The 72,089-nt window shown below is 36.1% G+C and overlaps 4 protein-coding genes across 7 annotated transcripts; 3 read left to right on the plus strand and 1 right to left on the minus strand.

Annotated features, from left to right (window-relative positions):
• Window positions 1-9,658: 9,658 nt before the first annotated feature.
• Window positions 9,659-12,313, plus strand: LOC113333964 (60S ribosomal protein L4-like). The gene is made up of 2 exons (XM_026580325.1): window positions 9,659-10,862; window positions 11,893-12,313. Exons 1-2 carry the CDS (start codon window positions 9,756-9,758, stop codon window positions 12,004-12,006), a joined length of 1,221 nt encoding a protein of 406 aa, XP_026436110.1. The 5' UTR covers window positions 9,659-9,755; the 3' UTR covers window positions 12,007-12,313.
• A 2,420-nt stretch (window positions 12,314-14,733) lies between these two features.
• LOC113334169 (sister chromatid cohesion protein SCC2-like) lies at window positions 14,734-26,768 on the minus strand. Of its 4 annotated transcripts, XM_026580516.1 has the most exons (28): window positions 26,232-26,762; window positions 24,459-24,568; window positions 23,886-24,016; window positions 23,711-23,807; window positions 23,364-23,620; window positions 22,722-22,829; window positions 22,471-22,582; window positions 22,256-22,352; window positions 21,954-22,140; window positions 21,438-21,869; window positions 20,833-21,365; window positions 20,561-20,756; window positions 20,426-20,476; window positions 20,150-20,308; window positions 19,891-20,058; window positions 19,503-19,802; window positions 19,255-19,407; window positions 18,540-18,709; window positions 18,014-18,122; window positions 17,603-17,764; window positions 17,413-17,517; window positions 17,029-17,262; window positions 16,691-16,824; window positions 16,309-16,602; window positions 15,925-16,228; window positions 15,654-15,746; window positions 15,393-15,518; window positions 14,734-15,271 (listed from the first exon to the last, which is right to left on the minus strand). In XM_026580516.1, the coding sequence occupies exons 1-28, from the start codon at window positions 26,516-26,518 to the stop codon at window positions 15,017-15,019; spliced, it is 5,364 nt and encodes a 1,787-aa protein (XP_026436301.1). In that variant the 5' UTR covers window positions 26,519-26,762; the 3' UTR covers window positions 14,734-15,016. The 4 variants fall into 4 exon arrangements, with proteins under 4 accessions (XP_026436301.1, XP_026436300.1, XP_026436299.1 ...); XM_026580515.1 differs by having other exon boundaries at window positions 20,833-21,869; window positions 23,711-23,798; window positions 26,232-26,768; XM_026580514.1 differs by having other exon boundaries at window positions 20,833-21,869; window positions 26,232-26,768.
• Window positions 26,769-51,724: 24,956 nt separating this feature from the next.
• LOC113334097 (G-type lectin S-receptor-like serine/threonine-protein kinase At1g11330) lies at window positions 51,725-53,931 on the plus strand. The gene is made up of 4 exons (XM_026580434.1): window positions 51,725-51,779; window positions 53,168-53,377; window positions 53,521-53,758; window positions 53,838-53,931. Exons 1-4 carry the CDS (start codon window positions 51,725-51,727, stop codon window positions 53,929-53,931), a joined length of 597 nt encoding a protein of 198 aa, XP_026436219.1.
• A 17,180-nt stretch (window positions 53,932-71,111) lies between these two features.
• On the plus strand, window positions 71,112-71,633 carry LOC113334098 (uncharacterized mitochondrial protein AtMg00310-like). The gene has a single exon (XM_026580435.1). The coding sequence runs from the start codon at window positions 71,112-71,114 to the stop codon at window positions 71,631-71,633; it is 522 nt and encodes a 173-aa protein (XP_026436220.1).
• The last annotated feature ends 456 nt before the right edge of the window (window positions 71,634-72,089 follow it).

Raw genomic sequence — 72,089 nt, forward strand, 5'->3', positions numbered from 1 at the left:
TGATGTTTATGGTTTTGCTTTAAAAAAATCATTAATAAGTTTTCTTTTCAACTATTTGACAGGATTTGCCGATTTTTCTGCAGAAGTGCACTTTGATCATCAAAAGGTATTTTTATTTTAAGTTTTAATCATTAATCATCTAAATTTGGTGGATAATTTTCTATTTTCATCCCAATTTTTATTAATTTTGTTTTTAATTATTAGCATATTGGAATTTTAATTAGGAATTAATTTAATTTTAAGAAGTGTAATCAGACATTGGACTTTTTTCTTAATTTTGTGATTGATTTAATTCTTTGATGATAATTATAATGCATAATTTAATGTTTATAGTTTAATCATAATGAATTGTATAAACATGATTTTATTTAATTACTGTACTTATTTGTATGTTTTACTGTTAGGAATTAGTTATAATTTTATATGACTGTTTGAATTTATTTGGTAATTTATAAAATTTACTTAATTTAGGAAGTATTTTTCTTGAATATGATTGTCCGGAAAATATTTTATAGCTTAAAAGATATTTTTTCACATTTTTTTAACCGAATTTTTATAAAATTACCAAAATAAATTATAATGGTGGGGTGAGAATCAACCAGAAATTCCGGTTAACCACAACGCTCGAATAAGCTCTATTTTTATATAGAAAATTTCATAAAATAAATGGTGGTGAAATATCAACCGAGTGCCATTCTAACCATGTCTTTGACGCTAAAATGTCAACAAAATATCATTCCAACCAAGTCTCGTGAAACTAAAACATCAAGATTTATCAGAGATTTAGTAAATAATTACAAAATTATCTCATCTACATAGCTATTCACATGATTGTGGACTTATGGTCCAGATCCCTCCTTACGGAAGGTCATGGGCCTCTCATGGCATCTAACATGGTCCAAAGATAGAACTGTACACAAAGTGTAAATAAGGTGCCATACCCGTTATCACTTTTTTTTTATCCAACATACCCGTAATCACTTCATGCTAAATGTTCTCCATTTTAAAATAAAACTATTGTGCCCGTGTTATGCACCGATCATATTTATTTTTAGCTTGGTGTGTGCGGGCTTTTTCCGGACAGTGGCGATGTATCTTTGATTTGGTGTGTGCAGGGTTTCATCCCGTCCCATGACGATGTATGATTTGATATACGTGGGGTTTCGCCCGTCCCGTAGCGATGCATTTTTTATTTGGTGTGCGCGGGCTTTGCCCTGCCCCGTGGAGATGTATTTTTGATTTTGTGTGTGCGGGGTTTCGTCCCGCCCCGTGACGATGCATGATTTGGTGTGCGCGGGGCTTAGCCCCGCTTCTTGGAGATGTATTTTGGGTTATTTTGTGTTTCCTCCCCTCCCAAAATCGCTAATTAGGATTTCCACCCCAAAAGGATTGAAATTAGTGAATCCTCCTGTCAGGTATTCCATCCAAACCTTGGTTAGCTGAGTCAGCACCAATGGACGCGTGGCAAAAGCAATTTCTTTTTTAGTAAACTACCTAAAATAACCTCATACCTAATAATCAAAAATGTTCTACCTTCGTTCGTCGGTTGAGGATATCAGTTCCGTATTAAGAAATTAAGAGTTTAGTTCAGGTCAAGTCTAAATCACGAATCAGAAGGGAATAATCGATGTTGCTGATGGTCAAATCATGTTGTTTCAATGGGTTAGGATATAATTTACAAGTTAACAAATGCACAGAAGAAGATTGTTGTGATAAATTGATGATTGATTTTAGTGAAAAACACGGCAGGTTGGAGTCTGTTGGTGGCCATCATCTTCCTGGGTTCAGTTCCTTCTTCAAATCGGAAGCAGCATCATCAAACCCAACATCCTCCTTTTCATCGATTAAGAAAAAATCCCTAATTCATCTCAGATTTTTATCTCCTTCCTTGAAAACTTAAATCCACTACAAATCCTAGCTCTGCCATGTTGCTCTCGATCTAAAACTCTTAAAATCCGCTGAACCCATCTCTCCAATTACTTCATTAATCTCCCCCTCTTCGGAAATCAACCGAAGCCACTATAATTTCGAACCCTCATCAATTTCTTCTTTGTTCTTCGCTACCAACAACTCGAAATCACAGCAAACCCATTAACTGCCATCAGTTGATCTCTCCGAGCACAATAGACATGTAAATTCTTATATTCTATCTCTTTCTTCATCTCGATCTGATCTCTCTCAGTTGTTCTCGATTCCCTCTCAATGTCTCGGACACACCAGCAGCGGTATCAACACCATTTGTTTGGAGATTAAGGCGGTGAGATTTAACATCTGTTTTGATCTCTTCACAGTTAAATCTCAACCATTAATTATTTCAACGTATCTACCACTGTTAGATTAAATTAGTATAGGAGGGTATGTCAGGTACTTCCGTTTACACGTGTACAATTTATGCCACGTATGTATTGATGTTGACTCAGCTAACCAAGACTTGGATGGAATACCTAACGATATGAGGAAACACTAATTTCAATCTTTTTAGGGAGGAAAGGTTAATAGCGATCTTGGAAGGGGAGGAAATGCAAAATATCCTATGTATTTTTGATTTGGTGTGTCGGGGAAAATACATTAAATTGGTGGAGAAATATATGCAGATTTTATTTTTATTTTTCTCTTTTAACTTGGTGTGCGCAAGGCTCCGCCCCGCCCCGTGGCAGTGCATTTTCGATTCCGTGTATGCGGGGCTTTGCGCCGCCTCGTGGAGGTGTATATTTTTATTCTGTATGGCTGGGCAAATACATTAAATAGGTGGAAGATATGTGCATGTTATTTATTTTTTCATTTTATTTTCGCAGAAAATATATGATTTTTTTTCCACTTTATATATTAATTTGAAAAAAAAAAATCCTAATATAATAATTATTCTATTTCCAAATTGAATACTTCCATAAAATTCTAAACACGGTAAGTTATGTTTTTCTTTTAGGTTTGTAATTTTTAAACCAATCATACGGTTGTCTAAGTGTCCTCACCTAAATATTGTCACTTCATGAATTCTAAATTTAAGTTGGTTTCTTTTTTTTAATCTTTTAAACCAATCATACATTTTCAACAGTCCTCACCTAAACGCTCATTTCACAAAACTCAAAAAAAAACATATTTAGGCCAATGAAAAGCAAGGATTTCCTCACAGTTCAACGTGGAAGCTTTAATGTCTAGGCCTTTAAGTCTTTAGATGTGAGGTTGGAAAAGTATAATAAATATTTTCATTCGTTATGGAGGAGTCGGATCGGCTAAATCACATGTCTATTATATAATCAGTTTTAAGAAAAATAAATAAGTACCAACATTTGAAGAGTCACTTGAAAAATAAGATCTTTCTTTACAAAATCTAAAATGGGGAAAATTATTTGTAACCCAATTTTGGTTTTTTTATATGAGAAACCTTCCATTTAGATTCTCTATATTAACAAGCCATAATTATCTAAAAAGATAATCCAATTACAAAAGTAACCTTTTATTTGCATGATTATTTCTTTTTATTTTTAAAAAACAGTTAGTACATACATAAAATCTTCCTAAAATATCTCTCAAAAATAACTCCTTTAAATTCTCCCTAAATAACTCCATAATTAGTTAAACTCTTTAATAAAAACTAATCCTAAAAAATCTCTCTAACTCGACTAGAGTTATCATAAGATGTATTAATAAAGACGTTGTTTGTCCTTCGATTTTATCCATCACAAGTTTATTGTGTATTATGTTTGTATCACCACTCTAACCCCATATTTTTACAAAATAATTCTATATTAAGGAAAAATTTATATGGAGGAAAATATAAAAATATAAAAAATAATTAAAAGTTAATAAAAAAAATTGAAAAATTAAAATAAGCACATATATAATCGTCTAACCTAGTTAAGGATATTGGTATCCTAGCTATTTTGGAGAATACCATAATCTTACTTTTTTGGGTTCCTAAAATCAAGGAAGATTTAGTAGTTCCTTGTCCAAGATTAGGATCGGAGTGAAACAACCATATTTTTAATGTATTTTCTTGATAACCCAACCTAGAATAAGAATTTCCAAAGGACCAAACACGACCTAAAGTATCATACTTTAATGAAAATTGCAATTACAACTTAATTTTGTGAATATCATAATTATCACATACATTAAAAATCTCAATTATCACCAATGGTGATAATTTCAATAATCAGATGGAGAATCTAATTTTTCACTCAAAACCAAAGTGATCTTTTTCTTATTAGGAATATGAACATAGAGTGAAAATCACAATTATCACCCGTTGTGATAATTTCAGTTATCACAATTCTGGGATAATCATATCTATCACAAGTTGTCATTCAGTAACAAATCACTGATTATGCAATTGTGTACAAACAAAAACTGTAAACTATCACAGGTTTACACAACCAAAGAAAAATCGTAAACGGAAGAAAGAAAGAAAGAGAGGAAATATTAGAATTAGGGTTGATTTCCGATCGTAACACAACTTAATGATCACTCTAAAAACTCTTTGTAGAATGATAACTAAATCACAATGGAGAAGGAAAGAAAAAGCATAGATGGAAAGAAGATAAAAGATGACAAGCGTGATTAGTGGGATGTATTTAACCGAAATTGATTAAAATACGGTAATTCTTTTTTAACGGTGATTACACATGCAGAAATAAATAACTTCCACCAATAACTCCCACAAATCCGTTTATAAATATTTGACCGTGATTAATGATTTTTTTTTTCTTCGTTTTATTAACGGTGTGTAATGGATAAAGGTTAATTTAGTCTCACATGATATAAAATTTTATAATGGCATATGAAACTAATTTGCCATGTTGCCGTCGTATCCGTCGAAAAAATGAATTATGAGACACAACTAAGTCAAACCTAACCGAGTCACGAGACTTGGTATAGACAAGTAAATAAATATCTTCCTTGAAATATATGTGAGAAGTGACCAAATTTGTACTTGTCACACATGATCTATCATGCACTCTCCTCGTCAAAATAAACAACTCGCAATTTGATGTATCATCGGTATTGAACTTATACTTGTCACGTACGATCTATCATGTACAGTTACGCTTATATGTGTCTTTATAGTTTTACTTTCCATATTGATGTTGATTTTTAGTTTAGGGTTAAAATCGTAAAACCGTATAACTGACATAATATTACTATGACCATTAGCACATTTATTTAATCGATCAGTATGTCTACGTAAGAAATTATCAGGATACCTTTTTTTTATGTGTCATATTCCACGGCGGAACCCTTAACATTGGCCGACATCATCTATGACAAATCATAATTCTCATGCTACCGCGCCAAGGCATGCCAACCATGTCACCGCACCACTGTGCCAATGGGAATGCCAGCCACATCTCTGCGCCAAGGCATACCAACCATGCCAGCCGCACCACTGGGCCAATGGCAAACCATGCCAGTTGCATATCCGCGCCAAGGCATGCAACCATGCCAGCCGCACCACTGTGCCAATGGCAAACCATGACATCCACATCTCTTCGCGAAGGCATGCCAACCATTCCAGCCGCACCACTGTGCCAATGGCAAACCATGTCATCCAAGTCTATTGCGCCAAGGCATGCCAACCATGCTAGCCACACCATGCGCCAATGACATGACAAACTTTTGGCCCCACCATGCCAAACCAACCGCGCCTTGCCTTAGCCCCAACCATGATATCCGCACCATGCGCCAATGGCATGCCAATCCCTTGGCCCCACCATGCCAAGCCAACCGCGCCTTGCATTGGCCTCACATGCCAAGTCGTCCGTACCAAAACCTTGGCCCACTATTCCAAGCCATCCGCGCCAATGACCTTGACCCACCATGCCGGCCTTCCCTATGCGGCTACCAAAACGAAGGCGTGCGACGATCAACGGCCACCCTTCCATCCTAGATGCAAATCCTAACCGTCCAAGGTCGCCAAACAACGCATGGTAACCTTTGGCCCAAAATCCTAGTTTTGGCCATGCCACATGTGCCAATGGCATGCCAACCACCTTACCGCGCCATACCATGTCGGCCTTCCCCATGCGGCTACCAAAACGAAGGCGTGCGACGATCAACGGCCACCTTTCCATTCTGGATGCAAATTCTAGTCGTCCAAGGTCGCCAACCAACGCATGGTAACCTTTGGCTCATAACTCTAGTTTTGGCCACGCCAAACCGCGCCAAGGCATGCCATGCCACATGTGCCAATGGCATGCCAACCACATTGATGCTCATTGGGTATTGGTTTGGCGGTTTACAGCGTGCGGTGTACACTACGCCCGTTACAAGAAAGTGTCATAAGTTGATTAATTTGAAATGATGTTGCTCATTAACTTTAAATAAGTCTATTGCTCATTAACTTAAATTAAAATACATAACTTAAATAAAAATACATAAATTAAATTAAAATACATAAAACTTAAATTAAATAACATAACTCATTGTCTTCCATGCTCTGCCCAAAGATTCAATCTCAAATCTTCTCTTAAACTGTCATACAAATTTCGGTTCTGAATGTAATTAGTCATTTGAGCATAATTCCTTGCAGAGACTCCTCTTTGTGGTTGAATCTCCGGCATAAAATATTCATCTTCATAGTCAGTCCACTCCGAATTACGACGGGTTTCCTGAATTACCATGTTATGAAGAATTATGCAAGTGAGCATAGTCTTGTGTATTTCACGAGGACTCAACCCACGATATGTGCCACAAATGATAGCGAACTTCCTCTTAAAAATTCTAATAGCGTGTTTCACGTCCTTCCTCGCTCCCATTTGGGCATCGTTAAAATTTCGGTATGAACGGCCTAATGCACCGACAAGAGGCTGACAGTAGCATTGAACCAAGGTGGACCATTTTGGATAGATACTATCCGCAAGATAATAGCCATGAGTGTATTGGTGGCCGTTAATCATGAAACGGACTTGGAGACAAATTCCATGCTTCAAATCTTCAAACAGAGACGACTTATGCAAAACATTGATATCATTTTGTGAACCCGGAAGACCAAAAAAAACGTCCCATATCCAACAATCGTAAGAAGCAGCAACTTCAAGGATAACTGTTGGTTTTAGATAATGACCTTTATATTGACCGGTCCAATAAACAGGGCATCCTTGCCATACCCAATGCATACAATCGAGATTACCTAGCATTCCCGGGAATCCCCTTTCCTTATTCTCCCTCAATATTTGTGTAACATCTTCCTCGGTTGGTTTTCGTAAATATGTTGGACCAAAATGATTAATAATCACTTCACAAAACAATGAAAGGTAAGTAAATGAAGTTGTTTTACCCATACGAAGATACTCATCGTTTGCATCCGCTAGTCTTCCGTAACCTAGAATCCTTAAAGTCGAAGTAACATTTTGTTCAGGACTATAACCTCTAATATTCAGTGCATCAAACTGATAATTAAATTGAGGTTCTACCCGACAAAGCTCTTCAATAATCTTTATCACCAGATGTCGAGGCATACATAATCGACCTTGGAAATCTCGATCAGAGTACACACAATTGGGAAGAAAACAATCGTGCATCAGCTTTTGATGGTAAAATTCCCTCTCTCGATACGTATACCTTCTTGAGAATACTTCTAATAGCTCTGGAACTCTAGGTATTTGGCCCGTATGTACTAGCATCAAAATTTCAATAATTTTATTATCTTCAGCTTCCTCATCGTCTAGTTCTTGCAACCTACTTCGATGCATTTATTGTTGTAATCTAAACCGATTCATAATAATATTATTCTCTTCATTGGATCGCCGTTGAAATTTTAAATGAGAATAGAGATAGAGAAATTGGTGAAATATAGGTTGAAGTAGGTGTGAGTACCTTAGAGAAATACGAGGGCGTATATATAGGAACCAGTAGGGGGAAATAGCCGTTGCAAAAAATCCAGTGATCGATATAATTAATATCGCCAGCGATACTATTTACATCTCTCGATATACTGTATAACACTGGCGATAATCTTATTATCGCCAACATTATTCAGAATATCGTTCGCTAGAATGTTTGTCGCTTATTCTTTTTCCCATAGTAGCGCAATTGGTTTGACATGTCACTTGGTATGCCAAACAACATTTTTTTGGCATACCCATAGGAATAGGCCTTAGTTTGGATGGTTGATAAAAAAAAATATTGATTTCCTTAGAGCAAGAGCTATGAGATAAAGTGTTTTAGCACTCTATCTTTTTCAAAAAGATTAATATACTACGTGATAAAGTGAGCTGCCCACTATAAAATTTTATAATATTCTTATTTATCTAAATATCTTATTATACCTAGAATATATTTCTTAATATATTATTGAATAACGATTATTACATGAAACTAATTGGAAGCCTAACAAGCTAAGCTCCAACGACTAACTACTACATTAATTGAACAAGTTGTCGTGTTAGCCTACCAGCGAGCCTCATGGGTAACCTAGCCAAAGGAGCCGAAGCGAATGGGGGGACTGAGATTGTGTCACAAGGGGGGCAAACTAAATCTACCTTCCATGTTAATTTTTGCAATATTACGCCATTGGGGCTCGAACCTGGGACCTCCTGGAATGCATGAAACTTTGGGGAACGAGGATGACCAGCTGAGCTAGGTTCCCGTTCTTAAAATAAATTTTATATTGTTTTTAACAAATTTAGACTCCCGCGTCATTCGGTTTGCCCTTTCCCCCATTTTTTCTTCACATAACACTTGATTAGACTATAGTAAAGCATATCGTTCAACTGAATGAGTGCACAATTGAGCTTGGAGGAAAATACGGTTTCACAAAATTAAGTCTTTTTGGATCAAATTATTTCACTTTATTGAGATTTTCAACCCAATAGGTTGTAGCCCTTGCACTTAAAAGGAACAAGGAATGGTTATTTTTTTTCTTAGAACTCTCCCTTCACTATAACATGTTATAACATGTTTGTCAATCATAAGAAGAAGTCATTCTACTTCTCCACAAGCATTAGTAGTATTCAGAAGTTAAAGTTACCTAGTTGAAACCTAATTCCCAACTTGTAAGTCGAAAAGTTAAATGACATATTTGGATACTGAAAGCATAAATCAACCCTGAGAAGTTATAAACAAAAATGATTTTGCTTCGTAGTATGTTTGGATACTAAAAAAAGAAATCAATGTCAAAATCCATAAGCAAAAAATATTTTGCTTCACTGAAAGTTTACCTTTTTGCTCCTGAAAGTCAATCAAAAAATACATACCCCAACTGACTTCTGATGTTTCGACTTTCAAAAATCACAAAGTAATCTACGAATATGCATCTAAACTCGCTATTATTGTAAAAGGTTTACTTTTTGGTTTCTAATAACGCCTTTGGATACGAGAAGCAGAAAAGGCAAAGTCAAAAACAGGAGTAAAAATATTTCGCTTCACAAAAAGTCGATTTTTTTACTTCTTGAAATCATTTCAAAATTTCACACCCAAACTAATTTCTTACTTTTTATCTCCTAAAAGTCAAATTACTTGCAGGTGCATTTAAACATGCTATAAAAGTCATTTTGAAGTAGTGTCCCAAACTAACATCCGCTATTTGAACTTAACCTATAGAAGTCAAAATTACTTCTAGATGTTTCCAAACACCCTATAAGTTCATCCAAACAGTCTCCTAGTATCCGCAGGACAATTATGTCATTTCAGTTAACCCTTCCTCAATAAAATCCCTAAAGCTCATTTCATTCGAGACAAAACCCTAGAAGAGTCTCAAAAGCGGTGGTTTCTCTTCTACATCTTCCTCCGTCTCTTCCAAAACTAAGCTTTCATCAATGGCAGCCGCGGCGGTGAGACCTCTGGTTACAGTCCAATCCCTAGAAGGAGACATGGCTACTGATGGTGGAAACACCGTTGCCTTCCCAGCTGTGATGACAGCTTCAATCAGACCTGATATCATCAGATCTGTTCACGCCCTCATCTCGAAGAACGCCAGACAACCTTACGCTGTTAGCAGAAAAGCCGGTCATCAAACATCTGCAGTATCATGGGGTACCGGTCGTGCCGTTTCTCGTATCCCTAGGGTTTCCGGCGGTGGTACTCACCGTGCCGGTCAAGGAGCTTTCGGAAACATGTGTAGAGGTGGAAGGATGTTCGCACCAACACGAATCTGGAGAAGGTGGCATCGTAAGGTTAATGTGAATGAGAAAAGGTATGCTGTTGTTTCGGCTTTGGCTGCATCTGCTGTTCCTTCGATTGTTTTAGCTCGTGGTCATACTATTGAAGGTGTTCCTGAACTTCCTTTAGTTGTTAATGATTCGATCGAAGGTGTTGAGAAAACTAATGCTGCTATTAAGGTTCTGAAACAACTTGGTGCTTATGCTGATGTTGAAAAGGTGAAGGATAGTGAGAAAATCAGGCCAGGGAAAGGTAAAATGAGGAACAGGCGTTATGTGTCGAAGAAAGGTCCTTTGATTGTTTACGGTACCGAGGGATCTAAGATTGCGAAAGCTTTCAGAAACATTCCTGGTATTGAGATTGCTAATGTTGAGAGGCTTAATTTGTTGAAACTTGCTCCTGGAGGTCATCCTGGTAGGTTTATTATCTGGACCAAGTCGGCGTTTGAGAAGTTGGATTCGATCTATGGTTCGTATGAGAAAGCTAGTGACAAGAAGAAAGGATATGTGTTGCCTCGATCTAAAATGGTTAATGCTGATCTTGCTAGGATTATTAATTCTGATGAGATTCAATCTGTTGTTAGACCTATTAAGAAAGATGCTAAGAGAGCACCAATGAAGAAGAATCCTTTGAAGAATTTGAATACTATGTTTAGATTGAACCCGTATGCTAAGACTGCTAGGAGGATGGCTCTTCTGGCCGAAGCTCAACGTGTTAAGGCTAAGAAGGAGAAGCTCGAGAAGAAACGAACCAACATTTCAAAGGTATATCTCATTTTTCATTTCTTTCTTAATTTGTTAATATGTTTGTATGGTACTTTGTGGATAACGTTGGTTGATGTGTTAGCTTATGAAGTTTGTAGCATGTAATTGCTGATTTCTAGATTTCCCTTGGAGCATGTGTTTTGCTGTACTGATTTATGCTAATATTTGTTGGTTGGTATATGTTCATATGTTGATATGTGTATTATCAACTAGAATAGAGTGTGATATTGATGTATACATGCTTTGGGTGCCCTAGATTTCAATGTGATGACCTTGATGTGATGTGAAACACCTTAGTAAACGTTCCTGCTGGTTTGACCGATAGTTATTGCCTGGATCTTGAATCTCTTAGCACCCACTAAGCCATGTTCGTAGAATAAAATTTGAATTCGGAGTTGCAGTGTACATTAGATTGTATTCGGAATTTATATTGGATTATTGTGTTTGGACTTTTGATCCCTTTTTAACGTAGTCAGGCGAATAATGTGGGTCGATGCATTGGTAAATGAAGTTTGTAACATGTAATTGCTGTTTTCTAGATGTCAATGTATTGGCGTTTGTGCATGTAATTACCGTCTTATGCCAGTGTTGTGTGTGAATTGTATGAGTGTAAGTTTATATGTTGATGTGTGTATTATCAAATAGTATGGAGTATGATATTATGCCTAAACAAAGCAAGTCTTGTAATCTTTGCCCTCCTATTTGTTTCATTTAGATGTCTACATGCTCCGTGTGCCCTAATTTTACTACTTGCAAGTGTCTAGTATTGGTAACTTTCTCCATGTCGCTGTTCATTATGAAAGGACAAATACCTTAGCAAACTGATGAATGATTCTACTAGTTTGATTGATATTTATTTCCTGGACTTTGAATGTTTTAGTACCAACTAATATGTAGTATATGCCATGTTCATAGAATAAAAGTTCAACTCAGAGTTCTCTTTTTGAAATCTATTTTGGATTTGTTGGGTCTGGACTTTGATTCTTTTTTTAACTTGATGGGCTAATCTTATTTGTTTTTGGTTTTGAAGGAGGAGTCAGCTGCAATCAGGGCTGCAGGAAAGGCATGGTACCAAACTATGATCTCAGACAGCGATTACACAGAGTTCGATGTCTTCCAGAAGTGGCTCGGTGTCTCTCAGTGATTCTCTTGCAGTTTTGTAGTTTCTGTGGGTGGATTTTCTTGAATACTTGCATCTCCTTTTGAACTAGAAATTTAGTTGCTTTGTTCGGTTAGTCAGTTTTAAGGGTAAGACCGATGAAAGACATGAATTTAAGTCGCAGTTTTTGGATCTACAATACATATGGCAGCTTTTGTGTTGTTAAATTTTGCTTGCAAGTACGTGTTACTGCTTATATTCCTTTTCCCAGTTCAGTGAAATATTCTAGTTTGATATTTTCATATTTTAGACTTCATTTGTGCTGCATTTGATTTTGAATGTCAGTTTATTATCTGCTGGTCCTTTGTAACTAGGGCACTCCCGTTTTGACATGGCAGCATGCTATGGTTCTTTCATGTTTCACAAGACACTAAGTTAAGATCGATTAACAAAAATGGTTCTTTCATTTTTCAATGTATTGTTAGTTCTTTCATAGGAAATTTCTTTCAGTCTTGCCTTTTCATGCACCCATTAGTTTAAACTAAGAATCTGGTGTTGCTATTGTTGTTTTCCCTAGTCCGCTCATGGTGACTATGGGGGGGACTGGAAAAATTAGGGGGGACTGGAAAAACTACGTTTGCTCAACTCCTTTTCAACTCCCTGACTTTATAGGGATTACTTCAAGTAGTTCAGTATTTTATTTGTTTAGTTGTTTGCTCTCAGAATTCTGCCAGGTTTTTTTTTCTTCTTTTGTATGTGTGGTGGTTGTGAACAGGTTTTTCAAATGGTGTCTGGTACACTTAATGTTGTTGATAGATGTATACACTTAACTTACACTCTATAATTGAAGTAGAAAAGTAGACATACAGAAAGTAATCAGTAAAATGGGATTCAATCACGGTTCATTGCGTCTTTACTAGTTGTTGTATCGCGGTTGGCCTGGTTCAGTGTTGGATATCCATTCACAGAGTGATAGACTTGTAGTTTCATATAATCAGCAGCCAACCAGTTTTATTGTTGGGGTTAGTCATGTCTTTGTTGTAGTGGTGTCTTTGAACCCACAATGAGGATTAGCTGAATATTGGATTTTATTGCGATATCAAAATCCTGGCAGAATTTTTGAGAGCTGGGAAGACTCTTGGCAAGTTATATTTTAAAAATTGTAATGCGGATATATCTGATAGTCTTCTTTTGCCTTCGAATGGTGCATTTTAGTGATTGTTATGACTGAACCACTTGCTATTTGTTTCTGTAATAGAACGAGCAACTTAAATCTAATTGTTAGCCGAGGCAGCATTGAAGCCATCTTCTCAACCCTGTACACCCAACTCTGGTTGCAACTAGTACTCTGCTGTTCTCTAAAACTTCTCCTGATTCCCGATGTTTTGGGTACTGCTGGGGATTAAAACCAACGCCAAGTAGCCGCTGAGTTCTTAAGCAGATTCTATGTCTTATCTCAGCATGTAACTCTTCATTCAAAAAGGGATGAAGCTACCGGCCAGACCACGATGGCCAAATTTAATGATTTTGATAGAGATAGTTGTTGATTTGTTCTCCATTTTAATCAAAGGGATTTCAGTTCTAAGGTTCTTAAGAGGTCAAGATGTGATTTCAGTGGGGAGTGATTGGACTTTTCCCTCACCTAACTTCTCTGTAGCAGCTGGTACTTATTCGCTTCCGCTGGTTTTAGCACCCAACATGAAGATTTGGAGAGCCAACTCTAAAGGGCAGTTTGCCATGAAAGACACTTACAAGGCCATGTCAGCCCATAAAAATCATGGGCATCGGCATTCTCTGGTTTGGTTCAAGATGCACATTCCCAGACACTCTAAAGGGCAGTTTGTCATGAAGACTAGAGACAGTCTATTGCTCATCTCTTTCATGACTGCCGCATCTCTGCTCTTATCTGGAGTGGTTTGCTTCTCAAGTTGGGATTTACTAGAGGCTCAACTCATTCTTGGGAAAATGAAATTCAGTGCTGTCTTTGTTACTTCGCAGGAACTCATCCGATCAGTTCTACTATGAAATTGGCGTTCACTGGATTCATTTACCAGATTTGAGGGAAAGGAATAACATAGTTTTTGCTGCTAAGAAGAATTCTGCTTTACAAGTCGTCTTCTTATTATTCAGAGGACATTCAGCTCAAGATAAGTGCTCATATCAGGTCATGCAATGACATCCCAGATAATAGAAGGTTTATGCGCAACTGGAATGTGGACAGCTCTTTTATTCCTAAAATTTGGAAACCTTGTTGGTGGGTTGGCCCTGAAGGAGATGATATCATGATTAATTCTGATGGTTCTTTAAAAGAAAAACTCTGCTGGCTTTGGAGCTATTCTCAGGACTAAACATGGTGGGGTTGTGGATTGTGCTTATTGGGGTAGGCAGCCTATTTCAGTTTCTGCTCATGAATTACAGGGGGTTGAGATTGGCCATTGAGAATAATGTGCAGAAAATTCATTTTCCTTTCTGGTTACCAAGATTGAACCAAATCCACCTTGGAACTTGCTGCATATCTGGATGAGGGTCTGTTGTTTATTGGAGAGTTTTGCAAGTGTCAAATTCAGTCATTGTTACAGGGAAACTAATAGCAAGTTTGTCCGATTGGTTTCTAGTCGGTTCAATTTTGAGTTTCAAGGTATTCTGTTTGAGGATAGTACTCTCTTAGTAGAAAAGTGTACTCGGTAGTGGGATGTGTGCCTTGTGTCTATTATCTTGTTTTGGTTTTGGGCTTTAGCCCAGCTGATTGTATCAACACAGAAAAACAAGAAGTGATCCAAAGAGAAAAACTATAGAAACAAAATACAAAGGAAGGAACTCTTGTTTAAGAGAAATGAAGGCATTATCTTTCTTGTGGTGCTTTTGGCAAAAATACAGAATGTAAAAAGCAGTAGACTACTTATCTTGCTTTCCGATAAACCCATTTCCTCCCTCTTTATCTTGCTTTCCGATAACCCATTTTCCCTATCTCCTCGGTTAAAAGGTAAATTTTCCTATTCTACATAATGTACGTGTCAGGTCAGCCATTCAGTGATCTACTTACAACTGAACAGCTTTACAACCGCCGTCTCGCTCTTCCTCTACCACTATTGCTTTTCCGGCCGCTGTTATTTAATTTGCTATTGCTGTATCCATCATCATAATCTTCATCTTCTTCCTCGTCATAATATCCTGTTTCACGACCAGATCTCCCGCCTCTAGAACTTCTGGCAGGTGTAGTAGAACTTCTGGCAGGTGGACGTTTTCGTTTGATATTACAAGTGTACATTGAATAATCCATGGTGTCTTCCTTCAGAGCTACCTTAAATTCCTACACAGAGACGAAACCAATACACGTGGAGTTAGAATAGCGGGATCTTTGATAGATGATGATAAAGGATGGTGAACAGATATGACTAGCTTCAAAAGAAAATGGGGACATGTTCGTTTACCTGGTATCTTTCCACAAATTGTTCGGAAGTGGTGGGTATGTTTTCGCGTATCTCGCCGATGTTGAGAGGAATGGTTTGCTTAGAGAGAACTTCTCCTGGTTTCAAAGGTTCACTTGGAGAATATGCCTGTTTAAGAAATTAACCGAAGATATTAGATATCATATACTTTCACGGTAGGTTGAATAAATTAATGAATATAAAAAAGATTTATTTTGCTAAAGCGAAAATATCATGGTAAAGAGAAATTCGGGGCACTATTACCTGACATCGAGCGTCATCTAAATTAAAGGTGATTTTTAGGTGCCTTTTAAGCTTTAAAAGGAGCTGCAAAGCTGTTGCAGTTAGACAATCAACCTGTATTGAAATACCTAACCTTTAGTTCTGAACATAAGAAATTTGTACTCATATATTAAAGGACCAGCTAAGAAAGATAAAAGTCCACAAGAAATCAAGCATCAAAGAGAAGACACGTAACCATTTGTTTTCAGTTGTATAATACATAAGAGTTATTATTTTTAACTTTTGAGAATACCTGAATATTTTGCATATCAATTTCTATTAGTCCACCAGAGTCACTTGAGGTCGAAGAATGTCTTTTTGAATCCTCCGTTGTTATGTTACTAGAGACAGGGGATGGTGTTGCATCCTGCTGAATTCTTCCGTTCTCCTGTGGAGTTGTTTGAATGCCAGTTTCCATGAGCCGAGAAATCAAGGCTTTCAAATTTGCCTCCAGGGCACCAGCTTTCACTTGTATTACTCGATTAATTGAATATATCAAGTAAAGGGGCTCATCAGGAGTTGCGAACGGGAGGGAGGCAAGGATCTCTGTGCTATACCTAAAAAGCAAAAGCAGATAATTTTAAGATCAAAAATGTAAAGAATGTAAAGAATCAGTCATGTGAAATGCGGCACTCACTTTAGGAATGGGATGAATGCTTCTTTCAATGATATTCTGCAGCTTGCAGATTCAAATTTGTGTACGACCGAGTACATAAACTTGTTCCTAGAAATACGATTTCCTCGAATGAGCCTGTAGATTCTAGAAACTCCAAGTCTCGCCAAATTAAAAGAGTTGCCATCAGCTTTCCCTTTAATGATCCCTGACCCTTTCTCCTTTGGATATTCAACAGAACGTAGAGTCATCGACTGGATAAAGAAAAATGACATCTGGAGTCCATCGCCCAAACGGCTCTCAAAGAAAGACGGATACCTACAAAACATGATAACCTGATAAGAAATCATGTTTTATTGAACTGAATAACTGACAACAATTCACTAAGAACATCCTGATGGTTTACTTTTCGTTCATGTTTCCTAGCAAATGATGCGCCAATTTTGAGTTGACTTCTTGCGGATCTGTTTCTAGTGCTATTAGATGTGGAACACATGTAATTGGGTGAACAAGACCTTGACGCAACACCACTTCTACAATCTGGTCAGAGAAACAAATAATCATTAAAACACATAAACACCACGAAATTTGATTACCCTAATATCCCGTCCCTAAAGTGCAGCAAAAGTCAATATATAGAGCGTGCACCCTAGGTTGGCGGATACAGACCCATACCAAAAGAACAGCAAGTCATTACATATGATAGTACATACTAGAGTGCACCCTGGGTTGGTAAATACAAACCTTGACAGCAGATTGTCGAACTTGTTCATTCATGTCCAAGCATACTTTCAGAATACTGTCCCAATATAATTGCACTATTCCTCCACAGATGTTCGTATCACCAGCACCTGCAGCAACAGGAACATTTTGTGCGGCGTCTGCATACTGGGTTGTGGTACTACTAGTTGTCTTATCTGTTCCCATTTCACTTTCAGAGTCCAGAAGATACTCGTATACATTTTGCAATGCTTGCATCTGGTTATTGAACAAAGAGAATTGGTGAGTGTGGAAATAAAAAGCAAACATGAAAGCCGACATTTTATTTTTGTACCGTAACTTAGTTACAATAACATATACAAGAAGAGAAATAAAGAGCAGACTTGTAATCTGATATGGAAATCATACCTTAAGCCGGTCGTCAGAACCGGGTGCTAGTGTGGCCTCCAAGATCTTCCCAATATCTCGTTGTAACATATATTCAGGTTTGGCGATCAAGACAAAACCTAATGCCTACAGAATTACAGGATACTTCTTAGCATATAAATGCATTGATATAAATCTGCCACACTGTGCAAACTTGTAAAGGGCGACTCACCTGTAGTGCTCGGACTTTTATGACGAAATCTTCAGAACAGAGGTAGCTCATGAGTAAACTGAGGCTCTTGTCAAATAGTATGTTTTTGTTGTCAGATGTGACCATTAACTTGCTACCATATCGGATGAGCAACCCAAGACAAAAGAGAGATCGCCCAACTTGCTGAAAATAATAAACAAGACATTTTCTTCTCCTTAGTTAGAAAAATATTTTGCTAAAAGTCACTGGATACATAAGCATAAGCATGAGATATGCTGTTATATACAACCATTTGGCTGTTGCAATAAGCTAGGACCATACATGGTAAACCAGATCTCCCTTATTTGGCGACCCACATGGATCTTCCAAAACTGACCGAACCAAATATGAACAGTCAGAACTCATATAACGCTTACTGAAGTGTGGTCTAACCTGCTTGGCATCATCTCCAAGGGTGTCCAAACGCTTAAGAAACACTTGTATCAGGTATTCAATTAAGGAACCACCCTTTTGCGTTATTTTGCTTAGTGAGCATAAACACCTAGAAGTAATAAAACCAAGTTAAGATTGTGGTAACACAATACAAGATTGAATCTACGTATACAAAAAACAAATCAAATAACAAAAATGTGCAAACATGAGTTTGAGACCATGTCCCAACTATTTTTATGTTGCCATAATGATATTACAACACATCGATTCCGAATCTATACATTTTGCAAGGAAATAACTGTAATGTCCTTTTGGATGCGCCAACAACTTATTCACATATTTGAAGCATAATAAAAACGACTCTTGTGCACTAGTGGCTTCCACCCAACTTAAGACAGTTTCTTAACTAGGCTCATCAAATTAGTATCTGTATCATGCCAAATAGATTCAGAGGTTATGAGATATTAGAGCACACTAATAGAGAAACTCCCTAACACAGATAGATATAACAAGGCGAAGTAAGTACTTAATGCAGGCATGGACAACTGTCAGGAAAGAATGCCGAACGATCATGTGTTTAAGGTCCTGTTCAAGTTCTTCGGCAACACTTTGAGGTGGCTTACGGAGCAGAGGCAGAACAGCATCAATAACAAAGATTATGCTTTCAAGCAACTGAGCTACTGCTCGATTATCACCCTACAATCACAAAAGAAGTGAGTGAGGGTCCAAGATGTATGTTCTAAAATGTTTTAAACTGGAGCAGGTCCCACTTACTACTTTTTTATGTTGTCGAACTTAATCTTGTTTGAAATGTAAACCTGCTTACTTAGATAGAATAAGAGAGGAGAGGGGAAACACATATCTAGCTAACTTGTTTGAAATGTAAACCCTACAATCACTACTTCAACTTGGTCCATGCATGTTTATTTTTCCGGATTCTCAAGTTTCAAGAGGTGACTTTTTAACTGGCTAACTTAGTTTTCAACATGTTCAAATTCAGATACTCATGGAAGAGCGATAAGAAGCAACTTCAGCAACATGTTTACTATCTGTATTATAAAGTGTAACAAAGATCTCTATTAGGAATCTCTCTATCACAACCATTAAGGAGGGACTGCTGCAAAATAGGAAAACTGACAGAAAGATTACTCTCTATGACTATCAGATGCATCACTGATTGAGAATATTCAATCAGCAGAATGTTTTAATGGAAATAAATCAAAGTGGAAGAAGCAAATAACCTGGGTCTTCAGGTATGGCTGGAGAGTAACAACAAACTGAGATGGATCGGATGCTGGAGAGCAGAGTGTTGGATCCACCATACAGAAAGAGTGCAAAACAAGGACATAAGGAAGAGCATGCACCTCCACCTCCCCGTTATCTGTTTCTTCTACCTGCAAGGAAGCAAATACAAACAACAGTCGAAACTCAAAACCATAAGCACCTAAACATTCTTCAGTAAAGCAACTGAGGGAGCCATGAGCCTGACCTGCAAAATTCTTTCTAGTAAGCACTTGCACATTAGCTCACATCTTTTGCGCACCATTGCCAGCGACATTGGACTGATACCAGCAGCTTTAGCCGATTGAGGGAAAAAATCAAGTGCTAAGTTGCGCTTTAAGATAGTGACAAGTTGTTGATGGTTAGACATCTTTCTTAACATCTCAACAATCTGTTCAGTCTTCTTTGCTACCTCCAAAGGCACAGAACTACCATCTCCAGCAAACTGTGTCTGTGCGCGACTAGGTTCCTCAAACCAGAAGTCGTAAAATGTTTTGCAAACTAAATCCTGCCAGATTCAATCTAAGGTTCAGAGATCACGGCGGAAATTTAATTATACATAATAGTAACCAATTAATTTTGGCTTTTGGACAAACCTGTATACTAGATTCTTCATCACTAACACGAGAAATTATCTGAAGGCACGCACTAGTAAACTCCGAGAAGTTAGCATTAGAAGTGCACATGTCGCGAATAATTTTGATAGCCCGTTTTCGAACACTCACTCCAGTATCCTTTACTCTCTCAGCAACTTTTTCAAAATACTGAAAAGCCATGCAAAAAAAACGCGAGGATTTGATTACAGGCTATTTATGTTATGCTGACAATAATATCTGAAAGCTTCATTTCAACTACCTTTAAACCAACATCAGGATGAGAAGCAATATGCCTCCCAACAAGTTCCAAAGCAGCTTCCCGCACAGAGATGGCAGAGTCACAAAATCTTCCTTCAACAGCAGATTGAACACGTTTTTCACATAAGACCTCCGGATCGGCTTCAACAATCAAACTGACCTGTTCCAGATATGAAAACTAGTAAGGCAAGAATACAATAATACCGGCACAACAGAAAATCATCACCATCATGGTTACAAAATCAAATGTACTTGAAGGAAGAAGAAATGATCTTACTGCACGTAATGCTTTGGCCCTGATTACAGGAGAGTTCTCCCTTAGACTCGCCTGAAACAATTACCCATCAAGGTATCAGCCGTTGCCCAATCTTGAGAATGTAAGCAAAAAAATCCAGAACATAAACATACTCACAAGAAGCATGCAGAGAATCTTATCAAATCCTCTAGAAAAAGAATTTTTCTGCCCAAATGCTAGGGATATCTTTTTGGCTGATTCTCTTGTTAAACATGAAGAAACAACAGTTGATGTCCACTGGAGTCTCGCGAGGTAGTAAGCCAGCTTCTCTTGAGATTTTGGATCATCCTTGTACCAGAGACAAAGATAGAACCTGCAGGTAATTGGCCTGATTATCACATCAAAGAAAGTGTAAACTATTTCAGAAATCAATTGCCTGAAATACGAACCAGCGGGCATAAAGGTGTGCATCATCAGTCGAACCAGCTCCTTGCATGTAATTTAAAAGCAGTTGCTGAACAATTTCCGTTTGTGAAATCAACTCTGAAGCTTCAGGAGCACCTTCTGTATTGAACAAGTTCCTTTTGACATCATCATTGTGAATGGATTTGAGGTGAGATTGTAGACCTGTCAGCTGCTTCTTCCCGAGGCAAAAATGACAACACCAACCCCGAGAAGGAGCATCGCGTTCAGTAACTCCCATACAATCTGTATGAAACATTCTTTGACAGTCCTGACATAAGAACACTGTTTTTCTACTTCTTCCATCAAGACAAATAGAACATACATCTCTTGGGTAACTTTGATCAGCATTATCTTCGCCACCCAACTTGTGTAAAATCCAGAAACTCTCCCTGCTGCAAAACACGGCATCACGTTTCAACCTAGCAGCAATCGTTCCAAGGAGGTCAATGGCCAGACAGCGTGCAGCTACATCTTTAGATTTCAATCCAGCATTCTGAAGAAGCAGGACACAGAGAACCTGCAAACAATTTTGAATTAGCACACTAACAGAGGCTACTTGTGTGGTAACCTTGGAAATAAGATTTATCACCTCAAGAATAGGAGCAGATGCTGGATATTCAGGTAAGTTCAAAGTCGACAGCAAATCCATAACAATATTTTCAATGATAACTTTAACTTCAGATGCATCTTGAGTCTTTACAGTTGTAAGTCGCTGAAGAACACGAGTCCAGAAAAGACAGCATGCCTCAGTGGAAGCTTCATTGCATTTGGTGGGATAAGAAACATCAACTGAAGCATCTGAGATAGAGTCAACAGTTAATGCCTGTCTTAATATCACAGGCAGGTTTGCACTACTTTGAACCAACTGGATAAGCAGCGCAGTTATCATCTGAATCTGCCTTTGTTCTTCATCGGGTAGAAGGTATGTTCTCAAGGCACGCTTTGAAAATGGTAGTTTCCAAAGCAGCTGAACTGTTTCATCTATCAGATAGCTCCTATGTTGTGGGTATGAAGAAAATACCTACACTCAAATACGAATACATCATTACAGTAGAGCAAATGGCAGCTGAAAAGAAAAATTTAAGAGAGTAGAATCACAAATTACCCCGCAGATTAGACCGATAGCCTTTAATTGCAAGAGTTGGCAATTATCAACCAAGAAAGTTGAAAAACTAGTCTTTATTAATTGTAGGATGCAGCTATCAGGAAGGCGCTCGATTGACAGTAGATCTCTAAGAAAACCAAGGATTGTACAAAGTTTCTGAAGCACAGCGTTTACAGCAGCAGCCACCCTAATATAAGGAAGCAGGGTTAAGATAGAAGACAGCTGACTGAGATCTACACATATTAAATCGGGGTATAAAATTCGTACAAACTTAGAAATAAAGGTAACAGTGGTAAGCACACTTGTTTCCAGTTGGCCTCCTTGCTTTAACACTTTTACTACCACGTCGCTTCTTGTTGGGCGAACCAAATTCAACATCATCTTCTTCATCTTCTTCACCTTAAATATGAGAAACATGATCAAAAAAGGGAGTTTTCAGTGTTTAGAGGAAAGAGGATTAAATGGACCATATGAAAACTTAAAGGCCAAATGATATAATATAAAGATGAAGCATTACCATCATAAGGGCCGTTTTCGTTTGGTTTATGTAGAGCACGGTATGATGGATCACAAGCACACATACTCTCCATAATCTGATGCCTTGAGAAATCTAGAACTCTTTCAATGACCTGGTATTGAAAAAATACGAGGAAAGACTCGGACAACTTAGATAACCTCCTTCGAATAAGCTAAATAGAGTGTGTAACATGCGCATCAGCAGCAAGAACTATAAATCTAGTAAACAAACTAGTGGGAGATCGAGAATACCTCTTCCTTGTATAGCTGCTTTGGCATGTCAGGATGAGTCATCACAGCTAAAGCTGCATGAATTGACTCTAAGGCACAAATTACCAGCGACATAGCATCTGAATCACCCTGGGACAAGCATAAAATTATATCAAACAAAAGAAGTGCACACTAATCCACAATATAAGTTCAAGGTTTTCTTGTAAAAATATAATGAACAGGTTTGTGCGTGAAACACAACCCACACCAACATTTTGATTGCAGTGTCTTGGATGTGTCAACAAATTTTTATTTTTCAAGAATATGAAATCATATTTGAGCAGCCATGCCAACTTGACAGTTAAAAGACTATTGAACTATAAAGTTAAAGAAACAAACCAATCAAGAGATCCTACATTCAAATTTAGTCTGCCGGAGGTATACACAAAGTTACAACTCTAATTCAGAGATGATGTCAAAGCAAACATGCTTGGTAGTTCAAGATGCTAACAAGGTTGTCGTAGAAAAACAAAACAAAATAGGTGAAACATAATGCCTACACATGGAGCATATGCTACTCTGTTCTCTAAGGAAGCAGACTCATATTTACATTTACTTCCTAAATTTACCAATGCCTCTATTAAAAGCAAATCATTGAAATCAACGCTTCAATTTATTACTTACATCTTCATTTTCATCAAGGGATACACCTTCCGCTGCACGAATTTGAAGATCAAGAACGCTTAAAAGTCTGACAAGGATATCCAAAGGAACCAAGTGCAGGATTTTCTTTCCACGGATGGTCATTGTATCATTCACAAGTAACTTTAAATCAGTTGAAGATAACAACTGTGCATCAGCTTCGTCTTGATCTTCATTCAAAGTTTCAGCTCTGCTGCATAGCTCCTCCAATCTCTCAGTATAGCCTCTGATGATGCCATCTAAACATTCAACATCATTTACACCGTTATGAAAGCAAAACATAAAACAAAACACATATCACGTCAAGAGTGTCAATGGAGAAAACCAACCTTGAACCTCACTAGGATCCGGCTGGGTTAAGGTGACATCATCATTTCCTTTCTTCTTAACTTTCTGTCTTCTAGTAGATACAGATGCCTGTGCACCCTGCAGTGATTAGTTCAATATGTGAGGGAGAAGAATAACGTAAAATTAATCTCTTGCCAGAGTAAAATAAAGACCCACATCAGCACGATTTCCACCAGATTGATGATTAAGAGCTCCTTCATGTTTTCTCTGACTGGTAGAAGGTTCATTCTGTTCAACGGGTTTTTTTTCAGGTCTCGTACTACTATGATTCCGCTCCTTGATAAGACCTGAGAAACTTGAACAACACAGTATCCAATCAGGAGAGAAATTATTTACTTCTACTCTCTTGTTTTCTCAATTTACTTTACGGTGTTTTGTGCAAAAAAACAGATTTCTCTCGTGGAATAGTGACTTCTATGAAACAGATCACTATTCCACAGTTAATGTCTATATAAGATTAACTGTAGAAGGAACACACAAAAAGCATTCAATGCAAGTCAAACAAACAAATCTTGAGGTTCGTTTTTAATTCCATTATCCAACTTTCCTAACTTTCTTCAAAACAAATGCATGTGCGACTATTCAACATAGAGTCAAAGACATGGTAAAAGACATTTTTCCAAGAAACGACAAATAAGAAAGAGCAAAAAAAAGGAATTAACTAATTAAGGAAACATGTTGAGTTAGACAATGAGGATAAATAAGAAACAGCAGAAATACTATGATTACCTGGAATAGAGTACTCAAATGCTTCAGAATCATATTTGAGAACTTGGTGATAAAGGCTTGAAGGCTCCGCGGAAGTACGGGAAAGAGAAGAAACACCTTCTCTAAGATTCCTGCAGTGGCAATCGTATAATATCAAACACAACTAGCATATACAATAAAAGCTTATAAGTAATAACAATTGTAGGTTTGTTCTCGTTCTTTGTTTGTTTTCACCAAAAAGTACAAGGAAATGTAAAAGGTATCTTCACAAATGTGAGATACATTGGTTTTGACCCAGTGGAGACTGATGATGTGTGCAAACTGCAAGAGAAACTCCATAGGTAAACCAATAATGTCATTTTGGCACATGATACCTAGCCATGTTAATTTAGAGTAACTAGCACATGATGTGCTTCATGGGTATAGCATATTTCACAGCCGTGAGCCGACACACAATGAGAAGCCTAGCATTTGCGGGGCATACAGGATTGTACATTTTAGAAGAGTAACAAGATCAACTGGTATATACACCTGAGTCCTTACTTTTCCAATTATCTAATTCAAGTTGCCCCCAAAAAGGTGTATTTATAACTCAGCAACATCTAATGCATTGATGAAACCGAAAATAACATCTAAACACACAAGTTTTGCACACGCTATGGCGCTGCCATGGAATCTGCTCTCGACAGTTTATTAGAGATCTATATTGTAAATCTGGGAACTGACGCACCTCTCCAATGGCCGTTATTTAAGTTACGAGAAACAATAAAGAAGTAACAGAAAAGCAGGTTTTGCCAAGATATGACATGAGATCGTTGAACTACTCTGGTCTGTTACGTATGAGTGCTATTATCAACATGCCTTGAATTATTGTTCCTTAGAATTTACTATCTTATTCACAGTAACACATAGAGAAGTGGTAACGAGAACTTTAGACTGAAATCCACAATAAGTAAGTCACAACAGCATGTCTAACTGTGTGTTCTGTGGAAACATGCTATTGCAGAATCTCGCAAGGGGCCAAAGGATTAGTAAAAAACCAGTGTGAATCTGCATTTCCATCTTAATTCACACTGACCAAGGAAAAAAGATAGTAGTACAGGTACTAAGTAATGCTATAGTTGTAAACTGAAACGTAAAATATCAGTAGTCATGATGTGCAAGTTCCCACATACTGCCAAATAGAAACTATAACAAGATGTAACAGCTAGGTCTGAAATTTCTGGTTGTGCTTGTTTGAATATGAAATATACCAGATAATCCTAACTCAAAATTCGAAATCATCTTCAAAACTCAGGAAACATATTACAAAAACAAAACAAAAAAATCAACCTAAATGACAATTACTATCCAAATGCAAGCTTTTATTTGAATCTATTCAAACATCATTGTAGTGGTTCCAACTCCAAACAAAAAACAATAACACCAACAACTTCCAATTAGACGCATTTCTCAACATAATTACCATTCTACAGCTTCAAATCTTGTGTGCAAATCAAAATTGACTTCAAAACAGCAGAATTTCGAATTGAAATGCTAAAATCTCAGTAAGCATATTACAAAAAACTTTAACCTAAATTTACAATTACTAAAGCTTACATTTGAATCTATTCAAGCATCATTATAGTGGTTCGCACTTTAAACAAAAACAATAAGGCCAACAACTTCCTATTAGACGCATTTCTCAAAACCAAAATTGACTTCAAAACGCAGGAATTCCAAATTTAGTAAAAATTTAACCTAATTGACAACTAACAGTTATAGAACTCAGTAGAACAGCAGAAGAAAACTTACAAGTAAGAAACATCAGTGTGTCTAAGTAGATCTGCAATCTTAGTAGCTTGAGCAAGAACATCATTCCGATTCGCCGACCTATTCACACTCGCTGCCGTCGTCGTCTCATCATATAATCGTAGTTCTTGATCAAGAGCACCACAGAAAACCGGAAGTGAAGGTAATGGTAAACACGGAGCTACTTCTGAATGTAGCGTATTCGTTAATCGACATGCTTTCTCGTACCCGAAAAACGGAGGATTATTCGAAGTAGAAGAAGACGAATTAGAATTAGAACTTGTCATCATCGATTAGATGAAAATCAATCAATCACAGAAAAATTAGGGTTGAGATTTCATAGTTTTTGAAAGCCCTAAAAAAAAATGTAGAGACGAAGAAGCAAATGGGCGGGGAAAATGGGATGAGAGGAAATTTATTGGGATTTTTTCTCGGAAGCGGATGGATTTTTCTTTTTTTTTTGTTTGCCGTCTTTTTATGAGAGAGCATTTGAGTCAAGGAACAAGGAGGAGAAGAGTCCAAGTGTGGAATTTACTGTATTGTCCTTGTTGCTTTCCGATAATAGCAAAACTTCTTTCAGAATCTTGGTTTTTGAAAATGCCCACCGGACACCGAATCCAGTCCATGATATTTGTGTGTGCTCTGACTATGCTGTTTTTTTCTTTCTTCCAATGTACTAGGAAAATAGCGCGTTTTGTTTGTGGTGTACGTGGTGGAATATTTATCAGTTTGTAGCAGTGGAATATGGTTCTTTTTTTTTTCTTTTTGTTCTTGAAAACCAGTAATGGTAGACTAAAACTAGAGCTCGGATCAGTCTACCCTGGATGGCACAACTATATTACCAGGGGTATGTGGCATTCAGTGCAGTGTGGACACGCATTTCCAGATTAAAAAGAAAAAGAAAAGAATTATAGTTCCAGATAAAAAGAAAAGAAAAGAAAAGAAAGTTTGTCATTCCTAGCGATAATTTCTGTGGTAATGGTCAAATCCATTTTTTTGTTAAGCCAGGTGGATGGTCAAACTGGTTTTTACACTATGATAAAGTACTGGGCGTTAGATGACTAAACGCGCGTGCTTGAGACAAACTCGGGCGCTGGACAGACAAACTCGGGCGTGAACTGACAAACTCGGGCGATGGACAGACAAACTCGGGCGCTAGACCTATAAACGCGCGTTTGTGCTATCAACGCGAGCGTGAGATACAAAATCTCCAGCGTTCATATCTCCAACGGCCATAATTCCAATGTTTATATTTTCAAAACTATAAATTGGATTAAACGCACTTCATTTCTATCACACCACCACTATTTCCTTCTTCTAAAACTCTTATAAATCAAAAAATTTTGATACTATATGAGCGGTCTTTTAAAAAAAGCGTTCAATAGTATAAAAAAGAAAAGAGATCGAAGAAATGAACCGGCACCGCTGCCTGCCACAGGTGTGGATTTTTCTCAAGATCGTGAAGCAGAGTTTGCTGCACCGAGTGTCGTTGTTGGTCCATCATTGGTCCAAGGTCATGTGTCGGGGCATCAAGATCATGCTCATGATTATATGATAGGTGGATTTTCAGAGGTAAAGGCTATTTATGAAGTTTTAGCCCCTGAAGTCCGACAGAGGGTTGACATATATCCCTGGCGTGCGCTTTATAGTGTGAAGGCTAGAAGACACAACAACAAAATTCCGAAAACATTGGTCAAAAGGTGGTGGACGACGACCCACACATTCCATTTCATTGATTTTGAATTTGGTAAGCTTGTTTAACCTAACTTAAATTATATTTTTTAAATAATTATTAAATAATCAAAAGAATTAATCATAGTTGATATTATACTACGCCCATTGATTTGTATTTCATTTGTGGGATCCCAAGTGGAATAGGAGATCCGCCATCATTCAACGCTGACGAATGGATATCAAATAGTAAAATGGGAGACGTTTTTTTCCCTCGTTTTTGGATTCAGAAATACCTGAAACTAAAAAACAATTGAAAGGAGGTGGGATTAGATGTTCAGCATTGAAGCTTTTCCTAATACAATCCAGAAACCCAGAGCATGTAGATGACTATCCTGAACTCGAAATGGTGTTTATCTTATGGGTACTGAGTCAGATATTATTTCCAAACTCAACTACTGTTGCTCGTGTTATTTGGATTCAAGTGTTAGAAGATCTTGACAAAGCACTAGATTATGACTGGGGATCTGCAATTTTAGCAGAATTGTACTTTGCGCTGGATGTAGCGTTCATGGGCGGAGATAACTTCACTGGTTTTTGGGGCATCATAGAGGTAAATATCAAAATTATTATTTTAAAATTTTGAATAATTTTTATGAGCAAATGTATATTAAGTCAAAATACTAATTTTATGGAGTAATTTTCAGTATTGGTGGTATACCTACTTCTGTGTTAGTAAACCAATCCTTAAAGACGTTACCCAAATATTTCCAATGTTGGAAATGTACATCTCGACCAACTTAGCGAAGGGCACTGAAAACGACATCTCGAGTTCCAGTTTTGTTCAGAGGTTTCATCAGATGACTCGGAGCCACAACAACATCGTTGTTCACTTGATTTTCCTGAGTATCATATTGATGTTGGACGAAGTATTCTTGATTATTCTCTGCGTAGAGTTGTTTTATACACTCCACATTTGGATAGAGGGGTTTAGTACCTGGGTGAAAGACTACAGTACCAAATGCAAGGTATATATGCAATTGCAATTAACCCGTCACAACAGATGCAAACCTCTGGATCAGATTTTCAGCGGCTGAGAAGAACCAATTGGGCGAGGTATGAACTAAATACAGTGATGAATATTAGTGAAGCGGATTATGTCAAATGTTACAAGTCGATTGCGAATCCTGTAATTGGGACACACAACATGCACATCTATGGCTTTGATATCCCATTGTTAGTACGTATGTCCCATGATGCAAATACCATTCCTAGCCATCTACCTCCAAAAGAGCCATGTTTTATGACTTATCCTACCACGGGTGCAAGTTCTTCATCATCTTCTTCAAATTTGCCCGAAATTCTTTGGAAGATGCCAAGTATTACTTCACAAGGTGAGATAACCACGATCCCATTGTTTCCCAAGGTGTGGAACGTGATTATCCTTACAACAATGTGACTGCCAGTGAGGGAGAGTTGAGGAGCCAACTTAACGATTTGCATTGGCTGAATCGGCAAATGGGGGCTGCACACTTGGATGTGTGTCGGAAATGGCATGAGAACTCAGTTTTTGTATTGAGTCCACCAACTATAAATGATGATGGGCGGCAGTCATAGTCTTCTGATTCCACCAGGAGCAACAGATCATTGCACGATAGTGATGATATAGTGGTGGGAGAAACACAAGTACGACAAAGTTCTTCTTCACCACACATACGTCACAATACTTCTTCACCAAAAACTGTGCTTGTATCTCAACCTCAAGTATTTCGGCTAGATCCTAGGCACATTTCATCATCATTCTTGCCCTACAACCCAAATGATAGCTGCTACAATGTTACACCACCACCACAACAACAACAAACATCTTATATTCTTGGAGGACCGAGTGCACCGAGTGCTTTCCAACAATCGCCTAATGTTGGTCAACCATGTCCATCCTCGGGTTTATCAACATATGCATATTTATTTAATATGTTGGAAAGTGGGAATGTCCCAGGTCTATCCCCAGGTCTTGCAGAATTTTGTACTCTAGAAAATAACAATGGGGGAGCTAGCGATGAGCGACGTTAGAGAGATTGTAATTTTTAATTCTGCTACATTTGTAATTTTAGTTTTAAAAGTACGGCGGTCTTAATTAAATAAAATTACATATGTTTAAAATTAAGTGTTTTGCATTAGCTTTTAAATTAAGCGTTTTACATTAGTTTCACTGAATTACGGTGGACTACATTAGCTTCAAATAAGGGGCCGAAACTGTTCAACACCTTAAGGATTTCGAAACATTTTTCGAAAGGAAAAGCCACATTTTTCCATCTTCGCCATTCATCCAAAGATCTTATTACCATCTCAGCATCAGTTTCACCTCTCGGTCTATATCAATTGGCTTGTATGGTTAAAGCTACAAACTCACTTACCTGTTTCTTAATTGTAAAAAACGATTTCCTATGTCGCATATAGCACGACGACTTGGATTACGGGTGTCACTGCAGAACCCGTCGTGAATAACCGCCCAGAAATTCACCCATGAATAGTTTGTTGAAGCAAGTTGAGTAAATAAAAAAACATAGTTTCTGCAAATAGATTCATCTTTTTCTTTAGTATACGGAGCGCGTCGAACTAATAAGGGACGAGACATGTTCAAGAAGTTGAAAATTTTGTTGAAGTTGAAGAATTTTTTTAAGCTCAGAGAAGAGTAAAGATGACTAGATGTGTGAATGTGAATTTGGAGTTGAAATGAGGAGTATTTATAGAACTCAAAAATTATAGCTGTCAGATCACAAGAGTTTTCAGTCGTCCAGATTCAGCCGTTGGCGCTTCTATGAAAAACACGACGCTGGAAGGACAAGCTCTGATGCTCTAATCAAGAACGCGCGCTACAAAGACAAGCGCCAGCGTTGTTGTCTCAAACGCAGGGGCTTGAGGCAAGCTCGCCCGTCTTATCACCAAACACTCGCTACATCCTCCAACTCAATGAACAAACCAACAAATTTGTTGGTTTGAACATCCATTTTCATGTTTGTTGATTCCATGGTGGGAGCAAAATGAACAAACTTGATAATTTGTTCATTCCATAGGAACTGTTCTAGATCTAAAGTTTGGATGGTGTCCAAGTAAGAAAATTAAAATTGTTTCTTTCGCAATTTCTCTCGTCGAGTCGGGTTTTTATTTTTACTAGATTTGTGCATGTGTGCAACGGAAATTCTTTTTCTTTTAACTTGGTGTGTGCGAAGTTTCGTCCCACTCCGCGGCGATGTATTTTTGATTTTGTGTGCGCGGGGCAATGTATTTTTGATTTGGTGTGGCTCGACGAATACATTAAATATATGGAGAAAAGATAATAAATATGTGTGTATTTTATTTATTTTTCCTCTTATTTACACATAAAATATGTCTTTTTTTTCTTTATGTATTAATTTGGAAAAATAAAGAATCCTAATATGGTAGGTACTCGACTTCCGAATTGGATTTGGACTTTCATAAAATCTCAAACATGGTAATTTAAGTTTTCCTTTTGAGTTTGTAATTTTTAAACCAACCATACACTGCCAAGTGTCCTCACCAAAACGCTCGTTTCACAAAACTCCAGTAAGAAGTGAGGGTTTCCTCACTGTTCAACGTGGGAGCTTTATTTGTGTAGGCCTTTAAGTCTTTAGAAATTTATATTCTTTTTAATTAATAAAAACCTTATAATGCATTTGGTTATCAAGTATAATTCTACGGAATTTAGTAGAACTATAAGTTTTTTGGCGTATTTGATTACCAAAATTCCTCAAATTCATGTTTCCCTGGATATTTATAATCCCATCAAATCCCTCGTATTGAGTCTAAACACTCCTAAGGTATACTAGAGAAGTTAAAAAGGGATTCATGGGACTAATAATATATTCGACCCTAAAATCCTCTTCAGCTCATCTGTATTTCATCACCCATCATATTCATTAACTGAGAGTTGTACCCAGTCCTAATATGCTACTATTTTTTCATTTTAGTTTAGTTTTCTTAGTAATGCCACATTCTTGTATAAACTAACCACGAAAACTAATTGATTTTACCCCTTCTTGTATGGGAAGCACTTTTTGCCATATTTTTCAATACGAAATTAGTGCACCAAAGTTGGTGGTTAGAAATTAAAGGGAAAAAAATGAACGAGACTAAAAATGAGACCTACCTAGAAGAGTGGATTTATAAGTTTAGCATAAAATAAAAAACGATGTCAAATGAAACATGAGTGTAAATCAGCTCCAAACAATCCAGCTACAGTCTTCATTATGTCACTTGAACCTCGCAAGGCTCAACGCATTTGATCTGTTAGCTGACGATCTTTATAACCTAAGAGTTGCTTCAACCTCAGCGAAGATTTTTGATGCATATTGGCCTCTAACAAACAAAACTTATTTGATTTCCCTTTTGATTTTTCAACATAGGTTTTAATATCTGTTTGCAGTGGATAAAGTCCAGGAAACCTCACAAATCCGGGAACTCGCATTAAGTTAGATGAGAAGCTTGGATTCTTAATCACCTCTCAAAGAAAAATTTAAACAAATCAAAAAAGATTTTAGATATTTGAAAACGCGGGGATACCAAAATACACCACCAATTTTTTCTTAGGAAACATGTATGTAATAAACTCTAATATAATTTCGAGAGTTCAATTTAATAAACCTCGATCCAAAAAGATATGAAGAGCTTATATCTCTTTTTCTCATAATCAGAATGTTATAGAGACTAGTCCGTGAACCTGATTATACCGTGAGAGCAATTGGGCGATTCCAAAAACCAATATCCAAGAATCAATCAAGTTGTATCCAAAAATTACGATGGACTTATCTACTTGAATTGATTTTAACATACAACCCGTGATATTTCAATTATAAAAATTAAACAATATAATATGGAAATAATAACACGGACACTAGAAATTTGTTAACGAGGAAACCGCAAATGCAGAAAAGCTCTGGGACCTAGTCCATATTTGAACACCAAACTGTATTAAGCCGCTACAGACACTAGCCTACTTTCAGAAATTCGAACTGAAATGTAGTTAAGACCAGATTAAACCGTCACAACAATTCAGTTACAATCGTTCTCCTTACGCCTCTTGAATCCCAGCAGGACTCCACACAATTAAATCCCTTCGCTGACGTCCTTTAAATCCTAAGAGTTTCTTCAGCTCAATTGAAGAATTTAAACCAATCTGTCTCCCACAAATAAGCCTATATGTGATTTTCATTCGAATCAAATATCCAGGTGAGTTAAAAATCGATCGCAATAGACAAAGTCTATAAAACCTCAAAACTTGGTCTTATGAGTCCCGAAGAGCAACCTAGATTATTATTCACCTCACAAGTATAAACTTGTGGAATTAAAAAGTCAGAGACGAATAAACTTTGTAATTTCTAATTATTTTGTTTGTTGGAGAAAGTATCGACAATCAAAACAAGATCAGGATACACGAACTATCAAGATAACTATAGTTGGACCTGGGTTCACGAATCCCTGGGTGGAAACTTTTTAGTCGCTAAACCCTAGATGGTTTTTAAGGATATGACGACTCTAGTTTACAACTAGGACACACAAGAATGATGTCAAGGATTCAGATATCCCAGTTGTTTGAGGTTCTCCTTTTATATACTTTCCACATCAAGGTTGCTTTAGATCTTTAGAATCAAGCAACCAATAATCACCTTTATATGAAAAACTTGACTTGAGATTAACATAACAAAATATACACTCTGGTTAGGATGAACCATAACCGAACCGTATATAATGCTTGGTTCATAAAAGTTAGCCGAAGAAATAGGTGGTTCAATCTTCACTTACCTTTGTTGAAGAAGTTCTCCAGAGCTCATGTTGATCTTCGCCTTCAAACGGTAGAACGTAGTGATATCCGATTCTCAACTACACACTTCTATCATAATCCGGGACTTGACTAAATGTAAACTAGAAATCAATATATAGTTTTGATCAACTAAATTTTGCAACAAGCTTGAGATATCAACACTTTTGAGTTCGACCAAGAAATGCTCTAACAGTCTCCCCCTTTGTCAATTTTAGTGAAAAAACTATCAATACATATGGATTAAAAAAATAAAAGTTCAAAACTCAAGAATCCCACCATGCTTGATTTCCTTGGTTCTTCAACTCCTTGAGTACTTCGTTACTTCAGCATCGTTGTTATTGAAGATTCGTAGCAATGATAATTTTGAAAACAGATTTTCAATCATCGTTATACAGAAACATTGTATTATTATCTTCGCTAAATTTCAATTATATCACAACTTCGAAGTAACACTATGGTAATATGTTTCTCCCGCTTAGTCAATACTCACATCTTTAGCATAATAGGTGAAACCTATAGATGTTTATTCACTACCCCTTACATAATGATCCGTAAACCGTATGTATGTAGTGCGAAACAACTAATTGATTCTCTCCTTTTTTGTCAATAAAAATTGTTAAAGGTACGAAAACTATTGGATCATAATGAGTTCAAACAAAAAATGCTGCAAGACTTAAAACATATATCAACTTTTATTTATATGATTTTATAGAGTATAAAATATTTAGTGTCTCATCCAGCAGATTTAAGATACAAGCATTTCCTGTAAAATCCACATCCACTCTCCCCACAAAGATATAGCAATCAAGCACAAGTTTATTTAATAAATATCCCCCATTTTATGTCATCCCCAAGAGAACAACATAAGTGACCTTGTTGTAATAAAGAAAAAAAAATTGTTGGACATTAACAAATTTGTGATTTGTATCCAAAACATCGACACAAATTACTATCAAGGCCAGATACGAAAAAATAGACAATTCTAAATGATATGACTCAACATAAGGAAATCTTACGGAGTTGATAATACAGTAATTACACAAAAGTGTGACCATGAGTAAATCAATACATCGAAAAATACTCACAAAGCTTGTTCTATTTTTAGTTCATAAAATTTATTAGATGTAACTTTTGAGCATATATGAGATATCAGTTCAATTCACATAAAGTAAATGACACATATATCTCACAAGAGTTCGTAATACATTAAACTAATAATGATTAAATACTGCAAGTTCATATTCCAACAACTCTAGAATTTAAATTGATAAATCCTAAAACATGCTATATGGAAATCGTTGGAAATAGCTTGTGTAATCACAATATTTGCTATACAAACCCTAGTTATCCTTCTTGAACGCAAGAATAAATTCTTACAATAAGTTTCCTAGTATTTAAAATCCTTTAAAAAATCTTTATCATCTCCGAAATCCTTATAAACAACAAGCATATGAACATACAGTTCATGAATAAAAGAGTTAACTCCTCCAAACCTGTTAGTCTGTTGTTTGACAAGTGTATCTTGTAGTTCAAGATATTTTTGTAGAATTACTTTTAGTCCATGTACCGCCCTCTTGGTTTTCTTAAGTTCCTTAAGAAGAGTTGCAAACCTTTGATGATTTGAGCGATCTGCTCTCGATTTCTTCATATTTTTCCTTTTCCTTTTCAGAAATGAATCAAAAGGATAGGACGTCTCTTGTTGCTTTCTAGTTGGATGAACATCAATAACCATTGGAGCATAAATTTCATGAGAAGATGTTGCGCTTGGAGTCTCCATAATTCATAGGAATAAAAAGGATTTGTGAAAACACAAATATATTGCTCAGCAAGCAAACTTATTGTGAAATAGATATTAGTCTTTCTGAAGAAGATATATACCATGCAGGTTACGAAACAATAATAGTTCATGTACTAGGAAAGTACATAAGACCTAAGAAGAATAAAATGTCACTTTTATCCATCCCTAAGTTTCTACATAGATCAAAATTTTCAATACCATTACTTTTGACATAGATGAGATGGACATGTTTGTTGATTGATCAAAACCTTAATTGATTTATGTCATTCTTGATTATATCGAAATGTCGATATCCACAGACTGTATAGAATGGTAGTGTAAGAAATGACACTCATGAGAATATATTACATAGAATCAGTTATGTAACAGATTTATGACCAGATCAAATTATCCTAGACTGTTTTGATGGAGCAAGGTGTTAAAGCACTTCTCCGTCGAACTCGCAAGTGTTTTTATCTCAAGCTTGTTTGTCAAGTTCAGTTGATCAAAACTATATACTTCTAGTCTATTTATAGATATATCTCGGATTACGATAGAAGTGTATAGTTGAATTTTAGATTTCAGGGCGTTCACCAATTGAAGAACAATATCTAATGAAGAGCTTGGAGGAACTTCATCAACAAAAGGTATGTGGAGACTAAAACTTTTCTATCACTCAGAAGTCTATCTTATGAATAGACTAAGTCGTATAACTATATAGGCTTTTACATTATACATAATTTTCGAACCGAGTTATCTCGTTTATATATTTCTCGAAATACGTGTTGGAAGCTTTTATCTTTAGCTTAAACTTCATCATATACTTGACGAGTTTAATTGGAGATAATTTATTTGTTGGAAACTAAATATTAATTCAAGAAGATCATGTAAAAATTACCTTAGACATCTTACATGATTTCTGTGAGACAATCATTTGATGTTAACTTTGGAAGTTTCGTATTAATCGATTAATCACTTGAAAATTACTTGAAGCTAGTGGTATGTGTAAGATTACCATTGTTGTCTTCTAGGTATGTTTCAATGATTAAATGAGTGTTTTACAATGACTACCAATGCCTGGATATATCACAGTATGTATACCTTGTATGTGCACTGTGAAGTTCTAGTTCAGGTCTGGAACTCTTGTTTGCGAACTATGTTTGCGAACGAATTTATCTGTGAAAAGGTCCGGAATTGTTTTTCGCGTACTCTGTTTGCGAACGGCTAGACAAGGCTAAGTCCGGAGTTGTTGTCGCGTACTCTGTTTGCGAATGGATAGATAAGGCCAAAATCCGATACTGTGATTCGTGTACTCTGTTTGCGAACTAAAGTCCCTTGAACTTTAATGAAATAAGGTATCCGAACTTGTTTTGCAAATCGTGGCATTATGTAAGATGTCTAAGGTAATTTTTCGAAATGTAAGATATAAAAAGTAATTACACAACAGTTCTTCGTCTCAGACTCTTGTGATTCCGCAGTAACTTCTTCTGTTAATCAGTTAGGTTATTGTGAGGTGACTAATATTTCTAGGCTTCTCTTCGGGAGTATAAGACCGGATTATTAGTTGAGTTTCATCTTCACCTTGATTTATCTAAAGACAGAAACAAAACCAGAATAGACTTATAATCCCATCAAATCCCTCGTATTGAGTCTGACCACCCCTAAGGTTTACTGTAAAAGTTTAAAAGGGATTCATGGCCTTAATAATCTATTCGACCCTAAAATCCTCTATAAAATTGTTTCTCCAGCTCATCTACCTTTCACAACCCTCCATATTCATTAGGTGAGACCTGCACCGAATCCTAATCAACTACTATTTTTTTCCATTTTAGTTTAGTTTATTTTTCTTCATAATGCCACTTTGTTGCATAAACTAACCAGAAAAATTAATTGATTTTACCCCTTCTTGTATGGGAATCACTTTTTGCCACATCGTTCAGTATGAAATTAGTGCACCAAACTTGGTGGTTGAAATTAAAGGGAAAAAAAGGACGTGATTAAAAATAAAACCTACCTAGAGGAGTGGATTTATAAGTTTCGCATAAAATATAAAACAATGTCAAATGACATATGGGTGTATATCAGCTTTAAACAATCCAGTTGCAGTTTTCCTTATATCTCTTGAACCTCGCAAGGTTCGACGCACTTGATCCCTTAGATGACGTCCTTTACAGCCTAGGAGTTGCTTCAATCTCAGTGAAGATTTTTGATACCTATCTGCCTCTAACAAACAAGCATATTGATTTCCCTTTTGATTTTTCAACATAGGTTTGGATATCTGTTTGCAGTAGACAAAGTCCAAGAAACCTCGCAAATCCGGTAACTTATACTTATTTAGATGAGAACCGCGGATTGTTAACCACCTCTCAAAGAACAATTTAAACAAATAAAAAATAATCTTAGATATAAATCTCGAGGAACCACAAAGTTTGAGACGAAAATATTTTGTGATTTCAATCTATCTCGCTCCTGATATGAGATTCCTATAACCTCAAAGATCAATAAGAATAAGATCCAAATATAAAAAATATCAGTAAACTGATAGTTTAACTAGGCTTGACAAATCCCCAAGTGAAGTCATAACTTTTAATTATGTTTCCTCTAGACGACTCTAGCTTTGCAACTAAAACACAAGACTGCCAGGAATTGAGAAATCCAGTTGCAAAAGTCTTTATATTCATAGATTTCCAAGGCTCTAAGTAGCTTTGAATTCAAGCAAACACTTTCTCAGTTTAGAAAATTCTTATTAGGAATCCATGTAAACATGTGAGATGTCCACCTTGAAATCACATAGAATAATATTCATTATGGTGCGGCATTCTGAAACAGTGCAAAATGATAGTTCATGATGGAAAGTATGCCTTTTGAGTTTACAAGCTAGGTGGTGGTTAGCAATGCTCAAGATTTAAACTATTATCCACAATTCCAAAAGATTTTATGAATAAAGTTATCTTAGAAGTGTCTATGAGAGTTGTATCAAAGCCGAAATAGTTGTAAAACAGTTTGTGAGCTTATGCTTACATCAGAACTTGGTAGGTATGTATACCTATGGGCAGTTCACGAACTCAGGTTCAAGAGGTACGCTTACCAGATATACATACCTCCCATTTTCCCGAACTAAGATTAAGTAGGTACGTGTTACCTTATTCCAATGGTTCTGCAATTTCTCATTAATAAATTTGAAACATTCTCAAAATACATAAATAGTTTACATTGTTGCTTGGGTATTTTCCAAATGATCAATTTGAAAAAGAAAAATAGTTCATAGAAAATAAATTGTTCTTAACTAAGATTGTTAATTTATTAAAATCATATGACATTGTGAGAGCATTGTTCGGTCGAACTCGCAAGTTTTGTTATCTCAAGCTTGTTGTCAATGTTAGTTGTACAAAAATATATTGTGATTTTTAGTCTACTAAAGTCAGGTCTCGTACTAGGATTATAATATGGTAGTTGAGTATCATACACCACTGAATAACCCTCGAAGATTGAATACTGAATAACATGCGAAGACATTTGCAAGAATTTCATCGATAAGAGGTATGTGAAGACCGAATAATTATATCTACTCACTACGTTTATCATTCTATCTTAAGAGACTATGTCATATGATAAAGATATCTCGACTCTTCTCTGATTGATTTAGACTGTTCTTAAGAATCCATACTTATCAGCTAACTGAGTGTAAGTTGCCGGTTTTGTGAGGTTTGCCGAACTTTATCTACTTCAAATAGATTTCTAAACCTATATTGAAAAATCAAATATGCTTGTTTGCTAGTAGCAGATAGGTATAAAAAGTACTCACTGAGGTTGAAACAACTCTTAGGCTGTAAAGGACGTCAGCGAACGGAATCAAATATGTAGAACCTTGCAAGGTTCAAGAGACGTAAGGAACACGATTGCATCTGAATTTCTTGAAGGGTTAATTCGATCTCAACTACATTGCAGTCCAAACTTTGATAGTAGCCTAGTGTCTGTAGCGGCTTAATTTTATAAAAGGGTTGTATATTTTTGGTCATATTAGAGTCTGGGTCGTAAAACATGCCGTCGACGCATTTGGGTCTTAGACTCATCAAAGACCGTTAGAAAAATGTTAGTTGACTTTTTTTATTTTTCCAAATACCTTAACTGGTAATTGACTAGCATTGACTAGTTTAAAATCGGCAAAACATATAGTTTTCTCGTCGTTTTCCATCTTCTTTCATGCTGGATTTGTTTCAATTATTTTTGTCCTAGCCTCCGTCAGATTTCCAAATATTCTTGTTCATTTTACAATATGATAATAGAAGTAAATGTGTATTCTTCATCTCAAATGGTGATTTCTATGAACAAAAAGACCGACAACAGTATAACTTGTTAAGAGACTTAATATACACTTTGGTTGTTGGTGGGTCATAGGAATCTCTCCATTGAATTAAAAATATTGTTGTGTATTTAAACTAGTCGCAGTAGTAAATGATGTTGTTGGTATCGTGGTTGTAGTACTACTTGTATATTTCTTATTAACTTCTTCTATTGATGGTGTAATCATTTCGTCGATTCACCACTCTAAACACCAACCAGGCAACCAACTCAAGTAGTTAATGTTGTGGAACAGAAACACATTCATGGAAAATGACCAGCTAAGTGATAATTAAAAAAAAATCCAATTCATACTAATATATTTATACATATGCAGCATTACTCTTACCATGACGACATTCGTCTACAAATACAGATAGTGTTAAAGCATTGCTCGGTCGAACTCACAAGTGTTTCTATCTCAAGCTTGTTGTCAAATTTAGTTGATCAAAACTATATCTTGATTTCTATCTTACATATAGTCAAGTCACAGATTAGGATAAAAGTGTGTAGTTGAGCACCATACATCACTGCGTTCTACTGTTTGAAGGCGAAGATCAACCAAAACTTTTGGATAACTCCATCAACAAAAGGTAAGTGAAGACTAAACCACATATTTCTCAAGTTTTCACCTTCTATCTATGAGACTATGTCGCATGACTAAATAGGTACATGCATAACAAAAATTTCGAGTCAAGTTTATCTTGTTAATCAATCTCGAAATATGTTGACTAATCTTAAGAACATTTCTTCATACTCGATGAATTTGGTTAAAAACAATTTACTTTTATGACCTTTTTTCTTTCAAAAATTGATTTTATTTCAATTTATTTAACAGAAAAGGGTTTAGTTGGTAACCGAGTGATAGACACATTTTTGTGTCTGAATTGTCCTCAGTGTCTCTATTACTAGTGCTAAATTTTGTACTTATTATGGTGTTTTTATGTTTGTGTAGGTGTTTTTGGAGAAATACACTTGTGTGGAAAAAGTTGCTCAAAAAGTGCTATTTGGACCCCTGGAGGACATTTGCTATACGGACCCTAGATTTGGCTAAGGGGCACCCAAGGTTATGCGTAGCCCAAATTCATCCTCAACACCCAAATTCATCCTTAGCACCCATCTTCTTCTTTTGAATTTCATTTTGGCGGGAAAATGGAGAATAAAACTGTGTAATTTTTCGATCAAAGTTTGAAGGAGTTCTGGGTAGATTAAAGGGCTGAAATTTGTTGGGTAGTTGTGATATGTCCCAACAAAACTATCACGAGTGATTTGATCGACTAAATTTGGCTAGATAACTCGCGAGAAGAAAACAGGGGAGTTTATTCCCGGAAGAGGTTATCACGGGATTTGCGCGAGCAGCAGAGGAGTTTGCACGTGTTTGGAAGAACCTAACAACTATTTGGAGTGTGAAGGAGTTAAATATGGAAATTTGGAAGCTTCAGAACGCGTGTAGAGATCAAAAATCTGAATTCTTTCCTAAACTGGCCGTGAAGAATAATGGAGAATTATATGAAGTTATTACGTGAGATTTTGATGTTGTTGGGTTATAAATAGGTGTTGGATATCATAGAAGGTTTACGGAGAGTTTGTGAAGGATTTGGAACATCACAGAGGCGAAATACGATCACTAGAGAAACCTGCTTCTGTTGTTGCTCATCTGAAGAACGCGAAGAACAGACCATCCAAGACAGTCTTTTTTCAACAGTAGCAACGACACACAGGCGTGGGTCGAGAGCTACAGAATCAGCGACAATATTGTTTTATCGTTATTTGGTTTGCAACAATTATAAGCGTTACAAACCCGATTTTGAATTATTTATCCCTTTTCATCATTTGTAAACACCATTTGAGCAATAAAATCAACTTTTGAGCGTGTTTCCAACATGATAATGAGCTAAATCTCCCGCAACCAAGGAAATGAGGAAGCTATTTACGCATGAATATTTAGTAACTATTTTATTTTCTCTAATTTATAATTTATAATTCACTCAATCACTGCTTTTGCAGAGTTTAAAATTGTTTGCATAATTTTCTTAATTAGTTGTGATTTAATCTGATAGGTTATACTTTGTTTAGTCAATTGATAATCTATGCTTAGGGAATACAATTGATATTTGAGAATTTTCCTGATTATTTGTGAATTAAGAAACAAGGGACTTAAAAGATAATTAGAGTTTTGGATCATTTGCCATAATTTATTCATGTGTGATAGTGGAATCAGTGTCTTGGTTATTCCTAATAATCTTGAATTAAGTTTTGTTTGTCTTTAAATTTCATTAAATCTAAAATCTTTTGCTTTCACAAATCTCAACGAACTTTTTACTACAACTCAATTGAAAATCACATCAATTTTTGGCGAACTTGAGTAGGTTATGTATAAACACGATGTTTAGTGAACTTATCTTTATAAACTAAGGAATGCAATTGAAAACCGTGGATATAAAGTTCATGAATCGATTCATGTGAATCAAATCGTTTTTTCTTCAATTGTGTCTTATCTAGTACATGAGATTTCCTTGCAATTGAACAACTCTCTAACTAGTTCATTCGAGTCATTTGAACTAGTTATGGTGAAGAAGAATATGCTTGATATGAAAGTGATCATATGGCTAACCATTTGGTTTACTTTTGTTGAACCAACTAATGTACAAGTTTGGGTACGGTTACACAAGCCTAGGAACGTGCATTTCATTTGTGTGTGACAATCTAAGTTTTCGATCTAACGATTGAGAAATATTAGCTTGAATCTAATCAGGTTTTCATCTAACGGTGAATATTGAATGCTTTGTTACTAAGATAACATTGATTGCAAACCCTGATTTGAAAGTGTATATAAGGGAGAACTCTAGCAACTGGGAAACCTAATCCCTACAAATTCTTTGTATTACTAGTTGTGCTAAGATATAGTCGATTCTCCTTTAACCTTTGGTTTCTTCTTCTAAACCAGGTTAACGACTTAAAGACTTAATTGGGATTGTGAAGCCAGACCGATAATAGTTTTCTTGTAGTTGTGTGATATGATCTTGTTGTTTCTATCATACGAGTACAATTGTAATAATTGGCTTGAGATTTCTATATCCGATAGGCGAGATAAAAAGTAATCACAAATGTCTTCGTCTCATCGTTTGTGATTCCACAATATCTTTTTTGCGTCGATTAAGACTATTGTGAGGTGATTGATAATACTAGGTTGTTCTTCGGGAATGTAAGTTCGGTTTATCAATTAGTTCATGTTCACCTTGATTTATCAAAAGACGGAACAAAACTCGTAGATATATTCGTGGGAGAAGGATTTATCCATTATCGTAGACTTTTATGTGTGATACAAATTTGTTTATTAAAGTCTTCGATTTTGGGCCGTAGCAACTCTTAGTTGTGGGTGAGATCAGCTAAGGGAATCAAGTACGTAGTATCCTGCTGGGATCAGAGACGTAGGAGCATAACTGTACCTTGGATCAGTGTGAGATCGGTTGGGGTTCAACTACAGTCCAGACCGAAGTTAGTTTGGAGTAGGCTAGTGTCTGTAACGTCTTAATACATTATGTGTTCAATCTGGACTAGGTCCCGGGGTTTTTCTGCATTTGCGGTTTCCTCGTTAACAAAATTTCTTGTGTTTGTGTTATTTCTTTTCCGTATTATATTTTTTTATATAATTAAAATAATACAAGTTGTGCGTTGTTCAATCAATAAGAATATCCAACCTTTTGGTTGTTGATTTAAATTGATTGACACTTGAATATTGGTCTTCGGTACCATCCAAGTTATCTCTCTTTGATAAAGAATCGCAGATTTCTATATGCTTGAGTATAGATCAAATCGAGAGATTGAGATACAAATCTCTTTGATATACTTTTATCTAGATTGAGTCTGATTGTCTAGTTGATTCTTTAGAAAGTATATTGGAGTTTGTCCATACAGATTGTTAACGAAATATTGGGCGTGGTTGTTATACCCCCGCTTTTTCAATTGGTATCAGAGCTAGCAAATACATTTAAGACCTTATAAGTTTGTGTTTGTAGCAATCTGATTATATGGACGAGTCTATCTCTGATAACGTACCAGTTCAAAACTTACCAGATGTTTTGCAAAGCTTGGATTCTCCTGAGAGAACTATCACATCTAAGTCAATATCTAAACATGTGGAAATTGTTGATAACTGGGAAACCCCCCTATAAGAACAGTTGAATGAACTTTCTGACGAAGGTGATTCAGATATTGATAGGGATATTAATGAGGAAGTCTCGGAGTATTTTAATCTTTTGAATTCGTTGGAAAAGAAGAAGATGACAACTTCTCATGTCACACCTTTTCTGACTAATATATGTCGTACAAATAAGAAATTGAGAAGATGTTACGCAGGTGTTTTTGTTTCGAATCGCTCAAACAAATCGATCCTCAAGGATTCTGAGGAAAACCTACGTATGAAGTCACTTGAATGTGATAATCTTTTTCAAAATTATTTTTTGTTGGAAGAGAAACTTGCAGAATATGAAGCAAGGATTAATTCTCAGCAAGCAAGTTTTGATGACAAAGAAGGCGCATATCTCGCTCGAGAAAAACGCCTTGAGGCTGATTTAGCTGCTGCTCTTGATAAAATCAAGATGTTGGAACATGACTTAAAAAGGTTCAATACTAGTTCAATCAAATTAACCACTATGCTAGGAGAAAGTAAAAATCATCGTGATACACGAGGATTGGGCTATAAGGAAATAAATGCTCCCAAGTACTAGCAAAGAGGTAAAATTTGTCAAGGCTAATGATTCTTCTCAACAAAAGGTTTCCACTGATGTCAAAAGTAATATACCTACACCAGCAGTTAAGGTTCGAAAGAGAAAAGTATATCAACCTCCAAAGTCAGCACACACAGATCGAGGTAAGAACATTCCTTATGTTTGCCACTATTGAGAAAATAAAGATCACATGGAAAGGAGATGTCATTTCCATATAAGGAATGAGAAACTTCATGATGTTCTTGTTTGGGCATTACAAGAAGTTGTGAAACCAGGATCATATGTTAAGACTAATCCCCTTAACATTACAGGTTGTAACTGTCCAACCTTTAGACAAAGGAATCCGTGCTGTGATAAACCTAGATTTGCCTATAAACGTCATACGAATCCTTTTCACAATCGTAATGGTTATCAAAAGGATAACTTCGTAAATACGAAGACAAGATCCGATATTCCCAGTTGGAGAAAGACTAACCTGCAAAAAAAATAGTCAATCCAATCCTGTTTCGAGAAATCTTGAAGAGAGTAATGGGAAGAAGGCTCTGGTTGTTCCTAAACACACTCAGAAGTGGGTTCCAAAGAAAGCCAATGATGCTTTGAGTGTGAAAAGGAATGATCCTCCAGAAAATTCCATGACTATGGAGAAGGCAGTATCCATCATGTTGGAACTTAACAAGTTTTTTGGAAAAATGGAACTGGATGTGAAAGGCTCTAAAAGCGATCTCTTTCATGATAATCCAAATGTCACTTGTGGTGAGAAAGACATTGTTCACCTAAACACAACTTGATTGTGTTGTAAGTGCATCCTCACCAAGGAATGCCATGTTATGTATACGGTGAGGGAAGCACGAAAATTGGGGCACACAGATTATGTTTGGTAAGGCTGTAGAATTCAATTGGATTCATCTAAAAAAGGTATATCTATAAACCTGAGCAAGATTTGTGCTTTTATTTGCTTAGAGAACTTATAATGATTCACGTACCTTTCTTATCATTCTTTTATACCTAACTTGATCCGTGTTTAAGATTCTTAAATGTTTAGGTTTGAAAACAATAGTTCGAGATGTTTGGACTTCATGGTACACCTACCAGGTATGCATAACATCTTTTAAAATCAAAATCCAGGGGTTTAAGTTCGTGGACTTGAAAATTCAGGGGTTTAAGTTCGCGGACTTGAAAATTCGTTTTCAAACCAATATGCATAAACTTGTTTTGGCCATAACTTCTCTGTCCGAACTCAGAATGACTTCATTCTTTTTTGTATTCTCTTTCTCTTTGAATTATATTCAAAATAGAGACGATAAACCTTGAATTTGGATGAGTTAAGGTTGGTATTTTTCCTGTCTCTTGTTTTTGAGTGTTTTGCTCCGTTTCGTCGCACTTATTCCACTGCTCTTGGACTTGGACACTTGGATTCTTGGAGTAATACTCTTTTAATCTAATTTTTAGCTTTTACAAGAATGTTGTTTGTGAATCACAAAGAAGGAAGTTCAAAAATAGGCAGTTGTACGCATTACTATGGGATTCTTGAATGTTCACAATCATCCTTTGTGAACTATGGTGCATGGTCGTTAATGACTTTGTATGTTCTTCTTTGTTAAGAAAATCTTTTTATATGCCTTTGGTAGCTATTCTTGGTGTAAATCCGGGCGAAAAAGATTGATTCTACCCTCTAAGGAAAAATGTCTTGATACCTAGGAAACTTCTTATGAGAATTTATTCTTTTTTTTGAGAAGGATTACTAGAGTTTAGAATAGCAATTGTTGTGATTACTGATGAGTGCTAAAAAGTGCATATTTTTATATATTTTTCTTGGCATTTAACTCATCTTTTGTGCATTAATTCTACATTTTATCCCATATTCTGTATTTTCATTGTTTTCAAGAATAAATATTTTTTCTTACTTAATCTTGCATTTTTAGGTAATAAATGAAGTTCGGATGAGTCGCGGAGCGAAAAGATCAGAAAAGTAGTGAAAAGCCGGGAAGAATTACGCAAGGAAGCCGCAAAGAATGGAGCACACGTCCAAAAAGCTAGGAATGGGCTCAAGAAGGAAGAATTGTTCTTAAAGAAGATATGGGCTTGGCATACCCAAGGCCCAAAACCCTCACCCAAACCTATTTCCAATATCCAAACCCGCCTCCATCTTCAGCCGTCGGATTGGATCCATCTCATCATCCAATGGTCGCTTCATCGTCGTTCATCGAAATCGGAAGCTCCTGTCTAACACTACAGCACCTAACTCCATCTGGCACCGTTAGTTTCGTTGTATATATGCATCCAACGGTCGCTGCCAGCCTCTTCACTTTTAGCCGTTAGATCGATCCATCATCTCCACATCCCACGGCTCATCCTCGCTGTTCATCCAATTTGCTACAACCGCCCAATACCCGAGCACCCGATACCTATACCCTAACCCAAACACACCCTAACCCTAAAACTATCGACTTCACCTCCCTCACCTCCGTCTGCAACAGCCTCACCTTCACCACCTGCTCCGCCATCAGCCATGTCCGCCTCTGCCACCACCACAACTCTCACCAAATACATCATAGCTCCTACCAACTGAAACCCACTCTTCCCCTACTCCTCTAGCTTTCTATAACATCAATTCCTCGATCTTTTCCTCTCACAGGAACCCTAGGTTAGGGGTTGATGAAATAGATGAGCTAGAAAAGCAATTAGGGCATGGGAAGAACAAGAGAAGACGCAGGAGAGGAAATTGAAGTATGGGTCGACACTTTGGAGCAGTTATCAGAGATTAGGTGAGTCGATTTTGATTTCTATTTCACAACAGAAAACCCTAATTTTACAAATTGAAGATTTTTGGGAATTGTTGATTGTAACTAGAAATAGCAGAGTGGGTGAAGATAATTGAGTAAAATCAGAGTTGTTAGGTGAGTCAATTTTGGATATTTGGTAAACCCTAATTTCACTGATTTGGGGGATTTTGCTTATATGTATAAATAGGTGTTAAGGGTTGTGAATTTGGGCATGCCTGGATTAGCCAGTGTGTCACCCAAGAGCACTGGAATAGCCAGTGTCTCAAGGGTTAGTGTTTAATTTTCAACTATCTTTATGTTTATTCCATTACTCTTATTCAGTTTCAATTCAGTTGCTCTTATTCAGTTTCAATTCAGTTCATGTTTTTGTTTTATGTCTTCTGTGTTTGTTTATGTTCAGTTCATTGCTATGTTTAGTAAATGTTTTGTTTTTGTTGCTGTTATGTGAGCTCACATGTGTATGTGTATAGCTAGGCTGAGATGATGCCTTAAGTCACTGTTAGTGGTGGAATGCTAGGTTATAATTCATGTAAATTGAGTTGATTGAGTAGTGGAGGAATTTAGTGCTCAACTGTGCTTGTGATTGATTGTGCTGTCAAAAGACAGTCAATGCTAGGAGTAAACAGTTGAGCAAGCTTCTTCTCCTTCCATTCCATTTTTGTATGCCCTGGAACATAGGCAGGCTTGAACCTTCACCTAGATCCATTAGGGACAGGGATTTAACATAGAATTACACCATCTGGCTAGGTCACAAGGTGGATTCATAACCTAGTTGTGTTGTTTCTCTGTTTTGTATCTGTAATTTTGCTCCCCTGCCATTGCCCTTGGCTTAGGCCTTGGTTTATCTCTTTGTCATTCTTTATGCCATTATCACCTTCACCATCATCATTGTTGTTTGCTGTTTGCTTATGCCATTGTTAATATGCACATGTAGATTACTGTTGTTTTATCATTCTATATTGCCACATTGTATATAATAATACTATCTCCATTGCCATTGTCCACTTTCCCTCTGATATATTGCCCTGTTTTGCCTTGTCCTGCAACCCTGCTGCTGCTTCTTTTCCAGCCCAGCCTTGTCTGCTGCTGCTGTGCACTGCTTCTGCTGCTGCTGAAGCCACCACTGCTGCTGCTCCAAACAGTTAGCTAAAAACCAAAGGCTAAAAGCCCAGGTTCAAAATCCAGGTTAAGGCCTAAAGCCTAGTTCATAGCTCAGAAGCCTAGATAATCTAAAGGCCCAGCCAACTGAGCCCAAGGCTCAGTTCAGTCCAAAAATCAAAGGTCCAGTCCACTGTGGACTTAATCAAAGCCCAGGTGAAAAGCTAAGGCCCAGTTCACATCAAAAGACATTGAGCCCAATTCACAGTCACTGTTAGCCCAAGGCCCAGTGCAATTCAAAAGACCAAAAGCCCAAACTGCTTCACAGTTAATCAAAGCCCACCTTGCTCTTATTGTGAAAGCAAAAGCTTCAAAGTTATTCAAAGCCCATTGATATTCAAGACCCTTTGGTACTCAAAGCTCATTAGCAATTTAGAAACCCAAAATAGTTAGAAACTCCAAACACCCCCAGTCTCTGTGGATCGACCCGTACTTGCACGAGCTACATCCGACGACCGTGCACTTGCGGTATTACTGTAGGCCCGTTTCATTTCGCTTCAATTTTATACGCTTTCCCGGGCCCACCAAGTTTTTGGCGCCGCTGCCGGGGATTGGTGCTGTGTTTTTCTTGTAGTTTTATTAGCTATTTTTGCATTTCACTGCATAGCATTTGCATCTGCATCTGCTTCACTTCATTTGCTGTTGGACCTGCTGTTCTGAACCTGTTTTTCCTCTGCTGGGACGCCACCAAGGAAAAGAACCAAAGCCCAACTGGGTTTTTGCAACAATATCAGAGCAGCTGGGCTGTGCTTAAAAGGTAACCCATTTAAGAGAACCCGAATTGTGGGCTTCCAATTTTTAATTGTGGGCTTGTAATATTAAAGCCAATTTTTGGGCTTTTCATTTTCTGTTGGGTTTGTAATTAATTTTTGTGGGCTTGTTTGTTTAATTTGTGGGCTTGTATTTAATTTTTGTGAGCTTGTTTAATTTGGACTTGTATTTTGTATTCTGGGTTTTTAAACCCAGCTGAGCTTGTAACCGATCACGCTAGGTTAACTCGTTAGTGGGCCGAGTACCCAAATTCTAGGCCGAGATTTTGGACTCAGTTTCACCAAACGTTTTCAAAACCAGCTGAGCCAAAGCAAACACAAAACCAACAGTGGGCTTGCTCCCATTCAAAAACCAAATTTTATTTTCTTTTAAAAAAAAAAAAAAAAAGTTTCCAAATGTCTCCCGCCAAAACCAAATGTCTCCCGCCAAAACCAAATTTTTCCCAAAAAGTCCAATCCCATTAAAAACCAAATTTTCTTGTAGATAATGTGTTAGTTAAATTTCCTTTTGTATATATTTTGTGCTCATCCATTGGACTCCGAATATGTTGGAGTTTTGCCTTGGATAACGGAGTTTTAATTCTGCTTTCGCCGAAATCGGGTATTCTCTTTCCTTTTTCTCTACTCAACATGATCCTCTTCATATGTTGTATTATAATTTTGTTCATATTTTGAAACATTGAGGACAATGTTTAGTTTAGGTTTGGGGGTGAAAAGTAGATACTTTGATAATATGCCATAATTGAAAACGAACTCCTTCTTCTATTGAAAAAATCGAAAAAGATTCAAAAAAATTAAAAAATGAAAAATCATAAAAATGGAACTCATTTACCTTGAAATGTTGACACTGGTGCAAATATGTAATTATTAGGAGTCTTAATCTAGATATTTAGGCACACTGATTCTAGCACAATTCACATAGTGATAAGAAATTTGCACGCGCACGATCTACCAATACATGTATAGCCTCGATCTTCAAGGTGTTTGATAGGAAGTCACGATTGCCAATCACTTTAGAATACTGAACGAAACTTGACTAGCTTGTTCTTTGGTTGGTTGGGATAGAAGGTGGAGGTTACATTAAGAAAGACAACCATCGAATTTAACTAGGTGCATCAAAAAGGGCTACCTCTTGCAAAGTGTCATGTAATCTTTTGTTTCCTTTTGTATATGTTTTAAAAGTGTTTCCTTATTCAAAAAAAAAAAAAATCAAGTATTTATCAATTCCATCATCTCTTGTTCCAAAAATAAAAGAGAGTAGTCAATGTAAATAAGAGTCATGTAAATAGTCATTTTGTTGTTTCATTGTAATAAGGAAGGAGGGTGTATGCCATTGATGTACAACGCGAGTAATTGTGAAATACCTCCAACTCATTCACAATTCTCGTAAAGTCCGGACAGCTAGCTAGATTTCGACCTTGGTTCTTAGCCTGAGAAACTATCTCTTGGTGATTAGTAGTCATAACATCCGATCTTTCTTTACACATGTGTAGATACACTTTACACTCTTATCACATGTCTTTATTTGTTATCAGTGCTAGGATTGTGCCTTCGATAGCTAGATTGAAATCTCCATTTTGCCGTGAGCTTCTACTGACTTGCGCATGTCACATTTGATGGAATCTGAGCTTATATTTTGACCTAGACCTTTGTAGGTACGTTCTAAGCAAACCTTTACGAGACTTCAACTCGTCCACTAGGGACACTTAATGGTTTAAAAGGCTTAGTGCATACGCTAAATGCATTCGAGAGACCAGCGACAGTGGTATAGTTAGGATTTCCTTAGTTTTGTTTTACTTGAGGACAAGTAAAATTCAGGTTTGGGGGTATTTGATGAGTGCTAAAAAGTGCATATTTTTATATATTTTTCTTGGCATTTAACTCATCTTTTGTGCATTAATTCTACATTTTATCCCATATTCTGTATTTTCATTGTTTTCAAGAATAAATATTTTTCTTACTTAATCTTGCATTTTTAGGTAATAAATGAAGTTCGGATGAGTCGCGGAGCGAAAAGAGAGTGGTAGTCCTAGTCAAGAGAGTTGTAGTTCTAGTTCTACGCCACATAGAAAGAGAAGACATAAGGCCCATAGAGAAGAACGTAAAACCCAGTTATCTATAACGGAGGATGTTGACAAATCAGAGGTGGAAAGATATTTATCGGAACAGATTTACTCACCAACAAAAGACAACAAAAATGGTTCGAAGTTTGATATACTCACTTGGTGGAAAAGCAATGCTGCAAGATTTGATATTCTATCACTTATAGCAAGAGATATAGTTGCTATTCCCGTCTCTTCAGTTGCAAGTGAATCTGCTTTCAGTACTGGAAAGCGAATACTTGGTCATTTCCGAAGTTCTTTAAAACCCCGAACTGTGGAAGCATTGATTCTCCTACAAAACTAGTTAAGGACACCGATTGATATGGATCCATCTACATTTGGAGCTGAAGAGAAGGAGGATGACGTCTTAGAGTCAGGTATACAACTTTCCTACATTGATTCTCCTACATTTGTCAAGTCTCTGCTGTTTTCAGTTTCTTACAATATAGTATAACCATATGTATATTTCCATCAGTAAGTATACTGAGACCTCTTAATCAACATTTGTTGGTTCTCCTTCGGTGCAAGGATTTCTATTTTATCATGTTGTTGTAATCAAGTGCCATGTAGCTTGAAGTCAGAATTGCTTTACAGTTCGCAGTGCCTAAATTAGATCTTTTGATGACTGTAAAGGATGATTCAGGCATATAAATGCATTGTATTGTATTAGGTGTTGTAGAACTACCTGGCATGTATCTCATTAGGAAACCGTGAAGTTGCAGATATAGCTTTGGTGTCTTTTTATTGATGTAGTGGTGATATATGCAAAGAGATGTGAACTCAGAAAACAAAAAATATGCAAAGGATGACGGGTGCTTGAACATGATTAGAGTTAGGTCTCTGTCATTATTCCTGTGTATGCTTGCACATGGTTTTGTTTGGCCATAATATGTTAAGGTTATAAGATAATGTCCTGCTTATTCAACACTTGTAGATTTAGGATAACATTATTTCATGTCTGGGTTTCTGCCTTTTCTGAAATATACTGCCTTTTCTGAATACAGTGCTCTGAGTTGCATGTTAGTTCTAAACCTATCAAAGGAGCAGTTTCTTCTTCTTATTTTTCTGTACTTTTTTTGAAGTATAGTTACTATCTCGAACTCATAGAATTTAGCAATTTCCTAGCCTCTTATTTTGTCTTACAAACATTAACAGATACAGAACTTGTTGTGATATTACTTGATGTTGGTATTATGACTGAACTTTGCATCGGATCATTCACTATTATGACTGAATCTAACAAGAGATAACTTGTATGCAGATTTATTTGGTGATCTTAGTAGTTATTCCATCATCGTAGATGATGATTGAAGAAGAAGGTCAATATGAAGAGCTTTTGGTGATGATACTGTTATATGAAGAACAAGGTCACGTGAAGAACATGGAATTGGGTTGGGATTCATCGTCTATTTCAAAAAGAATACAACTCTTTTCTTGAGAATACTTTTGTTTGTACATTTTTTATGGTTATGCTTTTGTTTCTAAATTCATCGTTTGTCTACTAGCACAACATGCACGGTCCCTTTTCTTGTTCAGAGTCTGAAATTCAGACTTCAGAAAGTCATGGAGAAGGGGGAAAAAACGGTTATACCCGCCACCCTACCCTACCCGACCCGCCAGAGAATGGGTTGGGTAGGATCTTACCCGTTTAATGGCGTGTAGGGTGGCGGGTAAAAATTTTCTTAACCGCCAGTAAACGGGTAGGATGGCGGGTATACGCCATATCCTACCCACCCTACCCATTGTGCAGCCCTATTAATAACAGGCAAATTTGGTAAATGGACAAGTAGTGGCCGTGAAAAGGCTTTCCAAGGGTTCCGGACAAGGCTAGAAGAGTTCAAAAATGAAGTTCTGGTGATCTCTAAACTTCAACACAGGAATCTAGTTAGACTTTTAGGTTGTTGCACTGAAAGGGAAGAGAAGATATTGGTATATGAATACATGCCTAACAAAAGCTTGGATGCATTTCTCTTTGGTAAGACCTTTCTTAAAATTTCTTGGTAAATATGTCCCTTTATTGGTGACATTCTTAATAACATTACAAGAATGTATGTTCAATATCTCGAAGTAAAAAATTATGCTTTTGTATTGACTTGTTTTATGTGGTTTGAGGATCAGTTCCAACCCAACGAACGCTCCTGGATTGGAGGAAACGCTTCCATATTATCGAAGGGATAACCCGTGGGATTCTTTACCTTCACAGAGATTCTAGATTCAGAGTTATTCATAGAGATTTGAAGGCAAGTAACGTTTTGCTGGATGAAAAGTTGAACCCTAAAATTTCCGATTTTGGGATGGCAAGGATATTTGGAGGCGATGAGCTCCAGGCAGATACCAGAAGAGTTGTTGGGACATAGTAAGTGGCGATTTCCAGTTTCTCTTTAGTTTGTTTCCATTTCAAGCATATAAATAGTGTTAACAACTTTACAATGCAGCGGTTATATGTCCCCCGAATATGCAATGGAAGGTCGATTTTCAGAAAAATCAGATGTTTTCTTTAAGTTTGTAAAGATTATTTCGTTTAGTTAGATAAAATATCAATGTTCCATAACATATTTATTAAAAAAATGTGAGTTTCATTATCTGTATTGTTTCCGATCAAGTAAAAAATGGCTTAGTTGCGCTGTCAGGCATGGAAATTGTGGAAGGAAAGCATGGCGCAAGCATTGATTGATCCAACTTTGTTATCTGAACAAAAATTTGAGGCAGACATTCTGAGATGCATTCATGTGGGACTATTGTGTGTACAAGAATCTGCAAAGTACAGACCAACTATGTCTATTGTACTGTCGATGCTTACAAGCGAAATTGTAAATCTTCCGACTCCAGAGCGACCTGCATTTATAGAGAGAGAGGTGTCTTCTCCTTCATGTGCATCTTTTGACACGCCAAAGCCATTTTCTGTAAACAATGTAACTATCACAAGCATCGAAGGTAGTTGAAAAATTTGCTTCGTTTTTTGTTTATATTTGAACAAGTCTAGGTCTTTGGTTCTTATACACCGAAAAACCAAGAAACGGGCAACTAACTAGTTTTCTGTATGTTGTTGGTTGTGAAGACATGAAAGGCGAGTTTGGTTTATGGCTGTGAGTGTTTGAAAAATACCTTTCTGTATTGTGGACCTAGTACACTGTATATTGCCATGTTAAATTGTTGGTGAGATAAGTAATGACGAAAATAGACATGTATTAATAATTATTTTTGAATACATTTTAATTTCAAATATATACTATTAATACTCCCTCCGTCCCAAATTAGATGAGCTAGTTGTAGTTTGCACAATTTTTAAGGCAAGGAGGAAAAGGGAGTATGTTTAAGTGTTTTTTTACATTTATACCCTTATGGATAATAACTAGTAAAACTTAGAAGTGATTTATCTCTTAAACTATACTACGGTTTTTCGTAAACTTTATATCGTTGAAAATCATTTTAAAACACCTGCGTAACGAATATAAGCATGGCTATCAAATTATACATACTTCTTATAGTAACAATAATTAATTAAAAAGATAGTTTTAGAATTAGGAAAAACAGGAGGAACAATGGGACTACATTAGTGATCTAAGTAAGAGTGTGAACATGCCTTGGGTTGTAATTAGTGATTTAAATATCACTCTTAGTAAACATGATAATCATGCTGCCAGTTCTAGTCATAATTATGACAATATTAGCCAATAATTAAGAGATTCTGATCTTAGTGATCCAGGCTTTAATGGTAATCCTTTTACATGGACTAGTAATAGCCATGGCACTGGTAGAATCAAAGCTAGACAAGTAGGGGGTTAATCCTCGGGGAGTTGAGTGTAGTTCAGTTTCTACCCGTTAGTCGTGGGGGGTTCGAAGGAGTCTCTCAAAATCCCTGTTAGTCGTGAGAGAGTTTAGAAGAGTTTTCCAAAATTCCTAGAAAACCCTGTTAGTCGTGGGGGAGTTTGAAAGAAACTCTTGAACTTCCTGTTAGTGGTAAAAACTAGTTAGCTAGGGATTTGGTTTGTTTTGGGGAGTTTCAGGGAGTTCTGGGGAGTTTACAATGTATTTTTGCCTCACTACAAATCTCTCAAAAGAGTAGAGATTTTGGGAGAGTCTCTCAAACTCCGTATACTCTCTTACACTGCCTCAAAATCCCCAAGATTCAAAATACATCAAACACCCCCAACTCACCTGTAAACTAACCCAATAACGAGTGGTTTTTAGATTATCTTATTTCTAATCTCACACATGTTTCTCAAAATGGCTCTCATCATGCTCTTATTCTCCTTCATTTATACAACAATGTTAATGTGAAAGGTAAGAACTGGATTTTTTTTGAAACCTGGCTAAATAACTCAAAATGTGTGTCTAAAATTGAATACTCATGGAATATTAATTGAGAAAGCGGGGGTCCAACAACCACACCCAATATTTCGTTTAGGCAATCTGTATGAACTAACTCCAATATATTTCCAAGAGAATCAACTAGACAGTTAGACTAAATCAAGGAAAATACATCCAAGTGTTATATCTCAATTTCTCAAGTCAATCTGCAATCGAACAGATAGAAATCTGTGAGCCGGATTAATATGAGAAATAACTTTGATGGTACCAAAGGCCAATATCCAAGCGTCAATCAATTTATATCAACAACGAAAGGTTGGACAATCTAATTAATTGAACTACGCACAACCTGTGATATTTCAATTATATAGAAAATATAATGCGGAAAAGAAATAACACAGACACCAGAAATTTTATTAATCAGGAAACCGCAAATGCAGAAAAACCCCGGGACCCAGTCCAGATTTGAACACCACACTGTATTAAGCCGCTACAGACTCTAGCCTAATACAAGTTAACTTTGGACTGGAATGTAGTTGAGCCATAACAATCTCACAATGATTAAGGTACAGTCGCGTTCCTTACGCCTCTGAATCCCAGCAAGATTTTACGCACTTGATTCCCTTAGATGATCTCACCCACAACTAAGAGTTGCTACGACCCAAAGTCGAAGACTTGATAAATAAATCTGTCTCACACAGAAAAGTCTATTGAATAGATAAATCTATCTCCCACAAAAATATCTACGAGTTTTTGTTTTGTCTTTTGACAAATCAAGGTGAACAAGAACCAATTGATACACCAGAATTATATTCCCGAAGAACAACCTAGTAATATCAATCACCTCACAATGATCTTAATTGTATGGTAGAGAAACAAGATATTATGGAATCACAAAATATGATACGAAGATGTTTGTGAATACTTTTTATCTTACCTATTGGAGATTGAATCTCGAGCAAATCTTAGAGAAGATAGTACTCAATACGATAAAATAAAGTAAGATCAGAACACGCAACTACAGAGAAAATAGTTAGGTCTGACTTCAGAATCCCAATGAAGTCTTCAAGTCGTTAACCTATAATAGTTTTAGAAAAACCTAGGTTAAAGGAGAATCGACTCTAGTCGCAACTAGTATCACATAAGAGGTGTGGGGATTAGGTTTTCTAGTTGCTAGAGTTCTACCTTATATAGTTTTCAAATTAGGGTTTGAAATCAATGTTACCTCGGTAACAAAGAATTCAATATTCACCTTTAGATGAAAACCTGATTAGATTCAAGCTAATATCTTTCAACCGTTAGATTGAACTTAACTTGTTATACACAAATGAAATGTTCCTTAATTTAGATATGGGTAACCGTACCTAAACGTGTAAACTTGGTTAGCTCAACAATAGTTAACCGAAGTTAGCCATATGAACACTTTCATATCAACCTTGTTCATCTTTATCACAACTAGTTCAAATGACTCAAATGAAATTAGTTCTAGAGTTGTTCAATTGTTTATATTCTCATAGAAGTATACAAGACACAATTGAAGAAAAATCGATTTTGATTCACTCGAATCAATTCATGAACATTATAGACACAATTTTCAAAAGATTGCATTCCTAATTATATAAATGTATTTGTTTATGAACAACCGATTTTAGAACTTAACCCACTCAAGTATGCAAACGGGTACGCATACTTAGAGTTTCGGACTTGGTCTGTCAGCCAGTATACGAAAGGGTACGCATACTGTCGTCCACGAACGAACTCAGTTGAATTAGTATGCAAACAGGTACGCATACTAAATTCCCGGACTTGAGATGTTAAGCTAGTACGCATACATGTATGCATACTAAGCTCCCGGACTTCAACTGTTAAACCAATACGCATACGGGTATGCATTACCATGGTTCCCGGACTTGGAGTAACATGCAACAGTTAGCATACAAGTACGCATATTGTGTTATATCCAATCAATGTTTAATTGTTCTAAACTCCATTTTAGTCACTGAAACATTCTTATAAGACGGGAATAACTATCTCACACAAACTATTAGCTTCAAAGCAATTTTCAAGTGATCAATATATCAATACGAAACATACCGAGTCTACATCAAATGACTATCTCACACAAATCATGTAAGATGTTACAAGACGATTTTCACATGATCATCTTTTGACTTTCGTCAATAATAAAAGATGAACTTGGTTAAAGCAAAAGATTACCAACATATATTTCGAGAAATATGTAAGCGAGTTAAACTCAGCTCAAAATATCAAATGTGTATAAAATAAAGTCTATATAGCTATATGAATTTTGTCTCAATAGGAGATAGAATGGAAATAGACTTATGAGTGTTAAATGAGTTCAAGTCTCCACATACCTTTTGTCGATGAAGTTTCACAATATCCCCTTAGTGGTTCTTCATCTTCAATAGATGAATGCCGTGAAGTCTGAAGCTCAACTACACATTCTATCCTAATCCGAGACATAACTATAAGTAGACTAGAAATAAAGACTTATAGTTTTGACAACTAAACTTGACAAACAAGCTTGAGATAGCAACGCTTGCGAGTTCGACCGAGCAGTGCTCTAACAATATACCCCTTCGTCAATGTTAGTGACAAAACTACTAGTACATATGGATTACAAAATAAATAAACTTTGTATCTTCTCATCCAAATGCTTGATTTCCTTGGTTCTTCAACATTACTCAAAATCTTCGTCACTTCCAAGTATCCAGTGATTCTGAACGTGTTCAACTCAGCAGCATAGTTGTTGAAGATCCGTAGCCATAACAATAAGAAAACCATTACTCTCAATTAAAGTTATACAGTGTGAAAGTATTATTACACAACTTCAAAGTTCAATTGTATCACAACTCTGACAATAATACTACAGTGATATGTATCACTTCCCCTTAATAAATACTTCATCTGACATTGAAAATCACTCCCCCTTACATAATGATTCGTAAAACATATGTATTTGTAGTGTGAACTACACAATAATTCTCCCCCTTTTGCCAATATAAATTGGCAAAGGTACGAAAACTAACGGGATCATAATGAAATTCTCATAGAGATACTTCATGACTAAAAGAGAACATATCGATTTTGTTTCAATGATTTCACATAGTCGAAACTTAGTGTATTCCTCAAGGAGTTTATAAACATACAAAAAAACTCTTTCAATGTTCCACAGCCGCACTCCCCATAAAATTTGGCAATTGAGCACAAGTTCAATTTAAAACTCTCCCCCATAAGATGTCATTCCTGAAAGAACAACATGAGTGACCTTACTTTTGCAAGAAAATAAATATTTATTTGGACATTAACAAATTACACGAAACATGAGTTTGTATCCAGAATACTCAATTAAATTAACCGCAAGTGATCCCATGAATAATTTAATGGAAAATGCTCCACATAAGAGAAATTACGGAGCCATACAATACTTTCACATAGAAGTTGATCAGGGAAAGATCAATACTGTGGAATATTCAAAGATTCATTCTATTTTTCATCAATATTTGCATAATGATATCATAGTCTTAATCTTTGCAAAACTTCATTCTATTTTCCATCAATATTTGCATAATGACATAATAGACTTAACTCTTGACATATATGGGACAATCATAGTTCACAAAAGTAAACACACATATCCCATAACATTATTTGAAATATATAAAACCAATAAAGATTAATACTGCAAAATCATCTTCCAAATAAACTTTAGAGTTTAAATAAATAAACTTAAAAACATTGCAACGTTGGCAATAACAATGTGTAATCATAATATATGCTATTCCAAACCCTTGTTGTCCTTTTTAAAAACACAAGAATAAATTCTCATAAGAAGTTTCCTAGACATCAAGAGAAACTCGAAATGCACATACAAGATGATTTGTCCTTACAGGTAGAATCAATCTTTTTTGCACGGATTTACACCAAGAATAGCTACCAAAGGCGTATAAAAATATTTTCTTAACAAAGAAGAACATAGAAAGTCATTAAATACCATGCATCATATAGTTCATATAAAATTATTATGAACATTCAAGAATCTCATAGCAATGCATACTATTTCCCATTCTTGAACTTCCTTCTTTGTGATTCACCAATATCATTCTTGTAAAAGCTACAAATGAGCTCAGAAGATAAGTACTCTAAGAATCCAAGTGCCCAAGTCCAAGAGTAGTGGAACAAGTTCAACGAAACGGAACAAAACACTCAAAACAAAGTGTTGGGACAAAGACCAATCTTACATCCAAATTCAAGAATTCTCATCTCAATTTTGAAGATAATTCAAAGAGGAAGATAATGAAAAAAAATGAGGTCATTCCGAGTTCGGATGAAGAAGTTACGGCCAAAACAAGCTTTTTATCAAATACCGAAGACATAAAAAGTTTGCGTACGGGTTTTCAAACGAGATTTCGTGAACTAAAGCATTTTGCAAACTGGTATGCGAACTGAAGCCCCTGGATTTTGATTTTAAATGATGGTATGCATACCTGATATGTGTACCATGAAGGCCAAACATCCCGAACTACTATTTTCAAGCCTAAAAATTTAAGAACCCTATACACAGTTAGGTAGATATGAAAGGTACACAAGGTACATGGATCATTATAAGTACTTGAAGAAAATAATAAAATAAAATAAAATAAATCTTGCTTAAGTTTAGAGACATATCTTTTTAGAGGAATCCAATCGAATTTTACGGCCTTACCAAAGATTCAAAATCATACCTAACACAATATGTGCGCTCTAATTCTCGTGCTTCCCTCACCGTATACATAGCAGGGCATTCCTTGGTGAATATGCACCTTACAACACAATCAAGTTTTGTTGAGGTGAACAAGCTCTTGCTCACCACAAGTGACTGAAACATACTTTTTTCGCAACTATGGATTTTTCACCATCAATAGTTTTTGGCTTATTCCATTTTACTTTTGGATTATCATGAAAGAGATCGCTTTTAGAATCTTTCACATCCAAATCCATCTTTCCAAAGAACTTTTTAAGTTCCAACATCATGGATACTACCTTCTCCATAGTCATGGAATTTTCTGGGAGATCATTCCTTTTCACATTCAAAGCATCATTGACTTCCTTTGGTATTCATTTCTGAGTGTGTTTAGGAACAACCGTACCCTTCTTCCCATTACTCTCTTCTAGAATTTCGTAAGTGAATTGGATTGAATATTCTTTTGCAAGTTAGTCTTTCTTCAATTGGGAACATCGGATCTTGTCTTCATCTTTACGAAGTTATCTTTTTGATAACCATTACGATTGTGAAAAGGACTTGTATGACTTTTATAGGCAAATCTAGGTTTATCATAACACTGATTCCTTTGCCTAAAAGTTGGATTACAACCTGTAATGTTAAGAGGATTAACCTTAACATAATATCTTGGTTTCACAACTTCTTGTGATGCCCAAAGAAAAACATCATGAAGTTTCTCATTCCTTATACGAAAACGACATCTCCTTTCCAGGTGACCTTTGTTTCCGCAATAATGACAAATATAAGGAATGTTCTTACCTGAATTCATGTGTGTTGTTTTTGGAGGTTGATATACTTTTCTATTTCGAACCTTAACCGCCAGTGAAGGAATTTCACTTTTGCTATCAGTGGAAACCTTCTGTTGAGAAGAATCACTAACCTTGACAAACTTTATCTCTTTGTTAGTACTTGGAGCATTTATTCCCTTATAGCCCAATCCTCGTGTATCACGATGATTTTTACTTGCTCCTAGCATAGTGGTTAATTTGCTTGAACTAGTATTGAAAATTTTCAAGTCATCTTCCAACATCTTGATTTTATCAAGAGGAGCATCTAAATCAGCCTCAAGGCGTTTTTCTCAAGCGAGATAAGTGCTTTCTTCGTTATCAAAACTTGCTTGCTGAGAGTTAATCATTGCTTCAGTTTCTACAAGTGTCTCTTCCAACAAGAAGTATTTTTCAAAAATATTATCACATTTAGGTGAATTTCTACTCATGTTTTCCTCAGAATCTTTGAGGATCGATACGCAAGAGCGATCAAAACACAAATACCTCCGTAAATCCTTTTCAGTTTCTTGTTTTCTCGACATAGAGGAGTCAGAAGAGGTGTAACATGAGAAGTTCTCATTTTCTTCTTTTCCAACGAATTCAAAACCTTAACATACTCCCAGACTTCCCCATCAACATCTCTATCAATATCTGAATCACCTTCATCAGAAAGTTCATTCAACTGTTCTTCTAGGCGTGTTTCCCAATCAACAGTTTCTACATCAAGAGAATGTTTAGATATTGACTTAGATATGAAAGTTCGCTCAGGTGAATCCAAGCTTTGAACTACATCTGGTAATTTCTAAACTGGTACGTTTATAGAGATAGCGCTTCTGTCCATAGAGTCATATTGCTACGAACACAGACTTATAAGGTCTTAAACGTGTTTGCCTGCTCTGATACCAATTGAGAAAGCAGGGGTCTAACAACCACACCCAATATTTTTTTTAGGCAATCTATATGGACTAACTCCAATATATTTCCAAGAGAATCAACTAGACAGTCAGAAGCAATCAAGGAAAATAAATCTAAGTGTTATATCTCAATTTCTCAAGTCAATCTGCAATCGAACAGATAGAAATCTGTGAGCCGTGAGAAATAACTTGGATGGTACGCATACTTATAGTTTCGGGTACGCATACTTAGAGTTTCAGACTTGGTCTGTCCGCCAGTATGCGAAAGGGTACGCATTCTGTCGTCTACGAACGAACTCAGTTGAATTATTATGCAAACAGGTACGCATACTAAATTCCCGGACTTGAGATGTTAAGCTAGTACGCATACATGTATGCATACTAAGCCCCCGGACTTCAACTGTTAAACCAGTACGCATACGGGTATGCATTACCATGGTTCCCGGACTTGGAGTAACATGCAACAGTTAGCATACAAGTATGCATATTGTGTTATATCCAATCAATGGTTAATTGTTTTAAACTCCATTTTAGTCACTGAAACCATCTTATAAGACGGGAATAACTATCGCACACAAACTATTAGCTTCAAAGCAATTTTCAAGTGATCAATATATCAATACGAAACATACCGAGTTTACATCAATTGACTATCTCACACAAATCATGTAAGATGTTACAAGACGATTTTCACATGATCATCTTTTGACATTCGTCAATAATAAAAGATGAACTTGGTTAAAGAAAAATATTACCAACATATATTTCGAGAAATATGTAAGCGAGTTAAACTCAGCTCAAAATATCAAATGTGTATAAAATAAAGTCTATATAGCTATATGAATTTTGTCTCAATAGGAGATAGAATGGAAATAGACTTCTGAGTGTTAAATGAGTTCAAGTCTCCACATAACTTTTGTCGATGAAGTTCCACAATCTCCCCTTAGTAGTTATTCATCTTCAATCGATGAACGCCGTGAAGTCTGAATCTCAACTACACATTCTATCCTAATCCGAGACATAACTATAAGTAGACTAGAAATCAAGACTTATAGTTTTGACAACTAAACTTGACAAACAAGCTTGAGATAGCAACGCTTGCGAGTTCGACCGAGCAGTGCTCTAACAATATACCCCTTCGTCAATGTTAGTGACAAAACTACTAGTACATATGGATTACAAAATAAATAAACTTTGTATCTTCTCATCCAAATGCTTGATTTCCTTGGTTCTTCAACATTACTCAAAATCTTCTTCACTTCCAAGTATCCAGTGATTCTGAACGTGTTCAAATCAGCAGCATAGTTGTTGAAGATCCGTAGCCATAATAATAAGAAAACCATTACTCTCAATTAAAGTTATACAGTGTGAAAGTATTATTACACAACTTCAAAGTTCAATTGTATCACAACTCTGACAATAATACTACGGTGATATGTATCACTTCCCCTTAGTAAATACTTCATCTGACATTGAAAATCACTCCCCCTTACATAATGATCCGTAAAACATATGTATTTGTAGTGTGAACTACACAATAATTCTCCCCCTTTTTGCCAATATAAATTGGCAAAGGTACGAAAACTAGCGGGATCATAATGAAATTCTCATAGAGATACTTCATGACTAAAAGAGAACATATCGACTTTGTTTCGATGATTTCACATAGTCCAAACTTAGTGTATTCCTCAAGGAGTTTATAAACATACAAAAAAACTCCTTCAATGTTCCACAGCCGCACTCCCCATAAAATTTGGCAATTGAGCACAAGTTCAATTAAAAACTCTCCCCCATAAGATGTCATTCCTGAAAGAACAACAAGAGTGACCTTACTTTTGCAAGAGAATAAAGATTTCTTTGGACATTAACAAATTACACGAAACATGAGTTTGTATCCAGAATACTCAATTAAATTAACCACAAGTGATCCCATGAATAATTTAATCTAAAATGCTCAACATAAGAGAAACTACGGAGCCATACAGTACTTTCAGATAGAAGTTGATCAGGGAAAGATCAATACTGTGGAATATTCAAATATTAATTCTATTTTTCATCAATATTTGCATAATGATATCATAGTCTTAATCTTTGCAATTCAAAAGTTCATTCTATTTTCCATCAATATTTGCATAATGACATAATTGACTTAACTTTTGACATATATGGGACAATCATAGTTCACAAAAGTAAACACACATATCCCATAACATTATTTGAAATATATAAAACCAATAAAGATTAATACTGCAAAATCATCTTCCAAATAAACTTTAGAGTTTAAATAAATAAATTTAAAAACATTGCAACGTTGGCAATAACATTGTGTAATCATAATATATGCTATTCCAAACCCTTGTTGTCCTTTTTAAAAACACAAGAATAAATTCTCATAAGAAGTTTCCTAGACATCAAGAGAAACTCGAAATGCACATACAAGATGATTTGTCCTTACAGGTAGAATCAATCTTTTTTGCACGGATTTACACCAAGAATAGCTACCAAAGGCGTATAAAAAGATTTTCTTAACAAAGAAGAACATAGAAAGTCATTAAAGAACATGCATCATATAGTTCATATAAAATTATTATGAACATTCAAGAATCCCATAGCAATGCATACTATTTCCCATTCTTGAAATTCCTTCTTGTGATTCACCAATATCATTCTTGTAAAAGCTACAAATGAGCTCAGAAGATAAGTACTCTAAGAATCCAAGTGCCCAAGTCCAAGAGTAGTGGAACAAGTGCAACGAAACGGAACAAAACACTCAAAACAAAGTGTTGGGACAAAGACCAATCTTAACTCATCCAAATTCAAGAATTCTCATCTCAATTTTGAAGAGAATTCAAAGAGGAAGAGAATGAAAAAAGAATGAGGTCATTCCGAGTTCGGATGAAGAGGTTACGACCAAAACAAGCTTTTTATCAAATACCGAAGACATAAAAAGTTTGCGTACGGGTTTGCAAACGGGATTTTGTGAACTAGAGCATTTTGCAAACTGGTATGCGAACTGAAGCCCCTGGATTTTGATTTTAAATGATGGTATGCATACCTGATATGTGTACCATGAAGGCCAAACATCCCGAACTACTATTTTCAAGCCTAAACATTTAAGAACCCTATACACAGTTAGGTAGACATGAACGGTACACAAGGTACATGGATCATTATAAGTACTTGAAGCAAATAATAAAATAAAATAAAATAAATCTTGCTTAAGTTTAGAGACATACCTTTTTAGAGGAATCCAATCGAATTTTACGGCCTTACCAAAGATTCAAAATCATACCTAACACAATATGTGCGCTCTAATTCTCGTGCTTCCCTCACCGTATACATAGCAGGGCATTCCTTGGTGAAGATGCACCTTACAACACAATCAAGTTGTGTTGAGGTGAACAAGCTCTTGCTCACCACAAGTGACTGAAACAGACTTTTTCGCAACTATGGATTTTTCACCATCAATAGTTTTTGGCTTATTCCGTTTTACTTTTGGATTATCATGAAAGAGATCGCTTTTAGAATCTTTCACATCCAAATCCATCTTTCCAAAGAAATTTTTAAGTTCCAACATCATGAATACTACCTTCTCCGTAGTCATGGAATTTTCTGGGAGATCATTCCTTTTCACACTCAAAGCATCATTGACTTCCTTTGGTATTCATTTCTGAGTGTGTTTAGGAACAACCGTACCCTTCTTCCCATTACTCTCTTCTAGAATTTCGTAAGTGAATTGGATTGACTATTCTTTTGCAAGTTAGTCTTTCTTCAATTGGGAACATCGGATCTTGTCTTCATCTTTACGAAGTTATCTTTTTGATAACCATTACGATTGTGAAAAGGACTTGTATGACTTTTATAGGCAAATCTAGGTTTATCATAACACTGATTCCTTTTCCTAAAAGTTGGATTACAACCTGTAATGTTAAGAGGATTACCCTTAACATAATATCTTGGTTTCACAACTTCTTGTGATGCCCAAAGAAAAACATCATGAAGTTTCTCATTCCTTATACGAAAACGACATCTCCTTTCCAGGTGACCTTTGTTTCCGCAATAATGACAAATATAAGGAATGTTCTTACCTGAATTCATGTGTGTTGTTTTTGGAGGTTGATATACTTTTCTATTTCGAACCTTAACCGCTAGTGAAGGAATTTCACTTTTGCTATCAGTGGAAACCTTCTGTTGAGAAGAATCACTAACCTTGACAAACTTTATCTCTTTGTTAGTACTTGGAGCATTTATTCCCTTATAGCCCAATCCTCGTGTATCACGATGATTTTTACTTGCTCCTAGCATAGTGGTTAATTTGCTTGAACTAGTATTGAAAATTTTCAAGTCATCTTCCAACATCTTGATTTTATCAAGAGGAGCATCTAAATCAGCCTCAAGGCGTTTTTCTCAAGCGAGATAAGTGTTTTCTTCGTTATCAAAACTTGCTTGTTGAGAGTTAATCATTGCTTCAGTTTCTGCAAGTGTCTCTTCCAACAAGAAGTATTTTTCAAAAATATTATCACATTTAGGTGAATTTCTACTCATGTTTTCCTCAGAATCTTTGAGGATCGATACGCAAGAGCGATCAAAACACAAATACCTCCGTAAATCCTTTTCAGTTTCTTGTTTTCTCGACATAGAGGAGTCAGAAGAGGTGTAACATGAGAAGTTCTCATTTTCTTCTTTTCCAACGAATTCAAAACCTTAACATACTCCCAGACTTCCCCGTCAACATCTCTATCAATATCTGAATCACCTTCATCAGAAAGTTCATTCAACTGTTCTTCTAGGCGTGTTTCCCAATCAACAGTTTCTACATCAAGAGAATGTTTAGATATTGACTTAGATATGAAAGTTCGCTCAGGTGAATCCAAGCTTTGAACTACATCTGGTAATTTCTAAACTGGTACGTTTATAGAGATAGCGCTTCTGTCCATAGAGTCATATTGCTACGAACACAGACTTATAAGGTCTTAAACGTGTTTGCCTGCTCTGATACCAATTGAGAAAGCAGGGGTCTAACAACCACACCCAATATTTTTTTTAGGCAATCTATATGGACTAACTCCAATATATTTCCAAGAGAATCAACTAGACAGTCAGAAGCAATCAAGGAAAATAAATCTAAGTGTTATATCTCAATTTCTCAAGTCAATCTGCAATCGAACAGATAGAAATCTGTGAGCCGTGAGAAATAACTTGGATGGTACCAAAGACCAATATCCAAGTGTCAATCAATTTATCAACAACCAAAGGTTAGAAAATCTAATTGATTGAACTACGCACAAACTGTGATATTTCAATTATATAGAAATAATGCGGAAAAGAAATAACACAAACACCAAAAATTTTGGTAACGAGGAAACCGTAAATGCATAAAAACCCCGGGACCTAGTCCAGATTTGAACACACACTGTATCAAGCCGCTACAAACTCTAGCCTACTACAAGTTAAATTCGGACTAGAATGTAGTTGATCCCTAACCAATCTCACACTGATTAAGGTACAGTCGCATTCCTTACGCCTTTGAATCCCAACAGGACTCTACGCACTTGATTCCCTTAGATAATGTCGCCGACAACTAAGAGTTGCTATGACCCAAAGTCGAAGACTTGATAAAAAAAATTGTCTCACACAGAACAGTCTATTGAATAGATAAATCTGTCTTCATAAAAATACTTGCGAGTTTTTGTTTCGTCTTTTGATAAATAAAGGTGAACAAGAACCAATTGATACACCGGGCTTATATTCCCGGAAAACAACCTAGCGAAAAAATATATTGTGGAATCGATGAGATGAAGATGTTTGTGATTACATCTTATCTTACCTATCGGAGATTGAATCTCGAGCAAATCTTAGAGAAGATAGTACCCAATACGATAGAACAAAGTAAGATCAGATCACGCAACTACGGAGAAAATAGTTGGATCTGGCTTCAGAATCCCAATGAAGTCTTCTAGTCGTTAACCTATAATGGTTTTAGAAAAACCTATGTTAAAGGAGAATCGACTCTAGTCGCAGCTAGTATCACACAGGAGGTGTGGGGATTAGATTTCCCAGTTGCTAGAGTTCTCCCTTATATAGTCTTCAAATCAGGGTTTGCAATCAATGCTACCTTGGTAACAAAGCATGCAATATTCACCGTTAGATGAAAACCTGATTATATTCAAGCTAATATCTTTTAACCGTTAGATTGAACTTAGCTTGATATACACAAATGAAATGTGCCTTCATTTAGATATGGGTAACCGTACCTAAACGTGTACACTTGGTTGACTCAAAAATAGTTAACCGAAGTTAGCCATATGAACATCAACCTTGTTCATCTTTATCACAACTAGTTCAAATGACTCAAATGAAACTAGTTATAGTGTTGTTCAATTGTTTATATTATCATAGAAATATATAAGACACAATTGAAGCAAAATCTATTTTGATTCACTTGAGTCAATTCATGAACATTATCGCCACGGTTTGCAAAATATTTCATTCCTTATTATATAAATGTATTTGTTCACGAATAACCGATTTTAGAACTTAACCTACTCAAGTATGCGAACGGGTACACATACTGTCGTTCACGACCAAACTCAGTAGAATTAGTATGCAAACGGGTACATATACTAAATTCTCGGACTTCAACTGTTAAGACAGTACACATACGTGTATGCATACTAAGTCCCCGGACTTCAACTGTTATACTAATACGCATACGGGTATGCATACTATGTTCCCGAACTTGGAGTAACATGCAACAGTTAGCATACAAGTACGCATACTTTGTTATATGCAATCAATGGTTAATTGTTCTAATCTCCATTTTAATCATTGAAACATTCTTAGAAGACGGGAATAGCTGTCTTACACAAAATTTTAGCTTCAAAGCAATTTTCAAGTGATCAATAGATCGACACAAAACATTCCAAGTCTACATCAAATGACCGTCTCAAACAAATCATATAAGATGTTACAAAGAGATTTTTACATGATCATTTTTTGACTTTCGTCAAGAATAAAAGATGAACTTGGTTAAATCAAAAGCTTACGAACACGTATTTCGAGAAATATGTAGGCGAGTTAAACTCAGCTCGAAATATCAAATGTGTATAAAATAAAGTCTATGTAGTTATACGTCTTTTGTCTCAATAGGAGATAAAATAGAAACAGACTTCTGAGTGATAGATAAGTTCAAATCTCCACATACCTTTTGTTGATGAAGTTCCACAAGCTTCCATTAGTAGTTCTTTGTCTTCAATCGATGAACGCAGTGAAGTCTAAAGCTCAACTACACATTCTATCCTAATTTGAGACATATCTATATGTAGACTAGAAAATAAGACTTATAGTTTTGAGAACTAAACTTGACAAACAAGCTTGAGATAGCAACGGTTGCGAGTTCGACCGACCAATGCTCTAACACTAATGATTTTGGGTCTGCTGCTTATATCTTTGTTAATAAACTCTATAATACAAGGAGATCTTTATCATTGTGGAATATAAATACTTTTGGTCATATACAGAAAACCATTACCAATCTCAAGGAGAAACTTTCATCTCTTCAACAAAAAGATGTTAATGGCAGTAATACCGAAAGGATTATCCAGTTAGAGGATGAAATAATCAAATTAGATTTTATTGAGTTTTTTTTTTTTTTGAAGCAGCAAGGAAAGGACATATACTTTAATGACATGGACAAAACACTAAATACTTCCACACAAGGGAAAATAAAAGGAAATCTAGAAATAGAATAGATAGTCTTCTGGCTCCCAAGGGATTCTCTTGAGCATCTTCTCTCCAATCACTTCAAGAACATAAGTACTTCTACAGTTGTGGAAGACAACGAAGATTTTCTGCAATACATTCCTTTTTGTATTCCTGCAGATCACAATGAGAAATTACTTCAAATACCTCAATAAGATGAGAATTATGATGTTGTCATGTCTATGGAAGCATGGACATCTCCTGGTCTAGATGGTTTTCCTCTTAGGTTTTATCAAACACAATGGGACATAATTAAAGATGATCTTATTCTCATGGTACAAAGTTTCTTCTTTACTGGTTTTCTTTTGAAAAAATTAACAGAACAAGATTCTCTTTAATTTCTAAAATGGCCACTCCTCATAAACCAAAAGACTTCAGGCCCATTGCCCTTTTTAATACTTCCTACAAGATAATTTCAAAAATTATTGCAAGAAGAATGAAAAGCATGTCACCAATATCATTTCTCCAACGCAAGCTGCTTATGTCACAGGGATATTAATAAGTGAAAACATCTCCCTTGTTCAAGAAATGGTTCATAATATGAAGAGGAAAAAAAGGAATTGGTGGTTTTTAGCTCTCAAGATGGACATGTCAAAAGCCTTTGATAAGCTAGAATGGTCCTTTCTCATGGATGTCCTAAAGAAATTTGGTTTTTGTGAGAAATTGTGTAACTTAATTTTTCAGTGTATAAGTACCACTGAGGTTGAAGTACTTCTAAATGGGTCACCATGTAAATCCTTTCATCCATCAAGAGGAATCAGGCAAGGTGATCCATTATCACCTTTCATCTTCATCATTGTCATGGAAGATCTTTCAGGGAAACTAGCTTACTGTTAACAAGCTAAATTACTCACTGGAGTAAAAATTGCAAGAAGAGGTCCTAAGATTAACCATTTATTATTTGCATACGATTGCCTTCTTTTTTGTAAGGAAAACTTGAATCAAACAAGATATCTTCTTCAAATCATTAAAGAATTTAGTAAGTGCAGTGGCCAAGTTATTAATTTCTTAAAATCTTCAGTGTACTTCAAAAAAGAAACGAGTCTCTCTACTTATCAAATACTTTTTGGTACTCGTTAGGTACCGATTATGGATGAAAAGGAAAAATATCTTGGACTGCCTTTTTTCGTTGAAAGAAATAAAAAGGTTCCTTTTTCAGTCTTGATTGATAAGATGGAAAATAGGTTACTCAAATGGAATTCCATTAATCTCTCAGAAGCAGGTAGAACTGTGATGGTCAAGCATGTCCTATATGCTTTACCTGTTCACCATATGATTTCTTTTAAGCTACCAGATCAGACCATTAAAGCTCTTAACTCAGTTCAGTGTAAATTTTGGAGGAAAAAAGACACCAACAAAGGTGTAGTCATTTCTTGGAGTAGCCTCAGCAAAGATAAAAAAGAAGATGATTTAGGATTCATGGATCTTGAGTGTTTCAACAAAGCTTTCCTTGCTAAATCTGCATGGAGATTATGCACCAATACAGATGATCTATGGTCCAAAGCCATGGGATCTAAATATTATTCTGAAGGTATATTTAATCACATGGTGAAAGACGATTCTTCATTTTCCTGGAGCAGTATATCCTCTGAAATTCCATTTATTAAAAGAAACAGTAAATGGCTATTAGGAAATGGTGCTAGTATCAAGATTTGGGCAGATAATTGGATCCCTAGATATGATTCTCCTCCTTAGCCTAAGGTTAATGGAGTTAATCCAACAAGTTATATTTTGGTCAAGGACTTATTCTCTCCTTCAATGCATTGTTGGAATATGAATCTTCTGTTTGATTTGTTCACTCCTGAGGTATATCTCTCAATTCTTCTATCTCTAGTCATGCTCAACAAAAAGACACTATAATCTAGAAGTTGGAAAAGAATGGGCATTTTACTGTAAAATCAGATTACAAGAAAATATATCAAGATAAGCACAGGGTTTCAAACATGTCTCAAGAGAGGAATGATGCTTTCAAAACTATTTGGAGTCTTCCAGTTATTCCTATAGTTAAACATTTCCAAACGAAATGTTTACAAAATATCCTTCCTACAAGACAGATAGTTTTCAGATTTGTGCAAGATAAAGATAAATCTTGTCATATTTGTAGTAGAGAACTAGAGGCTTCTTCACATATACTCCTACATTGTGATTATG

The sequence above is a fragment of the Papaver somniferum genome, unplaced genomic scaffold (genome assembly GCF_003573695.1).
Source record: "Papaver somniferum cultivar HN1 unplaced genomic scaffold, ASM357369v1 unplaced-scaffold_135, whole genome shotgun sequence".
Lineage (NCBI taxonomy): Eukaryota > Viridiplantae > Streptophyta > Magnoliopsida > Ranunculales > Papaveraceae > Papaver > Papaver somniferum.

Excerpts from the sequence above, each read along its gene's own strand:
- LOC113333964 (XM_026580325.1), top strand. The coding sequence starts at position 9,756 with ATGGCAGCCGCGGCGGTGAGACCTCTGGTTACAGTCCAATCCCTAGAA. Across the intron at positions 10,863-11,892 it reads AACGAACCAACATTTCAAAG|GAGGAGTCAGCTGCAATCAG; the intron begins GTATATCTCATT and ends TTGGTTTTGAAG.
- LOC113334169 (XM_026580514.1), bottom strand. The coding sequence starts at position 26,518 with ATGATGACAAGTTCTAATTCTAATTCGTCTTCTTCTACTTCGAATAAT. Across the intron at positions 17,263-17,412 it reads GTTCTGACGACCGGCTTAAG|ATGCAAGCATTGCAAAATGT; the intron begins GTATGATTTCCA and ends TTCAATAACCAG. Across the intron at positions 15,519-15,653 it reads TAGATGACGCTCGATGTCAG|GCATATTCTCCAAGTGAACC; the intron begins GTAATAGTGCCC and ends TTTCTTAAACAG.
- LOC113334097 (XM_026580434.1), top strand. The coding sequence starts at position 51,725 with ATGGATCCATCTACATTTGGAGCTGAAGAGAAGGAGGATGACGTCTTA. Across the intron at positions 51,780-53,167 it reads GGATGACGTCTTAGAGTCAG|GCAAATTTGGTAAATGGACA; the intron begins GTATACAACTTT and ends TATTAATAACAG. Across the intron at positions 53,378-53,520 it reads CTTGGATGCATTTCTCTTTG|TTCCAACCCAACGAACGCTC; the intron begins GTAAGACCTTTC and ends TTTGAGGATCAG.
- LOC113334098 (XM_026580435.1), top strand. The coding sequence starts at position 71,112 with ATGGAAAATAGGTTACTCAAATGGAATTCCATTAATCTCTCAGAAGCA.